Source organism: Aristolochia californica, unplaced genomic scaffold (genome assembly GCF_029961685.1).
Source record: "Aristolochia californica isolate CCGP_79_NKW_82.1479 unplaced genomic scaffold, dmAriCali1.0.hap1 SCAF_4, whole genome shotgun sequence".
NCBI lineage: Eukaryota > Viridiplantae > Streptophyta > Magnoliopsida > Piperales > Aristolochiaceae > Aristolochia > Aristolochia californica.
In genome coordinates this window covers 33045726-33117814 of record NW_027182103.1, presented here as the reverse complement: position 1 = coordinate 33117814, position 72089 = coordinate 33045726, and the positions used below count along the sequence as shown (strand labels likewise).

Below are 72089 nucleotides of genomic sequence, written 5' to 3'. Positions count from 1 at the left end.
ATATTTTATGAAGTGAAGTTATACTTGGATGAAAGGTATTTAAGTCTAGTTTCAGAAGGATAAAATTTCATGTCAATCTGATCTATATTTAAGATATATTCACATTGGAAGATTCAAAGGTCAAGATTGTATCCTGTTTCTTTGAAAAATCTGAATTTAAGCCAATTTTTTTGCTTCACTTTTTGAGTTGCTATATCAAAAAAATATCTCACTTCTCTATGTTTTGTGGGATTATTACTATATCTATATTATTTTGGCTTATTACTACATCTATGATATTTGGTTCTAGCTGGGATCACTGCCATTACCTCCCTAGTTGAGGGGGAGAAGTAGAAGAAGTACATGAAAGAGGTATTTTATTTCGTATGTTGTGGATAATTTTTATGTGACCAAAATATTCAAGAAAGGAGGAGCACAAAGATGAAGCTTTTGCATCTAAGAAGAAAATTTTGCATCGGATTATTTCATGGGTTTTTTTACAAGGTTTATTATTATGGTCCATGCTATATGGGCCCAAGCCCATTTCAGCTATAGCTATTGTGTCTCTTTGGATGAGACATTATTATTGAAGAAGCGGTGGCGCCAGTATCCTTTCTCATACCATCCTTTATTTGATTCTCACAAATATCTTTGGGTCAACCCTTATTGTAACCTTATGAGTGTTGCTACGGTTGGGACACCATGACAGAGGAGCTTATTACTACATCTATGTTACCCATTAATTTCTACCTGTGAGAGTTGGTGCCCCGGTTGGGACACCATGATGAACGAGCTTATTTCTACATCTATGTTACATCACTGTGATGGAAGAACTTAGTACTACATCTATGTTATACCCCCCTTAATTGGCATTTATTAACCCTACCACTTGAGAGTCGTTGTCCTGTGGAGGGACACGATGATAGAGGAGTTTTATTACACTTCTGAGAATTGCGTATAGACCTTCTACCTATAGAAGATAGGACTATGCCCTACTGGAGTAGGGAGCAATGTCATACAGCTTGGAGTGATTTTACTCTCACTTATCTTATGCCAATTGAGCCTCACGGAAGAGCCACCAGCGTAAGGGGGAGTGTTGGAAGATATGGAGGACGACCATTTTATACAAGAAGATCATATACATCATTTGCAGCAAGTTGGGAGTTCATGATGTTCTCTCACCCCCAATTTGGGGGCGGGGGGGTGTTGGAAGATGGAACCAAGCCCAAACGACCAAGGAAGACCCACATATTCTAAGAGTGTTGTAAGATGGGCCCAACCCCATAAGAAGTAGTACCCACCATGATTACCATGAGCTGACATCCTTATCACATAAGTTGGAAGATCAAATGGGACTCACAAAGATAACCACAAGTTGGTTGGAAGATCAAGAAGGACTCACAAGGATAACCACAAGCTGATTGGAAGGTCAAGTGAGACCCACAAAGATAGCCACGAGCTGGCATCTGTATCTTATGGTCACGTCTTCATAGAAGAGTTTCATTTTTAGTTATGTTTGTCTTATATTTATATTGGGTTATTTAATTATGCTAGGACTTATCATTAAGTGTTAGAGTTTGGGTGTAATTGGGACAAGGGTAATTTAATTGTAATTGGACTCTACTACCTTCCTCTATTATAAATAGAGGTTCATGTACTTTGATTATAATAAGTCAATGAAGTATTTCTCTTTTCCATAAATTCAACACAAAAAAAAACTATGATACCACTTGTTAGGAATTAAACACCCTAATTCAAAATTAACGAGAACAATAAAAGAAAAGCAAACACGATAAAAAACAACAAGATTTATATAGGTTCGCCTCAAGGTTAGACTACATTCTGTCTTCTGCCATTGCACCAATCCATTATGAACATGAAATAGGTTACAAGAGAAATTCGACACTTACATGTGTTTCTCTCTAACCTCTTGGGCTACAACTCGAGATGATCCTCGGATTAAGATGATAAAACCCTAATAGCGGTGCCCCTAAATTATAAAGAGAACATTAGGACAACCATGATATAAGAGTAAAATTCCCAAACTGCCCTTAATGAAACAATAGTCAATATATCGTGGATCTGAGGGGGGCTCCGCCCCCACCCCCCTAGGAGGGGGTCTTCCCAACCCCTTCCAACCCCACGATGACCTTATCATGAAGGTCAATTCGTGACCAACTAAGCATAAGGCGTTAATTAGGCTCCACAACTTAACAACTTGTTTTGTCCATCTCACATCTCCATAGAAAAGTAAACTTTCTTGTCGCTCTTTGAAGTGAATTTTCTTGGGTTACTCTCTCACCCAAAAAGTTTATGTCTATTAAAATCATACCCTTCAATGGTTACTTGAGTCTAGGGATGTGACCATTTTTTAGGACACCTCATTCTATTCCTCGAATGATGGTCCTTTGGGTCTGTCATTCCCTCCTACGACTCCTCGTCCATTTGTGCCCTTTAATGCTGATGTCTCTCAGTCCCATGAAGCATTGGCCGACACCACACCTGTGGAGTTTTCTGATCCTACCGAGGTAAGTCTTTCTTCCCCTATTCCATTTGGTCCACAGTTTGATACTCGACCCATTGCTCTAAGAAAAAAGAACCACGTACTTGCACTACTTCTCATCCTATATCCAACTTTATGAATCACCATTGCTTGTCTTCCTCTTGTTATTAGGTCCTTGCATCTCTTTCTTCCATCTCTATTTTATATTTCTATCAAGAGGCCCTAAAATATCCAGTATGGAAGGCAACCATGGATGAGGAAATGCAAGCCTTATATGAAAATCAGACAAGGAACTTAGCATTGTGTTATGGGACATCCTGGTTATGGGCCTGGGTTAAGTACCTATGTCTTCTGCTCCTAACAGGCCAATCTTTTGGGTAGTATTGGCTAGGTGCTTAACATAACCCAGGCCCATAACCAGGATGTCCCATAACATGAGGATTCCTACGAACATTGATGTCTTGAAACTGTCACATGAAGAACATATGAAGAAGGTGTTGAGTAGGTTCAACATGAATGATGAAAAACCAGTGAATACTCCTTTAGCTAGTCACTTTAGGCTATCTAAGGAGCAATCACCTTCTACAGAGCAAAAGCAAGCCAACATGGCCAATGTACCTTATGCTTATGCTATTGGCAGTCTCATGTATGCCATGGTGTGTACTAGACAAGACATAGCTCATGCAATGGAAGTTGTGAGCAGATATATGAGTAATCTGGGTAAACAACATTGGGAAGCAGTGAAGTGGATTCTCAGGTATTTAAGAGGCACTACAAACTCAGCCTTATGTTTCAGAAAGTTAGACTTGGGATTACCGGACTATGAAGATGATGATGTAGAATTTAGGATCTCATGAAAGGAAATTTAGATCAACAAGGAAGAAGAAGAAGAAGAAGAGAAGGAGAGGAGAAGAAAAAGGATGTGGAAGGAGAGAGTTTGGATTAAGGGAGAAGAGGTTTGCATCAAAGAAAAAATGAGGGCTAGATGAATTTTTGGAAACAGAGGAGGGTGCTTCAATGCACTACCTCTTAGCCAATGCCTTTATTTATAGTCTTCACAATGCCCTTAGGGCTACACCTTGATGAAATAAAAGACATAAAAAGAACACATATTTATACCTCTATGCCATCTTTAAGTGAAGTATCATATTTCACACATATGCAACTCCTTTGACGTGTGAGTTTCTTGCCTTGAGATTGTGGGCTTGAGCCCATCTTCCAATGCTGGAGGAGAAAAAGACATCATAAATACCCAGCTTGCCACATATAAATGATAGGATTTTAGATGTAACGGGTTTAGTGAGAATATCAGCTACTTGCTCTTAAGATGACACATGTTTGAGAGAGATTATTCCTGCTTGAAACTTCTCCCGTATAAAATGTCAATCCACCTCAATATGTTTAGTTCTTTCATGAAAAACTAGATTTGAAGTAATATGAATGGTTGTTTGATTATCACAATGCAGACCCATGGACCCTTTTTTATAAAAACCTAATTCAGTAAGAAGGGTCTTAACCCATAATATTTCACTAACGGTATGGGCCATAGCTCTGTATTCTGCTTCGGTGCTAGATCTTGCAACCACATTATGCTTCTTACTTTTCCATGTAACCAAGTTTCCTCCAACCAGAGTACAATATCCTGATGTAGATGTTCTATCACCAGGTGATCCAGTCCAATCTGCATCTGAGAAGCCTTCTATGTTGAAGTGCCCATGTTTTGTATACATCAATCCTCTTCCTAGAGCTCCTTTTATGTATCGTAATATTCTCTCTAAAGTCTGCCAGTGGGTAATTTGTGGTTTATGCATGAATTGACTCACCATTCTTACAACATATGATATGTCTAGCCTAGTTACCATGAGATAAATCAGTTTTTGCACGAGTCTTTGATATTTGCCAATATCAATATCTTCTTCATTTGTGGCATAATTTTACATTTGTATCCATAGGTTTGTCGACTCCTGTTTCTTCAAGGAGATCCAAGACATATTTCCTCTGAGACAATATTATCCCATGTTTGGATTGAAGAACTTCTATACCCAAAAAATATTTAAGCATACCAAGATCTTTAGTCTTGAATTCCTAATATATCATCTTCATCACCTCTTGTATGCTCAAAGTATCATCACCGGTTAAGATAATATCATCAACATATACGGCCAATAATATTTTCCCTTTGATAGTATCTTTATAATATACTGAATGATCAATCGAGCACTGATGAAAACCAAACTGTAGAAGTGTTTGACTAAATTTATCAAACCAAGCCCGAGGGGACTGCTTAAGCCCATATAAAGATTTTTTCAATCGGCATACTGACTCCCCCTCAACCACATAACCAGGTGGTTGAACCATATACATTTCCTCACTTATATCACCATTTAAAAAAGCATTTTTAACATCCAATTGATAGACGGGCCATGATGAGTTAGCAGCAATAGATAAGATGATGCGTACCAAATTCAATTTTGCAATAGGAGAGAAGTTCTCCTCATAATCTATCCCATAGGACTGAGTATAGCCCTTAGCAACGAGTTGAGCTTTAAGACTACCAACCAATCCATCTAGATTATGTTTTATCGAAAAAACCCATCTACAACCAACTGGTCTTTTACTTTTTGGGAGTGATGTTAAGGATCAAGTTTGATTTTTGTATAAGGTGTGCATTTCTTCATCCATAGTGGCCTCCCATCCTGGATGCCTCAGAGCCTCCAGATACGACTATGGAATAGAAGTAGAAGAAAGAGACGCAAGGAATTGAAAACTCTCGGAAGACAAGGGATGGTGAGACATAAAATTTGAGATAGGATGCGAAGTAGTACAAGAACGATGTTCCTTTCTTAAACCAGTAGGCCAAGTATCAAATTCAGGCCCATACATAGGAGGAGAAGGACTTACCTCTAGTGGATCCGACAACTCCACAGGTGAAGGTATGGCCGGTGTTTAAGGGGTTGGGTTAACTTCAAGATTGAAAGGCACAAGCGGACAAGGAGTGGTAGAAGGAACAGGCCATCCTGGAGGAGCATCATGGGAGAAGTAGAAGGAGGTGTCCTCAAATAAAGTCACATCCCTAGAGATAATCATCCTCCGAAGGGTAGGATTGTAATAGACATAACCTTTTTGGGTGCAAGATTACCCAAAAAAATGCACCTCATAGACCAAGGATCAAGTTTATTTTTATGTGGGGATGTAACAAGAACAAAACAAGTACATCCAAACATTTTCAAAGGAAGAGAAAAAGGATCTTCACCATTAAATAACACAGAGTAATGAGTTTTATGATGAAGAACTGATGAAGGTAACCTATTAATAAGAAAGCATGTCGTAAGTATAGCATGAGGCCAATAGAAATAGGGTACCTTCATGGAGTAGAGGAGGCCCCGAGCAACTTCAAGAAGATGACGATTCTTCCTTTCACTAACACCATTTAGTTGAGGGGTATAGGCACATGATGTTTGATGAATAAGCCCATTACTCTCACAAACTGATATGAATTCATTAGACATGTATTCCTTAGCATTATCAAATCATAGGATTTGAATTTTCTTCCCAAATTGTGTCAAGACCATAGCATGAAAATTTTTAAACAAAGGAATAATTTCTGAACGTTCTTTAAATAAATATAACCAAGTCACTCGGGTAAAATCATCAACAAAAATGAAAAAATATTTAACTTGGGAAATATTTGAGACACATAAAGGTCTTCATACATCAGAATGTATTAGCTCAAAAGGAACAGTACTTGTAGTTGTAAGATGAGGAGAATATGTACTCCTAATATGTTTACTTAATTGACAAACCTCACAACTGAAATTAGAAAGTTCTTTTGAGGACAGAACCAAAGAACGAAGTGAAGGGGTAGACGGATAACCAAGCCGGTTGTGCCAAAGTTGGGCCTCAGATGTAGTAGATGATAATGCAGCTAATGGTGGAAGAGTGAAGTAGTACAAGCCCCTCTTTTCATGGCCGCCACCAATCACCTGCTTCGTAGTGAAATCCTGAAATACACAAGAAGACGGTGAGAAGGTGATAGAGCAATTTAATTTTTTTGTTAATTGACTAACTGAGAGAAAATTTAAAGGAAATTGAGGGACAAACAAAACATCTTGAAGGGGAATAGATGAGGTAAGAGAGGATGAACCTTTGCCAAGGACCTTGGTTTGGGTACCATTAGCAATAGTAACGAATTTCTGAGGACAACAAGGAGATAAGGACTAAAACAAGTGTTTGTTACCTGATAGATGTTCGGAGGCCCCGGAGTCGATGATCCAAGAGGAAGAGGAAGAATAGGAAGAAAGCATACCTGAGGCAATAGTAGTAGCAGCAATAGATGATGGGGGAATAGAGGATTCCATTAAGGACTTCATTTTTTGAAATGCAATATAGTCTTCAACAGTAAGAGTCACATTTTCGGAGGATGATTCAGCCTTATCTTTATGTTTCTGTTGTGGACTCAATAGCACACCGAGTCACCCAAAGGAGGAGACAATGACTCAACAAGTTCATTAGTTTTATAATTCATATTTTATATTGCTTTAAGTATGACTTTTCATTAAGTATGTAAGGATTATGGATGTAGGGGCAGAATGGGTATTTTTAGCCCTAAAACACTTATGACGTCAAACCCTATTTAAAGGGTAAGGAAATAGAGAAAAGGAAAGCATTGATTATTAGGTTAAACAGGCTTGGAGCTCTCCTTGACGAGTTCTAGGGTTTGGAGATATCCCTTGATTATCTCTAGGTCTAGATTTCCTCCAAATCCGCATATCCATACAACACTCTTGATCCATTCTTCGTTGATTCATACCGAGCAAGGGAAGGAGATTTCTTGTCCCTTTTCCGAGTTCAAAGAGAGGCCTCAGCCTCCTCTCCATTGCCAGCAGTAAGAGAAGGCTTCTCCATCTCTTACCGAGCCAGAACTGAGTCATTCCATCCACTCCATCACGAGCAGCTGCAAAGCTAGCTTTATCCAGCATTGAGTCCAACGAGAAGCTAGGAAGGAGCCCCTCAACGTAGGCCAAAGGTTATCCAAGTTAAGGCTCCAACACTAACACGAGTAGCAGCAAGAAGAGGAGTCAAACCCTCTTTGCCGTGGTCAAGAAAAGGTAACACCTTTCCTCCATAATTCGTGTTCATTATATAAGGGTCTTTGATCTCTACCGAGCACCATAACATCCTCATCAAGAGGGTGTCTATCACTTGACCAAGATCAGTCCAAGAAAGGGGTTTCTTTATGACCTTACCGAGTCCAGCCACTCACATACGGTGCTGGAGTCTCATGTCCCACGCCGTGTTACTCGATCCATGACTAGGGACCGTAATAGTTTCTCAATGCTAACAGAGACTAGGTTAGACGTGGCCCAATCAGGCTTGCCATGAAGTTTCCAGTATGTTGCCACAAGGTAGTTCTGACCACCACAGTAAGTGCAAATTCGAGGGTCAGTATGGGAATTATTCGGACCCGTTCGACCACATCTATTTTCAGCCCCTCTCATAGTTCTACCCCCTCTCGTATTTCTGCCCCGTACCCCGATTGTCGGAGAACATCGCCGATGGGGCATCAATAGGAGGAGGGGATGGATTAGGTATCCGAAGTAATGTAGCATTAATGTCATCGAAGGATGGAAGAGAGGAAGAACTTAGAAGCAGAGTTTTTACAACCTCGAGGTAGGGTTTAGTATTTGATATGCAAATGGTTGTTGCCAAGGCTTCTCGTTTGTTACGGTCCTGGATCTGACACAAGGATTCATTGTTGACGTTCTGATTCGGCCATACGGAATCGTAGAACAACATGGCAGAATTGTAGGGAGACATGGAGAGGAAGATGAAATTAATCGAAACCCCTAGAGGTCGTTGATGAGAACTCCAAGCCTGTTTAACCTAAATTTAACCTAAAATCAATGCTTGTCTTTCTCATTACTCTTACCCCTTAAATAGGGTTCACTCTGTTAGGGTTTACGATAAAATATTACAAAAATACCCCAATAAATAAAATATTCCAAAAATACCCCTATAATTAAAATATTCCAAAAATACTCATGTGGCATAAACTGAAATAAAATAATTTAAATTAAATAGAAACAATTAAATATTAATGTTATTGTGTGCATAACATTACACCCCCCTCGGAAGAACGAGCTTGTCCTCAAGCTCGTAAGTAGGGTCTGTATGCCGATGTCTACTCCTGGGCCCAAGTAGCATCCGCGATCGCTCTGTCCGCTCTCTAGACGCCCAAAACTGGAGCACTCCCTCTAGCAACTTTTTTTTTTTACTCTTGACAGTAGGGATGCTTGCCGAATGTCGCTACATCTCCCCAAGCAGCATCTCTACCCTCCCTCAGTCTTGGACTGGTGTGAAACAGCCCTTCACAGCGGCCCCCCATTGGCCAGGTTGCACTGCCTACACTTTGCCAGCCTGGCAGAAACAACATCAAGACCAGCCCCCTGGGATGGAGAAGAATCAGCAGCACTAACCCCCTCCATTTGCTGCACCTTGAAACACTCAGAGGCCGGAAACCATCACTGTAACAGGTTCAGCATATTCAGCATCACCGGAATGATACAGCCCGTGTCCAACACTTTGGGTTAGTGCCTTGATTGCATGTCAATAGCCCTCTGCATCCACAAGAAGCACCTTGGCTAGGCTGGCTAGCAGCAGTGTATGCTGGACTGTCACAGCAGCCTTGTTGGCTTGGCTGGCTGTTAGCAGAGTATGCTGGACTGCCACAACGCTCCACTGGGTTAAGAGAGCCTTGGCTGGGTGTAAAGAACTCCATGGAGTTGAACTTCCTCTCTGCCCATAAACACTGCCATACCTCTTGCCTAAATATGGACCGATTAGGTGTGTTGTTTCCCATTGGTGTTCACCGAACTGGACAGCATTAATCACTGCAAAATGTCTTTGAATCACATCAGCTATAGATGCACCCTGTGAGTCATTTCCATTTTGGTCTACATATTCCAGGTGTTGCTCATCTGCATCACTTCGACCCGGTGTTATTTTTTTCTGCTGACCCCATTGCTGCAGTGCCACCACAGTAGTAATTTGCAGGCCACTGTCCAAGTCAGGTGTGGATGAAGCTATGTCCCATTCATGGTTCTGTCTCTGTACACAATATGAAACTGCATTATATTTTTCAGGTTGCCGTTGCTGCTGCGGTGCCCTTATCTGCACTGCAAGAACAGCAGCAACATGAGATAGCCTCTTCGGCTCCAACTCAAAAGCTAGAGGTGAAGTCTACATAACTAGACTCCATAGCCACCAGATCAACGGTCTTGAGAACTGATGTGCCTGTTACAATATCACTAATGTCGACTACATCAACAATAGAAAGCTGGGTAGCATCTTCCAGAACTTCCATCCCAAAGATAGACATGTCAAATCCATAGACATTTTCCCATAATGGAACGCTAGGTCCACCTCTCCCAACTCCAGCAGCAAACATAGTTGCCATATCAGGGAGAATGGTCCCTGCTTTAGCAGCAAATAAAATCAGTATTCCAGTACCACAACCAACATCCAGAATTGTTGCATGGCTCATGAGAGAAGGATTATTCAGAATAGCTGCCCTATAAGAATCTGTCCTCACCATCTCGCTGATCATCTCTCTGTGACTTCCAAAAGAACTGTACGCCCCAAAATAATTCTCGTTTACATTCTTGGTTTCTCTGGCAGCAACATTTGCAAAAGAACCCTTCAAACTTTTATCCTTCCTTTCCCATGCAGGAAATCTTCCAAGCTCACCCTCCGGCATGCCATTTCCAGCAATAACATTTTGGGCCTTGTAAGAAGCAATTGGAAATTCATGTACCTTCTTAAAGTGTCCATGAACATAATCAAGTTCATATAAAACAGCATCAAGAACATTCTCATCCTCCAAGCAAATTCCAGCAAAATCTTTGACGTTGTCCACGTCCCTTAGGAATTCCTCTGTGTCAACTGTTGGGGTAAATTCATCTCGGTCATCTTCGTCCCTGCCAAAACTATGCAAAAATGCATCCTCCGACATGAATGGTTTCAGATCTAATGTCTTCCCTTCAGGGACAGAGGCACAAGCAGTACCAACAGTGATAGTATGGAAGGACACTTCTACTGAATTGCCTCCAAATTCTTCAAATTGAAATACTGGGGTTACCTCATAGTCTTTCTTGGTGAGCCTCTCAAGGAATGGAGATTTTTCCAACTGTTCCATATACTCCAGTTCATTTTTTTCTTTGTCATCCAACGTTAAGCTAGGCAATGTGGATATTACGGTCCCAGATCTAACACAAGGATTCGTAGGAAGGAGGAGGAAGAAGACGAAGATCAAGCCAAAGGGAAGCTTGAAAACCCTAGAGCTCGTTGAGGAGAACTCTAAGCCTGTTTACTCTAGAATTAACCTAATTCTCAATACTTCAATGCTTCAATGCTTCAATGCTTCAATGCTTCAATGATTTCACTTCTCATTACTCTTACCCCTTAAATAGGGTTCACCCCGGTTAGGGTTTCATAAGATATTACAAAAATATCCCTATAAATAAAATATTCCAAAAATACCCCTATAAATAAATAATTCCAAAAATACCCCTATGACCTAAGACTGAAATAAAATAAAGTAAATTAAAGAAAACAGCTAAAATAATAATGTTATTGTGTGCATAACATTACACCCCCTGGAAGACGAGCTTGTCCTCAAGCTCGGAAGTAGTGTCTGTATGCCTAAATCTCCACCGGTGTCGAAGTAGCATCCGCGATAGCTATGACCCCCCCCTCTGGACACCCAAAATTGGAGTTTTTTTTTTTTTTTTGGCCCGGTCCAAGTTAGCCCGGGTTGACTCGGATCGGGAACCCTAGTCCGGCGCGCGATTCAGCTTCGTGCGTTGATTAAATTTTCCTAACTTAGGAAATTTTGAATCGGAAGCCATCTTCTTCCTTAAGCTGAAATTTCGCCGACGGGTCTTCGGAAATCGGAAACATGTCGTATCCTCCTGTCGATCCCGAACATAGCGGCCGTCGATAAGTGCGGGAACCTTATCGACAGCTGCTCCTTCCCTCAGGGCACCGACGAAGGCGGGCGACGGTCATCTTTCGTCCTCACGGCCCCGAACAGGGCGGAAATTTCGCCGATGGAGTCTCCTGCTGCTCTAGCTGTGAACAGCAGCCCATGGAGGCTTCGCCGCTTGGAAATTTGCCGAGACAGACTCTCGAAAATATTTCTCGGTCAGAATGGCCTGAAAATGTTTCCTCTCCCGTGTGGAACAGAGTGTAGCTTGCCGTGAGCAGGGGAGGATTGATTTCGAAATTTCTAGATCCTTCGTAGAGATTTTTTAGCCCCCGTAGTCGGATTTGGTGTCACACCAGTATCGCCCACCACCGACGACATCTTGGTAGAAAACCCTGCCGAATGCCCTAAATTGTGATCCCCGTTGTGCGGCTTTGGATCTCCCTACGGGGAAATTTTGATAGTTTCCAATGCCTTGCCTTTTTGCTCGTCAGCGTCCGCCTCTGCTATAATAATAATGTTATTGCGTGCATAAAATTGGAAGTGTTGTTGGAAGCATCTTCTGCATCATTAAACATTAAACTGAATAACTCTATGCAACTCCTCAAGCCAGGTAGTAAGTTCCTAGCTATAAGGCAACTATTTCTTCCAAATTCTCAATTCCTTTCATGTATAACTCCTTCTCAATAGGAGACTAATTGTTTTCAGCAACATCTGCTTCTAATTCTCCCTTGCCTGAATAGAAACTTTGCATTGTAATAGGAACTTCAATCCCAATGTTTGGGTGGACTCCTGATGTACTTTCAGCCATTTTGCCCTCCACAAGATCAGAAGTTGCCTCTGGGTCGTCCACTGTTTTCTATTTGTTAGTTATTGAAGTAATAGATGCTTCATTAGTGGCCAACATGCTATAGTTTATGGCACTAGGCATCCCCATATTTTCAGGACTTGTTATCTCTTCAATATTTGTAGTTATATCCTTTTCTATGGAAGCCATATTGCCTATTACATCAACCCGAAGTGTTTAGACGAGGGCCTCAGCTACATAAGGGCAAGTCTCCTCCAAAACAACTTCAATTTGAACCCCACGTCCGAAAATTTGAAGACTCACAGCCGTACAGATACTGTGGTCATCCACAAAAAAACAAAGCCCCTCAAAAAACAATTTCAGCATTCCCCATAAAATTATTTCAATGAATCCCGACAGCCCCAGAAAAATTACATGTCGAAATTCATACACCCAAAATTTCTCTGTTTCTCAGAACAGAAACACACCAGGCCAAAATTTCGAATTGGAAGTTCGTGGCCGAACAGCATACATGGGATCCCGAAAATTAAACAAAAAACCCCTCTATTTCGCAACACCAAAATTTTCATGGAACAATTTCGATGCCATTGAGGAGGAATTATGTAAAACATAGATGGATTTGAGAAAACAGAAGACGAAATTTGGGAAAATCCGTCACAGAAGTTTACCCCAGATTTTGTTGAAGTTCGTTTGCCGTTGTGCTGCCGAGATCGAGTTTGAGCGGAAATTTCGCCTACGGACCCAACGGATTCTCCTGCTTCTCCGATGGCGAATCGCAGCCCGTTAGGGCTTCGCCGTTTGGGAGTTTTCCCTATCGACGGTGAAGAACCGACCTTCTACTGGTCATGATAATGGATATTGGGAGGTCAAACCCAAATCAATTTTTATCGACGAGATTGTGTCCGCATACCCCTTCGATTTCAGATTTCCAGGGTCCTTCTTGGAGATTTTTGAGGTCCCCGTATTTGGATTTGGGGTCGCACCAGTATCGTCCACGACCGACGATGTCTTGGCAGAAAACCCTGCCGAATGCCCAAATCGTGGTCCCCATTGTGCGGCTTTGGCTCTCCTTATGCTGAAATTTTGAAGGTTTCCGAGACATGGCCTTTCTGTCCAGCCGGATTTGTCATTTCCCCCAAATCTTCCGCAGGGCCTTCGGCTGGTAAACGGGACAAAAAAAATTATTTTCTGGGTCGTGGCCTGTTGCTCCGTCCGAGACAACTTCTGCTGCTTTCCCTACTCGTACATCCTGCTTGTGGATTTCAAGTCGTATGACTTTTTCAGCGGTAACACGAGCATTAAATACTTCTCTTGTTATACACAATTCTTCGTCAATCACTCTATACCGTGCACGTCTTTCTTCCCATTGATCATGCAGGGCAATCCCTTTTTCTCGGGACATAGACGGGCTCATTGTGTTCCCGCTCTAATACCAGTTGTTACGGTCCTGGATCTGACACAAGGATTCATTGTTGACGTTCCGATTCAGCCATGGGGAATTGTAGAACAACATGGCAGAATTGTAGGGAGACATGGAGAGGAAGATGAAAATCAATCGAAAACCCAGAGCTCGTTGAGGAGACCTCCAAACCTGTTTAACCTAAATTTAACCTAAAATCAATGCTTGTCTTTCTCATTACTCTTACCTCTTAAATAGGGTTTACCCTGTTAGGGTTTAAGATAAAATATTACAAAAATACCCCTATAAATAAAATATTACAAAAATACCCCAATAAATAAAATATTCCAAAAATACCCATGTGGCCTAAACTGAAATAATATAATGTAAATTAAATAAAAATAATTAAATATTAATGTTACTATGTGCATAACATCGGTGTTGTTCTTGAACGGCAATATCAGTGGAGTATGGTTGAGCTATTTTCCAATCTTGGAGAAGGCCCCGAAACCGTGCCAAAAATTTGTGAATATTATCTCCATGTTTAGTATGCAATATATTTTCTAAGACATCATATACTTTTGTAATGAGGTAGTACTTGAGTAAAGCTTAGCACAAATGTCCCATATGCCCTTGGCGGTTTCCAAGTGGACCACATTGTTGGCCACATGCTCTTCCATGCTATTGATGAGCCAACTTATCACCATGTTATCATTTTTAACCCATTGTGGTAGGTCTCATCTTCTTCATCAATCAGAGGAGGAAATATATCTTCAGCTCATGGGATACTTCAACATAAAAAAAAAAATCAATTGTTGAAGTTCAAAAAGAAACCACCACGGGTAAATGACTGCTAGAATTTCATCAAACATATAATGGGCATCCAACAACATAACACAAACCCATTAGCAACATTAAGTAGGAGAAGTCAACACGTGCTGAAATTCTACCTCAAATGAGATTGATCCAAGTTACATCAAAGTAATTGAATCTCAACCAATCAATCTTAATAAGACACAAACAGCAAATGATCTTGATCATACTTGTAATTGATTTACAAGAAGATCAAGATTATAACATCAATTTAGTCATAAAAATAAATTTTCACAACATATAACGATTTATCTTGACCTGATGTGATTCAAAGTTCAAGAAGTAGAAAAACAGTAAAGACGAGTATGTAAATAAGGAAAGGAAACAAAATGTAAATAAGAAGAGAATGAACTTAGCTCTTCATGACTGAACTCCTTCTTTTACAACTCATTGAACAGATTCCATAATTACTTCATCAAGAGGGATCATAAACTCCTTGATCTGATACCATGTAGAATGTATGATCTCATGAAAGGAACTTTAGATCAACGAGAAAGAAGAATAAGAAGAAGAGAGAAGGAGAGGAGAAGCAGAAGGGCGTGGAAGGAGAGAGTTTGGATTAAGGGAGAAGAGGTTTGCGTCAAAGAGAAAATGTGGGCTAGACGAATGTGTGGAAAGAGAGGAGAGTGCGTCATTGCACTACCTCTTAGCCAATACCTTTATTTATAGTCTTTACAATGACCTTAGGGCTACAAATTGAAGAAATAAAAGACATAAAAAGAACACATATTTACACTTCTATGCCATCTTTAAGTGAAGTAACGTATTTCACACATATGCAACTCCTTTGATGTGTGAGTTTCTTGCCTTGAGCTTGTGGGCTTGAGCCCATCTTCCAATAGATGACATGGCTAGAGACATTGATGGTAGGAAGAGTACCACTGGATATGTATACACATTGGGTGGTACAGCAGTTAGTTGGGTCTCTAAGCTGTAGAAGATAGTTGCTCTTTCCAATGCTGAGGCAGAATATGTTGTTGTGACCAAAGCCAACAAAGAGATGGTATGGTTGCAGTCTTTCTGGGAAAAATTAGGTCTCAAACATGGGAAGAATGTGTTGTATTGTGACAGTCAGAGTGTTATTCATTTAGAAAAGAATCTTGCTTATCATGCCAGAGAAAAGCACATATAGGTGCGTTCTCACTTCATCAGATTGGCTCTGGAGGATGGAGTCTTAGTACTAGAGAAGATTCAAGGGAGCCTGAATTCAGCTGATATGTTGACAAAGACTGTTATGATTGAGAAACTGAAGTTGTGTTCAACTTCAGTTGGACCTCTCTGAGGATTGACAAGTTGTTGTCACTGCAGAGGAGATATTGATGATGGATTAGTCTCCAAGTGGAAGATTGTTAAGTTGTGGAGCCTAATTAAATGCCTTACGCTGTTGTTTCGTTAAGGGTAGTTTGGGAATTTTACTCTTGTATCACATGGTTCCTAATTTTCTCTTTATAATTGAGGAGCACCGCTATTAGGGTTTTATCATCTTAATCCAAAGTGCATCTCAAGTTGATGCCCGAGAGGTTAGAGAGAAACACATGTAAGAGTGCGATTTCTCTTATAAATTATTTCATCTTCATAGTGGATTACTGCAGTGGTGGAAGACAAGGCGTAGTCTCACTTTGAGACGACCTGTATAAATATCTAGTTGTTTGTTTTCATTATTGTTTTTCCTTTCTTCCTCGATTATTATTATTGTTCTCGTTAGTTTGGAATTTGGGCTTTTAATTCCTAACAAGTGGTATCAAAGCTTTGTGTTATGATCCTGGGGTTAAGTAATTGGCTTTTCGCTACTAACCATGCCAGTCTTTTTGGTAGTATTGGCTAGGTGCGTAACATTTGGTATCACAGCTATACCATGGTTGCGAGTTTGAATCCCGAAGGGAGCGACCTAGAGATCTGTGTAGCGCAAAAAGGCGTTCCGGGTTGCTAGAGTGGGTCGTCGTGGACGTTGGCTCATAATAGTGGGAGTATTGTTATGATCCTGGGGTTAAGTACTTGGCTTTCAACTACCTACCAGGCAAGCCAAACCGCCTTTTTGTGCTACACAGGTCTCTAGGTTGCCCCCTTCGGGATTTGAACTCAAAACCGCGATATAGCTTTGATACCAAATGTTAAGCACCTAACCAATACTACCCAAAAGATCGGCCTGGTAGGTAGCGAAAAGCCAAGTACTTAACCCAAGATCATAACACTTTGGTTTGTGATTGAGAGCAAAGAGAAGGATCGGCACTAGGGATCTAAGGGTTTTATGGAATGGATTTTGCATTCTCAAAGATGCAAATCAAAGATTTTTTGTATAGTAAAAAGTTGCATGCACCAGTTGTGGATATAAAATCATAAGGTATGAAAGATGATGAGTGGAATCTCCTCAATAGACAAGTGTTGGGAGTAGTCCGGTTACCACTATTGAAGAACGTTGCGCACAATGTAGCGTTGGAGAAAACCACAGCGGGGATGATGAAGATTCATTCCGACATGTATGAGAAGCCTTCTGCAAATAATAAGGTACATCTCATGAAAAAACCTCTTAAATTTAAATATGACAGAAAATACATCAATTGCATCACATTTTAATGATTTTAGCACGAATTTCAATCAATTGCCATCTGTTCAAATTAAATTTGATGATGAGGTTCGTGCTTTAATTCTTTTGGCATCTCTACCAAATTGTTTGGAGCCTATAAGGGATGCGGTCAGCAACTCTTTAGGCAACGAGAAGTTGATCTTTAATGATGTTTGGGATACCATTCTCATGGACGAAGTTCATAGAAAAGACTCCAGAGAATCGTTGACATTTAATTCAGCCTAAGTGTCGATACTAGGGGCAGGAACTTCGAGAGCAATTCCAACAAGGGCAATGGTAGAGGGAAGTCAAGGAATGGTATAAGCAAGTCAAGATTCGAAAGGAATGTGGAATGCTAGAATTGTAACAAGTCTGCTCACATAAAGAAGAACTGCATAACACCAAAGAAGGAGGAAAGGAAAAATGATGCTGAAAATTCGGTGACTAAAGAGGTACAAGAAGTTTTTCTCTTGCCGATTGATAGCCCTATTGACCCTTGGGTATGAGATTCAGGAGCTTCTTTTCATACCAACACACATCCTGAGATCATGGAGAATTATGTTGTTGGAGATCATGGGAAGGTGTATCTTGCTGATGGAGAACCTTTGGATATTGTCAATAGTGGTAATGTTAGTTTGAGGATGTTAAATGGGAAAGTGTGAAAATTCTAAAGGTGGGACATGTAACAAAATTTATGTGTAATATGATCTCAGTAGGGCAACTTGATGATGAAGGTCATATTGGGAGTTTTAATGATGCTCCCTGGAAAGTCACAAAGGGATCCATGGTTGTAGTTGCTGATGTTGTTTCAGATTCTGACTTGTGGCATTATAGGCTCAATCACAAGAGTGAGAAGGGAATGAAAGTGCTTCAATCCCAAGGGAAGCTAGCAGGGTTGAAAATTGTAAACAACAGTATGTGTGAAGGTTGTATTCTTGGCAAGCATAAAAGGGTTAGCTTTTATAAGGCCAAAAAGGAACAAAAGACAACAAAGTTGGAGTTGGTTCACACTAATGTGTGGGGGCCTTCAACTGTTACTTCCCGTGGTGGTTCTAACTACTATATGACATTTATTGATGATGTAAGCAGAAAAATAAGGGTTTATTTCCCAAAACATTAAACTCATGTCTTTGATACCTTCAAGAGATGGAGAGCAATGATTGAGAATGAGAAGATTTGAAGGTGAAGTACCTATAGCCAGATAATGGTAGAGAATACACAGAATATGATTTCAAGTTGTATTGTGATGATAATGGAATCAAGATGAAGAAGACCATTCTGGGAAAACCTCAACAAATGGTGTGGTTGAGAGGATGAACAAAACTTTTAACGAGCATGCAAGGAGCATGAGATTACATGCGGGATTGCCAAACATGTTCTAGTCTGAGGCTATTAGCACTTCTGCCTATTTGATCAACGAAGGTCCCTCAACACCATTGAACTGTAAAATACTAGAAGAGGTCTAGAGCGGAAAAGAGGTAAACTTTTCTTTCTTGGAAGATTTTTTTATGTTTCTTATATTCATATTGATTATGCTACTAGAAATAAACTTGATCCTAACTCTAAGATATGTTTCTTTATTGGCTATGGTGGTACAGAGTTGTGTTATCGCTTTTGGGATGACCAAAGTTGTAAGGCTATCAGAAGCAAGGACGTGATCTTCAATGAAGGTTCCATTTATAAAGACTGGTTGATAACAGAATCTAAGAGCACAAGTGATGAATCCAAGAAGTCTGAAGTGATTCAGTTGAGAGATCTTCCAGCTATTGAGAGAGAGAATATTTCTTTGGAAGATCAAGAGAACATATCCCCAAAAGTAAATCAAAATATTCCTATGACTGAACTCGAGAGATCTACCAAAACTGGAATACCACCATAGCAGTACTCCTCGTGCACTGAATTATTTTTTATTGACTGATAAAGGTGAACCAGAGAGTTATGAGGAAGTTGTGTAAGTTGATGAATCAACCAAGTTGGAGTTGGCCATGAAGGACTAGATGGATTCACAGTTATCCAATCAGACAAGGCAGTTGATTGAGTTACCAAAAGGGAAGAAGGCCTTGCAGAATAAATGGGTGTACCAAAAAAAATACGAACATGATGACCCCAAGCAGTACAAGGCAAGACTGGTGGTAAAATGTTTTCAACAAAAAGAAGGCATTGACTACCCTGAGATTTTCTCTCCAATAGTGAGTGCTTGGACTAGTGGCAAATGAAGACATGCACTTACAATAGTTGGATGTAAAGACAACCTTTCTTCATGGAGATTTGGAGGAAGAAATTTACATGATGCAGCCACAGGGTTTCAAAGTACAAGGAAAGGAGAAAATGGTGTCCAAAGTTCAAATGAGCTTGTATGATCTTAAACAAACTCCAAGATCGTGGTATAAGAAGTTTGAAACTTTTATAAGTAGTAATTTTTTCTTGAGGTGCCAGGCTGATCATTACTGTTATATGAAGAAGTTTGACGAGTCCTACATTATTCTACTACCATATGTTGTTGACATGCTGATAGTAGGTGCTAGAAAACAGGAAATAGATAACTTGAAATGGGAGTTGTCCAAGAAGTTTGCAATGAAGGATTTGGGTGCTGCAAAAAAAATCCTTGGGATGAGGATTACTAAGGACATTGATGTCTTGAAATTGTGACAAGAAGAATATGTGAATAGTAGCAGTAGTGGTTCTAGCGGCCTCAAGGGCATCAGTTATTTCGTGTATCCTGTGACTCATGCCAGCCATCTCAACAATACCTCCAGCCTTGTCACTAATGGGACCATATGCATCAATTGTTAAACCAGTATTGTTGAATTCAGGATCCCTTTTCCATAATTCTGAGCAAGAGAAAGAGGAAAGAAAACTAATAAAAGGGAAGAAGAGCTCTTGTGTAGAGAGAAGAAAAAAAAAGAGAAAAGAGAGGTGGCGCCAAGCAAAGAGAGAGAGAGAGAGAGAGAGAGAGAGAGACTAACTCAAGAAGGAGATGTGTAGCTTTATTAATTCTGAATTACAACACCTCTATTTTTAGTAGAGGAAGAGATAGAGTCCTTATACAATTAGCCTTTCAATCTCCTAATTACATTCCAACTCTAACTCTCTAAGATAAGTCTATTTAAAACAATCTACTAGAAGACTAATATGAGTTGAGCTAGAACTCTTTATTCAATCATTTGAATATAAGGGAGGGGGCCAGGTCGTGGCCTTATCCTTGTGGGTCCCTCATGATCTTCTAGCTTATCTTGATAAGGTTGCCAGCTCGTGAGATATTTGTCGGTCCCACTTGATCTTCAAGTCTTCTAACTCAATTAAGCTTGTGCTTCTTAACTCCTTAACTTGTGCTGGCTTGGGTGAGGACTCTTCTTGGTGTCCCACATCCTCATGGTGGGTCCCGCCAGCTCGAGCGCCATGGTGGGTCCCACATTGTAACACTCCCCCTCAAGCTGAAGGCGAGAAGACATCATAAATGCCCATCTTACTGCATATGGTAGACATATTCTTGTGAGTGACCGGCTTGGTGAGAATATCTGCAACTTGACTTTGTGATGATATATGCTTTAGAGATAAGAAACCTGCTTAGAACTTTTCTCGTATAAAATAGTAGTCCACTTCAATATACTTTGTTCTTTCATGAAAGACTGGATTCGATGTAATGTGTATTGCTACTTGATTATCACAATATAGATCTATCGGAGTTTCTTTGTAGAATCTCAATTCAGTGCGAAGAGATCTTATCCATAGGAGTTCACTAACAGTGTGTGCCATAGCTCTGTATTCTGCTTTTGCACTACATCGTGCTACTACATTTTGCTTATTGCTTTTTCATGTAACCAAATTCCCTCCAACCATAGTACAAAATTCCCAAGTAGATTTTCTATCATCCGGGGATCCGGCCAGTCTACATCTGAGAATCCTTCGATGTTGAAGTGACCATGGTATTTATAGATAAGCCCTCTTCTTGGAGCTCCTTTCAGATATCGTAGTATCCTTTCAAGTGCTTGCCAATGACTAAATTGTGGCTTGTGCATGTATTGAATTACCACACTTACTGCATATGAAATATCCGGCCTTGTTACACACTGGTAAATAAGTCTTCCCACTAGTCTTTGATATTTCCCAATATCTACATCTTCTCTGGTGCCTCCACATAATTTTGTATTTGAGTCCATAAGAGTGTCTATTGGTTTGCATCCCATCATTCCTATCTCCTCTAGTTGATCAAGGGTATACTTCCTTTCGGATAGCACAATCCCATGTCTAGATTGTAATACTTCAATACCCAAAAACAATTTGAGTAGTCCAATATCCTTCATCTTGAATTCAGCACATATTTTTTCCTTTGTTTTCTAGATGCCCTCGGAATCACTACCAGTTAAAATAATATCATCAACATATACAGCCAAAATCACCTTACTTCTCAGTGTATTTTCAATAAATACTGAGTGATATCCAGAGCATCTGTAAAAGTCAACCCGTATGAGGGCTTGACTAAGTTTATCAAACCATGCCCGAAGGGACTGCTTTAGACCATATAAATATTTTTTTAGGTGGCATACTAACTCCCCCTCAACCACATACCCAGGTGGTTGTTTCATATAAATTTCTTCTTTAATATCACCATTAAGAAATGCATTTTTCACATCAAGTTGATATATCGGCCATGATGAATTGGCTACCAGAGATAATAATATACGTACTGAGTTCATTTTTACCACTAGAGAGAAGGTTTCTTCATAATCAATTCCATAGCCCTGAGTATATCCTTTGGTTCCTTTTGGGATGGTATTTGAGGTGTTAGGTGATTTGGGCTTCCCAGTTTTTTTTCCCAAGTTATTTTGGGTTACCACAACCTTTTCGATTGATTTGAGTACCTAAGTTTGTTTGATGTCATTTTCATTCTTAACTTTGCACATGTGGGCATAGTAATCCAACTCATTGCAATAGTGGCATCTAATGTGAGGAATGGGAGAAAACGTATTATTTTTTTTTGTTTTGTTATTCCCAACTTTTCTCTTGGGTGTGGATTTGAGAGATAGAAGTCTGACTTGTTATTCTAAACCAAACTCTTCTTCTCAAAATAAAGTCTATCACTTGATAGTTTGTCTATCAATCTACTTTGTCTTAAGTCATTAGTTATGTGGCTTGCTGTTATGGATTCATTAGGGGTTTATTTGCAATTTCTATTCATTTGGGGTTTATTTGCAATTTCTATTCATTAGGGGTTTAATTGTAATTTGTTGAACATTAGGGGTTTATTTGTAATTTGTATAACTTATGGCCTTTGGCATGTTTTCACTAATTCCCTATATAAGGGCGTAAGATGAATGAGAAGGTAAGCATTGAATTAATTAGTTGTAGTCAGTTCAGATATTCCCTCAGAGGTCTAGGTCGGATTCTCCCTTTGAGGTCCAAGGTCGAGCCTCCTTCAAGGCTCAATCCCTTCCTCCCCACGCTGGAAGAATTTGTCCGGTGGTTGATCCGAAATGGGTAGTAACACCTTGGTATCAGAGCGGACCAACCGTGGCGATTCTTTTTCCTGGGAGGATTTGCGTCGACAATTGGTGGGACAGCATTCAGTTATGGAGAAACAGTAGCAGGCCATGGAGGAAATCAAGACGAACATGTACGCCTTGAAGGAGATGTTACAGCGGATCAAAAGGCTACTGGATGAGGAAATGGGTCGTGGTCAAACGCCGCCGGGCAGTTCCACTCTTCTGGCCGAGCACCACCGTTTCCCCCCCGTCACGATGGGCCACGAGGACCCATGTTTGGCGATGCACAGACAAGTCCGTGAAATGGCTGCAGATGGCTTTGCAGTGGAAGAGATACAGAAATGGCGTGATGCATGGGTGAAGTATTGGCTAACAACAGAGTATCGAGAGGCCTTCGCCGGAGAAGTTATCACCGATGGGAAATCGGGTGACCAGGTTACCACTTTGTCCCGTCGAGCACCCGAAGCCTCTACAGAGGATTTGGGATCAATATCAGATGGGCAGAGAGGCTTTGCGTCACGACAAATTAAAATTTCCACACACGGAATTTCAAAGCCGAACAACGACGACGATTTGGGAAAATCAGAGAGGTTTTCGGCTACGACATCGTTGGCGTTGGTCAGATCGGGGGAGACCTTAAATCTGGAAGCACACCAAATGAGTCATGGCGAGCTGATCACCATCCCGATCTGCAAAAGGAATATATTCTGGCGCCTATTTCGACCCAGACATCAGACAGCGGCAACCCCAAATTGTGCACATCGGAAGGGTTTTTCCCCTCCCCTGTCTCCCACGAAGCCATACATCTTCCACCGATGAAGAAAACCACGACACTGGCTGAATTGGAACTTTATGGGGCACAAATTCCGCCGAAACGGGCCAACGAGCGGCTGCCATATTCGCCACATCAGCGCAGGTTTGCCTTTCGCCACCGGACACGGAGGAGGCTCCGTCGGCGCCATCGGAAACAAATCCGGTGGGCTTTGGCTTCCGGATTCTCATCCTCAACCTCACCCTTGCCCTCAGAAGCACAGCGGGGAACCATATCCAACGAAATTTGGGGTAAGATTTTGAAGCGCCATCTATTTTATGTTAAAATCCGTGGTTCCCTGCTGTTGAAGGGCCTCCAAGGTGCTGAGCAACAGCAACGCTGCTCGGAAACTGAGAACGAAAGCTCTCTGTTTCGAGAAGCCACGAACCAGATCCCAAATGCGGGAATTTCGGCTTGGGTCTATGCCAATCGAGATCAAATTTTTGGGGTGCTAGAATCTGTAAAACTAATTTTCTGGGAACGTTGGGAAATTTTTTTTTGGTGGGTTTGTTTTTCTGTGGATGCGTACAGTAGTTGTGCGAAGGTGAATTGTCAAATTGCAGAGGGGCGGTTTCCTTTTCTGGATTCCAGGGAGATAAAATTCGTTTGGGTAGTCAATTTGAAGCTCAAACTTGGACGGAAGGTCTTTGTTTCTAAGACTAAGGCTTCTGGTGTTCCACCTAACTATGAATTGCATAAAACTATTGTTGGAATTTCGGCTTGGCTTGGTTGTTCTGTTGCTGTACACAGCACCAGTGAGTCTATTCGTTGTCCACTTGAGAATGGGAAGCTTTTCAATTTTTAAATTGAGGAGACCAGTGTGCAGGTTCCGTATTTCTTTGTGCTTCATGTGATGCTGAAATTTTTTTGGGGAAAGGTATATTTAGTTGTTGATGAGCACAGTGGCATGGGTAAAGTTTCAACACATGATATTCTCTATGCTCAGCTAATCATCGATGGACAGGAGCATGGAGTGAATGGTTTTCTTGTGCAATCCTCCCTTCCAGGTGGTACTATTTGTGATATGGGAATGTAATTTGGATATGGAGCGTCCAATACCTTGGATAATGGTATCCTACGGGTTGATCATATGCGAATACCAAGGGATCAGATGTTGACGTGTGTTTTGCAAGCCACACAAGCAGGGCAGAGTGTTCAATCACATGTTCTAAAGCAGCTTATTTATGGGAACCACAGTGGTGATATTCAATTTTCTGTCCAGCATGACCAGCAACTGGAGTGTGGTGGTGGCTACCTGCAGCTCCTCCCCTTTTATAGTTGTCCAGAAGGTGGTTTGGTAGGAACAATCTGCTGGGAGTGTCTATTGGGAGTGGAGATAATGCCACTTTTCTTCCTGTGGATGCATGCAGATAATGCTAAAACTGTCATCCTGGTTCTTGAACGAGTTTCCATTATAGAGCTAACATGGATCATGCAGAATCAATATGTTGAACGTTTGGGGGACGAATCTTTACCAGTTTGCAAGTGGCTCGAAGGAGTGCAGTTCCAGGGGGCTGGTTTTAGCCATGGTGCAGCAAGTGAGCTTGGAAGCATTCCTGCACAGGCAAGGACGAGGAAAATTGTGAAACTTCTAGGTCATCACAGTGGGTTTATAGCTATGAATGCTACTTTGGCAAGCCGACATATGGATTGTTGCTTAAATCCAGAGTCTCCATTTTACTTAGAAGGGGAAGGTGGACTTTCTGAATTTGCCGAGCAGCGAATTAAAGAAAATGGGCATATTGTCATTGAATTAACAGAAAGTTCTGGGCAGGAGTATGTTGCTCACAGCACGAGTCATATGGATACAAAAGATGCATCAGGGAATTGTTTACTCCTTGATGTTGGCCTCTGGCTGTCTCAAAAAGTCAAGGATCATTTCTCAAAAAGTCAAAAGACAACAATAAACCTGCAGTATATTGATCCAACTTACATGATCCGTGTAATTCTTACTAATGCATCAGACAACATCTACTGTACTCTTCTTGCCCATAGTGTTGTTCATGGAGCCATAACCGGATATCCTGGCCAGATGGTGATTGGCATGGATGTCGCTGCATCTGAGTTCTCTGACCATGCGGATACGTCATATGATTTGAAATTCAAAGTGGCAAACCATGATAGCTCCCAGAAAATTTCAGGAAACAACTTAAAGACTGCCTACAAGTCCTTTGTGGCCTACTACCCACTTGGGTCTATTGCGGATCGAATTGCTAAGGCTGTGTGGGAACATTACAACAAGCTAACGAAGGAGATTAGGGAGCAAGTTCAGAGGATGATACTGACATAAGCGAGAATTGCAGCGAGGAAGTTACCAAAAAAAAAAAAAAAAATTTTGCTCCTCTGCTAGGTTGCTCTATTTTTTGTACGAACAGGCAATTCTACATTGAGCTTGAGGACAAGCTCGTTCTCCAGGAGGGGAGTAATGTTATGGATTTATTAGGGGTTTATTTGCAATTTCTATTCATTTAGGGTTTATTTGCAATTTCTATTCATTAGGGGTTTAATTGTAATTTGTTGAACATTAGGGGTTTATTTGTAATTTGTAGAACTTATGGCCTTTGGCATGTTTTCACTAATTCCCTATATAAGGGCGTAAGATGAATGAGAAGGTAAGCATTGAATTAATTAGTTGTAGTCAGTTCAGATTCTCCCTCAGAGGTCTAGGTCGGATTCTCCCTTTGAGGTCCAAGGTCGAGCCTCCTTCAAGGCTCAATCCCTTCCTCCCCACGCTGGAAGAATTTGTCCGGTGGTTGATCCGAAATGGGTAGTAACACTTGCATTTGCCTCCTTCAAGACATTTAGCTCTTCCTTGAGCTTTGCAATCTCGTGAAATTAACATTGCATTTTTCCTTGTATTTAATTAGACAATTAATGGATTTCTCCAAAATTAATTCAAATTCATGCTCTTATTATGAGTGACTTGCCTCTTCAAAAGTTGTAGAGTTGTTATCATTGTCTTTAAAATCCATGATCCAATGTCACTTTCTTCATCTTCCAAGTGGTTAGACTCTTCCTCTATTGCATCCCAAGTAGAGATTAAAACTTTCTTTTTTCTATTCTTGGGATCTTTGCTTAAGGATGGGGTTCTTCTAAATTAGGATATTTGTTCCTTCTACGTCATGGTTTACCACACTAAAAAAAACATCAGATTTCTTTTAAAAATTTTATTTTGAGCTCTAAATTGGCCTTTACTGAAGTTTTTCTTCTTCTTATAGACTATTTGAAGATTTCTAGTGATGAAACTAACGTCATCTAAGCTCTCATCTCTAGGACTACTTTCAGCACAAGTTTTGGCCTTAAGAGCAATCTTCTTCTTCTTAGGTTGCTCTTCCTCTACATCTTTTGGTTCCATCTCATATGTGAGAAGACTTCCTAGTAGCTCTTTCGAGCTTAGAGTTCTAAAATTAGCACTCTTACGAATGGTTGTCTACCTCATGTCACATGACCTTGGAAGTGCCTCGAGAATCTGCCTATATAAGGAAATCTCTTCTCCTAAGATACCCAACTCAATTATTATATGAGTGAACCTTGAGTTCATCTCAACAATTGACTCACCTGGTTTTATTTTGAATTCATCATATTGGGCTATCAAAAGATTGATTCTAAAGTTTTTTATTCTAGTGATTCTTTCATGTGTGACCTCAAGTTTTTCCCAAATTTCCTTGGAGGTCTTACATATGGAGACCCTATTAAACTAGTTTGGTCTTAAGGAACATAACAAGAGGTTTATAACTTGAATTTTGTTTTGAGTTACTCTTTGTCTTCCCTAGTTAGCTCACTAAATTCCTTAGCAATCGAGATGCCATTTCCTAGATTTTGGGCTACAAGGCACCATTCTTGGTCACATGCCAAATGTCTCAATCCATGGATTGAAGAAAGAAATTGATTCTTATCTTCCATTATCCATAATTTTATCCATTAAATAAAGGTGGACGTTGGCAGATTGTCCTTCGGGAAGGAGTAATTTATCTTGAAATGTCATTTATCATTTTCAAAATGAAGGATATTTTGAGTTCAATTAAGTTTTTAGCATGCTCTTATACAAATAGTTGGCCCAGGCGGCATCTCAAGAGGGTGGTGAATTGAGATATTCAAATTTAAAAATTTGTGTGGTAATTAAAATATCATACATAAAATAAATTCAATGTAATTGTTGAATTTATGGAAAAGATAAATACTTTATTGACTTCATAAAATTATTATAATCAGAGTACAAGACCCTCTATTTATAATAGAGGAAGATAGTAGAGTTCAATTAAGATAAAACTACCTTTGTCCCAATTACACCCAAACTCTAATACTTAAAGAGAAGTCCTAGCATTATTAAATAACTCAATATAGATAAAAGACAAACATAACACAAAATAGAACTCTTCTAGGATGTGACCATAAGATAAAGATACTTTTGTGAGTCCTTCGTGATCTTTCAACTGATGTGATAAGGATGTCTGTTCATGGTAAACATTGTGGGTCCTACTTCTTATGTGCTTGGGCCCATCTTGTGGGCCTTCTTTGGTCGTGTGGCCAATCTTATAATACTCTTAGATATGTAGGCTTTCCTTGGTCGTGTGGGCTTGGGCCCTATCTTCCAACACTCCCCCTCAAGTTGGGGGTGAGAGAAGATCAAGAACTCCCAACTTACTGCAAATGATGTATAAAATCTTTTTGTATAAAATGGTAGTCCTCCAATCTTCCAACACTCCCCCTCACGTTGGTGCTCTCTTCCTTGAGACCCAATTGGCCAATTCAGGGGTATATAACATATATGCAATAATAAGTTTCTCCATCATGGTTTCCCAACTGTGATATTTTTTTACTGGGCCCATCATGGTTTCCCAACCGTGATATTTTTTTATAGGGTATTAAGTTCCTCCGTTATGGTTTCCCAACCGTGATATTTTTTGACAGGGCATCCTCCGTCATGGTTTCCCTACCGTGATATTTTTTATAGGGCCCATCACGGTTTCCCAACTATGGTATTTTTTTAATGGGTACTAAGTTCCTCCGTCATGGTTTCCCAACCGTGATATTTTTTTACGGGGTAAAATAAATGATGATATGAGACCACCTCTTCTTCAATAATAGTGTCCCCAAAAAGACATAATAGTTGTAGTTGAATATAACACGACCATCTTCCAACACATATAACATGAACCAAAATAATAAATCTTGTAGAAGGACACATGAAATAATCATAATCCGATATAATTTTTTTTGTTAGATGCAGAAGCTTCATCTTTTGTGTTCTTCCTTTCTTGAATATTTTGGTCACATAAACTTATCCACAACATAAGGAATATAATACCTCTTTCTTGTACTTCTTCTACTTCTCCCCCCTCAAGCTAGGAAGTAATGGCAGTGATCCCGACTTGAACCAAATATCATAAATGTAGCCATAAGCCCATATAACAGAGAAGTATAGGTAAGACCTCAAACCAGGGAGAAGTGAGATATTTTTATGATATATCAACTCAAAAAGTGATGTAAAACAAAGGGCATAAATTCATATTTTTCAATACAATATAATACCAGCATGACCTTTTATTCTTCCAATACGAATATATCTTTAAATATAGATTAGATTGACATGAAATTTTCTCCTTATGAAACTAGACTTACATACCTTTCATCAAAGTATAACTTCACTTCATAAAATATATTTATCAGAAGATAAATAATCTGATAGATTACGGTCTCCGTTATCTAGCCGAACTAAACAATGTTTCTCTTTTTTTTCCAACATGACCATTGATTCTTCCAAGATAAATATCTCCTTAAATAAAAATCATAACGAGAATTGGTTGAATAGGTAATAAAATAGAATTACATATATTTATTTTTATATATAATTCTCCATATAAAGTATCTTTCTTGATAGCATAAAATACCTCAGAAGTTGAAGCTTTGTGTTGCTGCTTGAACCTCTTTTTCAATCAAACCTTTACTGCTTCCAATATCGATTTATCATTGTGGAAAACTCAGATAAAAAATTGGTTGAATAGGTAAATAAATATACATATAGATATTTATTTTGATATATATTTCTCCATATAAAGTCAAGTTCTTGATAGCAAAAAATACCTCAGAATCTGAAGATTGCTGCTACTGCTCGAACCTTTTTGCAATCTCTCATTCAAATATCGATATCTCTCTGTAAATAACTCCGATTGGAACAAATAATTTTTCTTTGGAAATTAGACTTATATATATTCCCATCAATATAAAATTTTCAATAATAAAAACTCCATATAGATGTAAAAAATGCAAAGCAAACTACGGGTGTAGGGACAGAATAAAAATAACGATGAACCTAGACTTAGGGTTTAGGGTTTAGAGAAAAGGATCACGTTACCTTTGTGGGTTGACCATGTCAACTCACAGAACCTGCTCTGATACCATGTTGAATTTATGGAAAATATAAATACATCATTGACTTCATAAACTTGTTATAATCAGAGTACATGAACCTCTATTTATAATAGAGGAAGGTAGTAGAGTCCAATTAAGATAAAACTACTTTTGTCCCAATTACACCCAAACTCTAACACTTAAAGATAAGTCCTAGCATTATTAAATAACTCAATATAGATAAAAGACAAACATAACTCAAACTAGAACTTTTCTAGGACGTGACCATAAGATAAAGATACTTTTGTGAGTCCTTCTTGATCTTCCAACTGATGTCATAATGATGCCAGCTCATGGTAATCATTGTGGGTCATACTTCTTATGTGCGTGGGCCCATCTTGTGGGCCTTCTTTGGTCATGTGGCCCATCTTATAATCCTTTTAGATATGTAGGTCTTCCTTTGTCGTGTGGGCTTTGGCTCTATTTTCCAACAGTAACTAGCAACATGCACAACCCAGAGAGACAAAAAGATTTTTTTATCGATGTTCCCCTGGTGGTAATCACTGCCCAAGAACCCGTACTTGGGCAAATTCCACTATTACGCTCTAATGGCTGGAAAATTACAAAAGTGATTGTTGCTCTCATTGTCCGTGTAACTCAATACACGGTTTTACACCAGCCAATCTTCCCAAGAGATTATTGCTAGATTCTCACTCTAACTAGGATTTTCTATCTAGATTAATAGGCTCTAGATGAACCTTTCACAATTGCATAAAAAAAAAAGGGAAAATTTATACCCTTTCTTGGAGAGATGCTTCTCCTTGAGAGATTCAAGTTGCCTCATCCTTTGTAGTACATTATGAATTGATCAAGGAGTTTGTACTATGATGTAAGCATTATGATTGAAATAAATTGAAGTTTTTTCAAAAGTAAGGGTCTGTCTCTTTCTCTCTAAAGCATTTTTGGTAAGAATTTGAAAGATAAAGGTTTGTAGCTTGAAGATATGCAAATAAACGCTCATTCATTGCTTTACTCACGGTTTGGTGGGTATTTATAGCTTCCCCAACTCAAACTAGTTGTTATTTGTCCATTTTCAAAAAGTAGATCGTTGATTGATCAATCACTGGTAGATAATTGATTGATCAATCGATCATAATGGCTATTTTTCTGTCAGACAATGACTTATTTATTGATGGACTAATCAATAAATATTATCGTTGACCCATAAAATTTAAGTTGATCGATCATTGTCAATGGTTGATTGATCAATCAAGATTCCTTCTAGCTGTGTAATACAAGTATGATCAATCAGTGTGTTTTCCTTTGATCAATAATGCTCGGAGTCCCTTACTGGCAAGATTTTGATTGATCGATCATTCCATCAAAATTCTCCTTGCTTGGACAATTATGATCAGTCAATCTTTGAGGGATGATCAATCATGCATTATAGCATGAAATGGTCATGTCTTGGATAATTGATCAATCAATTATAGTTGATCAATCATGCTTTATATTTTTTGCCTGCACAATTTTGTATGATCGATCATTATTTGTGACTGCTCAGTCATTCAAGTGTTGATTTTATAAAGCATGGGAATTTTTCTCTTAGTGTTTTAACATGTTTCTAAGTGATGTGTATGATTATTCTAAATATGTTTATATGCAATTTATATCCTAAAGCTCTAATTTCACAAGTACTTATGGAATAGAAGTTAGAATACTCTCTTACAAAAAATTGACTTAGTTTAGATGTTTGTCTATGATGCTTGAATTCGAGTCTTCTCATTGTCTTCTTCCTTATGGGTGATTCTCCAAGAGATGTTCTTCAATTTTGCTCGTGGTCTTTATTTTAGTTGTGATGCTTTAGACTTTGATATGCTCTTGAAGGTGAAGTATCTGAAATACTTTAGATTTACATGTTATTAGTTTAATTAAGTTTTGTTATCATCAAAAGCAATGTAGGAATAAACCTATGGGCAACAGGTGGGGCCCTTCCCCTCTAACTATTGCAGAGAGAGAGAGAGAAAAGAGGAGGCAGGGAAAGGGGGAGAGGTTTTCCTTCCTGACCTCACATTATTTAGGACCGAAGTGCCTAGAGAAGGCTTAATTACCTTTAGAAACAAAAAAAGGAGAGGGGGGGGGGGATGGGTGTCTCCTTCTCTTTTATCCACCATTGCATACATAGAGGGAGAGGTGGGGTAAGGCTTTCATTCCTAGCCATACATGGCTACACTATTGCCAATAAAGGCAGTCCCCTATTTTGGCCCAAAGTGTCTAGAGAAGGCTTACCTTTGGCAGAAAAAGAGAAGGGGGAGGTGGGCCTCCCTTGGCCTTCTACCTGTTACACATAGAGATGGAAATGGGGGGAGTCTCTCCTTCCCAGCCTTGTACGACTACACCATTGCCAACAAACTTGATTCCCTAATATGGACCATAAAGTCAATTCTCAATGTGCTTTTCGATTGTTTCTCATTTTTGGCCAGCAAATCATCATAAAAGTAAAGGTTGGACTTTTAGAAAAGCTGAGACATTTTGCTAGTTTTTTTTATCAATTTTTAATGATAAATGGAAATAATGGTTTTATTATAAAAATAGTGATGGAAATGATATAGAGTAATTTTTTTTTAAGAAGCAAAAGTTACATACAACAAAAGTAGGTTAGGTTCAAGTCTAACTTACTTTCATCTACCTAGGGGGAAAACGGAATAAAGACCTGAGTCCATCTAAACTAGTATGAACCTAAATCTTAATTTATTATTAAATATAAACCAAATAACTTAAAATATTTCTTCTTATTTTACAATTTATTTATGACTCTAAAATTCATGCTTAGTTTTATCAATCTTTAATGATAAAATAAAGATAATGGTATTAATATAAATATAATGAAGCAAATGATATTCCTATAAATATCATAATTGTTTTAAAGAAGAACAAAAATTAGTTGTTGTGGACTCGATAGCAGAACGAGTACTCCAAATGCGATGTGGACAAGTCGGTGACACAGGGGAGAAGTGAAGTACATTAGCCAATATATGTTCTTTTAAATTATTAATGTCAAGTAGGAAGCCCACGAGGGCAGTATTGTAATAAACTACAACACTTACCTCGAGCCTTAGCTTATTAGGCCATCGGGAAGAAATGAAGGACTAAGCAAAAACTTACCAGGATCTGTGCTCTCCTTCAACAAATCAGGGTCGGCGTTCCCTTGGAACCCAAGGTGCATGACTCTCTTTGATGAGCCTGGTCCTCTTCTCTCCATTGATTTCTCCATTTTCCCCCCTTCCATTCTGTTCATGTTACGATCCCGGATCTGACACAAGGACTCATAGGGAGGAAGAAGAGGAAGGCGAAAATCAAGTTAAAGGAGAGCTTGAAAACCCTAGAGCTCGTGGAGGAGAACTCTAAGCCTATTTAACCTAAAATTAACCTAAAATCAATGCTTGTCTTTCTCATTACTCTTACCCCTTAAATAGGGTTCACCCTATTAGGGTTTAATATAAAATATTACAAAAATATCCTTATAAATGAAATATTCCAAAAATTACCCATGTGGCCTAAAACTAAAATAAATAAAGTAAATTAAAGAAAAAAATTAAAATAATAAAGTTATTGTGTGCTTAACATTACACCCCCTGGAAGAACGAGCTTGTCCTCAAACTCGAAGGTAGGTCTGCTTGCCCTCCGGGCTACAAAACTAGAGCATCCACCCACAAAATTTTTTATTTTTTTTAAGACCGATATTGTAGCTTCTATAAACATGAAATATCATCAAGTGGAACAGTTGTTCACATTGAGTTTGATATAAAATGGTACTTGGATTCAACATAATCCTCGGCATCCCATAGAAACGATCCAAAAGCAATTGCTTCCAACCCCAACATCGTAATGTTATGCCCAATTTCGGATCTGCCACCATGCAATTTCTTCAGTGTTGGTTGGAAGGGATACGGGAAGGAAGAAGATGGAAGCTTGTAGGTCAAAGGGGACCAGTTGTACTCGTAAGGGAACATGGCGAGGGGCAGCGGAGACGATGAAGATGGTGTGAGCATGTGAAGGGAAGCTCGCCCTGGATCTCGGCTAGAAGGGAGAATCCAACCTTGCTATGCTAACAACTAATTGGATTAATGCTTACCTTCTCATTCATCTTACGCCCTTATATAGGGAATTAGGGAAAACACGCACATGGCCAAAACAAGGGCCTACAAGTTCAAACAAATTACAAATAAACCCTTCTAATACATAAAATGGAAAATGCATTAATTAAACCCTCCTATGGGGTCCATAACATCACACCCCTCCTGGAGAACGAGCTTGCCCTCAAGCTCGAAGGTAGGTCTGCTGGCCCGTGCCGACAGCTGGATGCATGGACAAGCGTCAACCTCAGTATGGGACGAGTTTTGCCACAAACAGCACAGTTATGTCACAATTACTAGCAGATAGGAAAAAAGTTCTTGCCGAGCTCCAAACCATGAGAAAGTTGAAAGTATATGAAATAGCCCAGGAACCAAACCAATTGATCAGAGTCACAAGGCTTCAACGCTGTGCCCTTCAAGTGGATAGGGAATATCTCAGACATTATCACCCATGGTATTCCTCCCATGCCCTAGGAGAAGGACCCTGTGAACACCAGTATAAGAGCCAGATCTTTCGACCTTTCATGGCCCTGAATTACAAATGATATTGCAGTGAAGAAGCAACCCAAACATGTTCCTGCTGCAGATACCATTAAAAGTGGCCTTCTTCCAGACTTGTCCGTCAAGAGCACTTCTAGAGTAGTCTCTGGGATCTGAATGGCATCCATTGCAATAGTTCCAAGATTGCCGGAAGAAAAAAACTGCTGAGACAAAAAGTGAACTTGCATAGAAAAGAAGAAGAGCTGCCTGAGACAAAAAGTGAACTTGCATAGAAAAGAAGAAGAGCTGCAGCTCCATCTCGGCCATCAACTATTCTCCGGATTTTGTTTGCCATTGTCTGGTGTGCACCTGTCTGTATCTTGAATAAAACCAGGCTGCTTGCATTCATGGTTGGGTGCAACATGGGCCCGAGAATAAGAGTTGGGCAGACAGACACAACGTCAAGTCTGTTCTACGGTCCATACTCCAAAGCTTCACTTTCTGGTGCTGTTGTTGCAAGGCAGTGCCAGTTCCCAGTTGATCAGCAGTATACTTTGGCTGACCAGTAAATCTCCTCCATGATTGTATCATGTGGCCAAGTTGGTGTCATAGCAACAGCAAAGGCAGACGAATCAACAATAACCTGTATCACGTTTGCCTCAGTTGATGTCGTGAGTACATTGAGGGTACCAGTCACAGCAGGCTCAAGTAAGTCAATCTCTGGATAGGGACACTACCCGGAGGGTAAAGACTTAACATGTCGTATAGCTCTTTTGTTCTTGGGGGAGAAGAATCCCCAGCAAGAAACTCATGAACTATACCATCCAACGCACGACAACCGGGTTCCTTCATTACCCCCTTCTCAAACAGTAATCTCCTAAGTATTCTAACATCATTCCATTGGTTTGCTGAGGCATAGACCTGAACAGAATCACATAGATTCCACGAGAAAATCCGCCATCCAACTCTAGAATTTGCTGAGCCAGTAATTCGCTGATCGCAACTCCAGCCTTTCTCTTACAACAAGCATTAAGAAGGCTTCTCCAAATCACCACATCTGGTCTAATGGGCATAGAAGACACAACATCTATGGCTTCTTCCACTAAGCCAGCACGCGCAAGAAGATGAACAACACATCCGTAGTGCTCAATTTGGGGTACAATTTTGTATTCTGATACCGTTAAATCGAAATACCTACGACCTGCACCAACCAAACCTCCGGGGCGACATGCAGTAAGAACACCAACGAATGAGATTGAGTTAAGCTTTACCTCTCCTGTTATGCACATTTGAGAGAAGGTGTCTAATGCCTCTGGGACATATCCATGCATTGCGAACCCAAAGATCATGGCGTTCCAGGAAGCTACGTCCCGCTCTGGCATTTCTTCAAACAGTTGCCACGCCATCCTGATGGACCCACATGGGGCATACATATCTATGAGCGAGTTGTTCATCAAAACATCGCCAGCGACACCATTTTTGCACTGCCTCATCACATATAGATGAGACCAAATTCCTAAGGAAATAGAACCAAGCCCAAATTCATCAAAAAAATTTATGACAGGGCACCGAGCTAAGGCCCGCTACTGCTGGCATTGTAAGAGGATGACTATTGCTGAAAGAGGAATGAATCGCGTGTTACTACCCATTTCGGATCAACCACCGGACAAATTCTTCCAGCGTGGGGAGGAAGGGATTGAGCCTTGAAGGAGGCACGACCTTGGACCTCAAAGGGAGAATTCGACCTAGACCTCTGAGGGAGAATCTAAACTGACTACAACTAATTAATTCAATGCTTACCTTCTCATTCATCTTACGCCCTTATATAGGGAATTAGTGAAAACATGCCAAAGGCCATAAGTTCTACAAATTACAAATAAACCCCTAATGTTCAACAAATTACAATTAAATCCCTAATGAATAGAAATTGCAAATAAACCCCAAATGAATAGAAATTGCAAATAAACCCCTAATGAATCCATAACATTACTCCCCTCCTGGAGAACGAGCTTGTCCTCAAGCTCAATGTAGAATTGCCTGTTCGTACAAAAAATAGAGCAACCTAGCAGAGGAGCAAAATTTTTTTTTTTTTTTTTTTTGGTAACTTCCTCGCTGCAATTCTCGCTTATGTCAGTATCATCCTCTGAACTTGCTCCCTAATCTCCTTCGTTAGCTTGTTGTAATGTTCCCACACAGCCTTAGCAATTCGATCCGCAATAGACCCAAGTGGGTAGTAGGCCACAAAAGACTTGTAGGCAGTCTTTAAGTTGTTTCCTGAAATTTTCTGGGAGCTCTCATGGTTTGCCACTTTGAATTTCAAATCATATGACGTATCCGCATGGTCAGAGAACTCAGATGCAGCGACATCCATGCCAATCACCATCTGGCCAGGATATCCGGTTATGGCTCCATGAACAACACTATGGGCAAGAAGAGTAAAGTAGATGTTGTCTGATGCATTAGTAAGAATTACACGGATCATGTAAGTTGGATCAATATACTGCAGGTTTATTGTTGTCTTCTGACTTTTTGAGAAATGATCCTTGACTTTTTGAGACAGCCAGAGGCCAACATCAAGGAGTAAACAAGTCCCTGATGCATCTTTTGTATCCATATGACTCATGCTGTGAGCAACATACTCCTGCCCAGAACTTTCTGTTAATTCAATGACAATATGCCCATTTTCTTTAATTCGCTGCTCGGCAAATTCAGAAAGTCCACCTTCCCCTTCTAAGTAAAATGGAGACTCTGGATTTAAGCAACAATCCACATGTCGGTTTGCCAAAGTAGCATTCATAGCTATAAACCCACTGTGACGACCTAGAAGTTTCACAATTTTCCTCGTCCTTGCCTGTGCAGGAATGCTTCCAAGCTCACTTGCTGCACCATGGCTAAAACCAGCCCCCTGGAACTGCACTCCTTCGAGCCACTTGCAAACTGGTAAAGATTCGTCCCCCAAACGTTCAACATATTGATTCTGCATGATCCATGTTAGCTCTATAATGGAAACTCGTTCAAGAACCAGGATGACAGTTTTAGCATTATCTGCATGCATCCACAGGAAGAAAAGTGGCATTATCTCCACTCCCAATAGACACTCCCAGTAGATTGTTCCTACCAAACCACCTTCTGGACAACTATAAAAGGGGAGGAGCTGCAGGTAGCCACCACCACACTCCAGTTGCTGGTCATGCTGGACAGAAAATTGAATATCACCACTGTGGTTCCCATAAATAAGCTGCTTTAGAACATGTGCTTGAACACTCTGCCCTGCTTGTGTGGCTTGCAAAACACACATCAACATCTGATCCCTTGGTATTCGCATATGATCAAGCCGTAGGATACCATTATCCAAGGTATTGGACGCTCCATATCCAAATTGCATTCCCATATCACAAATAGTACTACCTGGAAGGGAGGATTGCACAAGAAAACCATTCACTCCATGCTCCTGTCCATCGATGATTAGCTGAGCATAGAGAATATCATGTGTTGAAACTTTACCCATGCCACTGTGCTCATCAACAACTAAATATACCCTTCCCCAAAAAAGTTTCAGCATCACATAAAGCACAAAGAAATACGGAACCTGCACACTGGTCTCCTCAATTGAAAAATTAAAAAGCTTCCCATTCTCAAGTGGACAACGAATAGACTCACTGGTGCTGTGTACAGCAACAGAACAACCAAGCCAAGCCGAAATTCCAACAATAGTTTTATGCAATTCATAGTTAGGTGGAACACCAAAAGCCTTAGTCTTGGAAACAAAGACCTTCCGTCCAAGTTTGAGCTTCAAATTGATTACCCAAACGAATTTTATCTCCCTGGAATCCAGAAAAGGAAACCGCCCCTCTGCAATTTGACAATTCACCTTCGCACAGTTACTGTACGCATCCACAGAAAAACAAACCCACCAAAAAAAAATTTCCCAACGTTCCCAGAAAATTAGTTTTACAGATTCTAGCACCCCAAAAATTTGATCTCGACTGGCATAGACCCAAGCCGAAATTCCCGCAGTTGGGCTCTGGTTCGTGGCTTCTCGAAACAGAGAGCTTTCGTTCTCAGTTTTCGAGCAGCGTTGCTGCTGCTCAGCACCTTGGAGGCCCTTCAACCGCAGGGAACCACGGATTTTAACATAAAATAGATGGCGCTTCAAAATCTTACCCCAAATTTCGTTGGATATGGTTCCCCGCTGTGCTTCTGAGGGCAAGGGTGAGGCTGAGGATGAGAATCCGGAAGCCAAAGCCCACCGGATTTGTTTCCGATGGCGCCGACGGAGCCTCATCCGTGTCCGGTGGCGAAAGGCAAACCTGCGCTGATGTGGTGAATATGGCAGCCGCTCGTTGGCCCGTTCCGGCGGAATTTGTGCCCCATAAAGTTCCAGTTCAGCCAGTGTCGTGGTTTTCTTCATCGGTGGAAGATGTATGGCTTCTTGGGAGACAGGGGAGGGGAAAAACCCTTCCGATGTGCACAATTTGGGGTTGCCGCCGTCTGATGTCTGGGTCGAAATAGGCGCCAGAATATATTCCTTTGGCAGATCGGGATGGTGATCGGCTCGCCATGACTCATTTTGGTGTGCTTCCAGATTTAAGGTCTCCCCCGATCTAACCAACGCCAACGATGTCGTAGCCGAAAACCTCTCTGATTTTCCCAACTCGTCGTCTTTGTTCGGCTTTGAAATTTTGTGTGCGGAAATTTTAATTTGTCGTGACGCAAAGCCTCTCTGCCCATCTGATAATGACCCCAAATCCTCTGCAGAGGCTTCGGGTGCTCGACGGGACAAAGTGGTAACCTGGTCACCCGATTTCCCATCGGTGATAACTTCTCCGGCGAAGGCCTCTCGATACTCTGTTGTTAGCCAATACTTCACCCATGCATCACGCCATTTCTGTATCTCTTCCACTGCAAAGCCATCTGCAGCCATTTCACGGACTTGTCTATGCATCGCCAAACATGGGTCCTCGTGGCCCATCGTGACGGGGGGGAAACGGTGGTGCTCGGCCAGAAGAGTGGAACTGCCCGGTGGCGTTTGACCACAACCCATTTCCTCATCCAGTAGCCTTTGATCCGCTGTAACATCTCCTTCAAGGCGTACATGTTCGTCTTGATTTCCTCCATGGCCTGCTGCTGTTTCTCCGTAACTGAATGCTGTCCCACCAATTGTAGACGCAAATCCTCCCAGGAAAAAGAATCGCCACGGTTGGTCCGCTCTGATACCAAGGTGTTACTACCCATTTCGGATCAACCACCGGACAAATTCTTCCAGCGTGGGGAGGAAGGGATTGAGCCTTGAAGGAGGCTCGACCTTGGACCTCAAAGGGAGAATCCGACCTAGACCTCTGAGGGAGAATCTAAACTGACTACAACTAATTAATTCAATGCTTACCTTCTCATTCATCTTACGCCCTTATATAGGGAATTAGTGAAAACATGCCAAAGGCCATAAGTTCTACAAATTACAAATAAACCCCTAATGTTCAACAAATTACAATTAAACCCCTAATGAATAGAAATTGCAAATAAACCCCAAATGAATAGAAATTGCAAATAAACCCCTAATGAATCCATAACATCGCGGTGGCGTTGCTGGTCAGGCATTAACCTCACGTTGAGTGGTTAATTAGGTGGCACGATCCACTGGTAGAAAGTGTGGAACGGGATGTGCATACCTGAATGTGTGTCGTGCATACACGATTTCGGCATCCGCTAGGGCGACGATTTCCACTTCAAAATCGAAATCTCAGGGTTTTGGTGGTTGTCGATTGGTATAAGCCGTCAATAGGGCTTGTCTAGTATGGGCATCCCCCCTGCCAATTTCTAGCTTGACTTTTGGCCGACGGCGAACATCACAAAGGAATGGCCGATTTTGCAAAATTTTCTGTTGGACGACGAATAGGTGTTGTGGGTCTGTTAGAGCAGAGTATGTCGTCGGATTTGACGTCGCCCCACCGTCGGATTCCGGATGTGCGGAAGGCTTTTCCGTGACCGGTAGCTGCCTGATTTCCAGCGGCTTCTGTGCGGGAGAAGGATTTGACGGCAAACCCCCTGCCGTGTTTGCCGACGAAGACTGTGCGAAGGGTCCACCCAATTGCAGAGGTTGTGGCGAGGGCTGAGGGTGGAGATGTTCTACTGTGCGTGAGGAAGATGCCATTTGGGCAGAAAGTTGGGCAAAGCCCTCCTCCATTCGGGACATCAACATCTGGAATTTTCCCTCAAGGCCAATGATTTGAGATTGTAGATCAGCATGGTTCTCTTCCACAAAATTTTGAATTTTTGCAGGGGAAGAGGAATCGCCAATGGTGGTCCGCTCTGATACCAAGTTGTTATGCCCAATTTCGGAACTGCCACCATGCAATTTCTTCAGCGTTGGTTGGAAGGGATACGGAAAGGAAGAAGATGGAAGCTCGTAGGTCAAAGGGAACCAGTTGTACCCATAAGGGTACATGGCGAGGGGCAGCGGAGATGATGAAGATGGTGTGAGCTTGTGAAGGGAAGCTCGCCCTAGATCTCGGCTAGAAGGGAGAATCCGACCTTGCTATGCTAACAACTAATTGGATTAATGATTACCTTCTCATTCATCTTACGCCCATATATAGGGAATTAGGGAAAACACGCACATGGCCAAAACAAGGGCCTACAAGTTCAATGTTAGGATCCTCACGAGCCATAGATCTTGGCTCCCTCCTCTCTTCTCTTCCTTCCATTACCTTGCTTGACGTTGAAATGGAATGAGGGATTGATGAGTATTGAATTTCGGAAAGGAGAATTGGGGAAAAAACGGAAGAGAGCTTGAAGGAGCTCTTGACCTATTTATCTAATTTACTCTAGCTAAAGTAGACTCAATTCATAATTCTCATTACCCTAGCCGTCCCCTTAAATAGGGTTGAGGACGTCCAAAACACTAAAGACCCTTGGGTCAATGGTTCAAACCAATAAATGCTAAACCAACCCAAACCAAAGACAAAACCAAACCAAGAAACAATTACATGGAAATTGAAAAACACATTCATTAATTCCTACGCCTGTTGGTAACCTTTGATGCTATAGAGTCCATAACATCACCCCCCTCCTGGAGAAAGAGCTTGTCCTCAAGCTCGAAGGAAGGATATAAGAGTCGAAATGCTGATAACGGCTCCCATGTGGTGTCACTGGGGTCGGCATCTGCCCATTGGACAAGAATTTCCCAATCACCTTGAATGTCGCGTGCTTGTACTACCTGAACTGGAATAGAAAGGACTCTGGCCTCACGTAGTGGAGGCAGTGGAGTGTGCAGTAGGGGCGAGTCACCCTGGAAGGGCTTCAATTGGGAGACGTGAAATACATTGTGGATCTTTGATTCCGGTGGTAGCTGCAAGCGGTATGCCACGGGTCCAATTTTGTCCAATACCTGAAATGGACCATAATATTTTGGAGACAGCTTATGGCGCTTGGATGCAGTCAGGGACAGTTGACGGTAGTGTTGAAGCTTTAACCACACATAGTCTCCAGGGAAATAAGATGCCTCCCGGTGCTTCTTATCATAATAGCGTTTCATAGAGTGTTGGGCCTCCTGTAGATGAGTACGTACCTCAGTGAGCATAGCGTCTCTTTCAGCTAACGCTTGGTCCAAAGTGACGACTTTGGATGCCCCAGGTTCATATGGTAACAGACGAGGTGGATCTCTGCCATAAACTACCCTGAAAGGAGTAGTTCCCAGTGCTGTGTGGTAAGATGTGTTATAGCAAAATTCTGCCCATGAAAGCCATTTCACCCACCTTCTGGGTGCGTCCCCCACAAAACAACGAAGATACATTTCAATCGTGTGATTGACAACCTCTATTTGTCCGTCCGTTTGTGGATGATATGCAGACGAAAATGCCAATTGGGTGCCCTGTAATTTGAATAATTCCTTCCAAAAGATACTGGTAAAAATGGCATCCCTGTCACTGATAATGGATGAGGGAATTCCTTGTAATCGGACAATGTTGTCCATAAATAATTGAGCGACCTGAGCAGCAGTATATGGATGCGCCAAAGCAATGAAGTGACCATATTTTGAAAACCGATCAACGACGACGAATATCATAGATTTACCTGATGAAATGGGAAGTCCAGCAATGAAGTCCATGGAAATGTCGGACCAGATTTGAGACGGTAGTTGCAGAGGTTGCAGTAGGCCGACCGGACTTAAAGATTCGGCCTTGTTTCACTGACAAATCTGACAAGCAGCTACATAATCAGCAATTGTGTTCTTCATGCCCTTCCAGTAAAAGTCCCGACTGATTCGGAAATACGTTTTCTGTCGACCCTCATGTGTGCTATCATGGATAGAGGACAGGATGGTGTGAAGAAGTGGGGATGTATTATGCAAAAAGATCCTATTTTTGTAGAGTATGAGACGATCCTGAATCGTCCAATGAGGAGCTGCTGTCCCCTATTGAATATCCCGATATAATGACATGAGATCCAGATATTGATGTACTTCCTCACGAATAGAATCTAATACCAGTGAACGTGGGTGACTGATAGCATAAATTTGTGTGGCTGAATTATCCCGACGTGATAAAGCATCAGCCCCCAAATTCGAACTACCTGGTTTATAGTGAACCGTAAAATTGAAGCCCATGAGTTTAGTTAACCAATGCTGCTGTGGGGATGTGGTGAGGCGCTGTTCAAGAAGATACTTGAGGCTGCAATGATCTGTACGAATGAGAAACGGTCGTCCCCAGAGATAAGGTCGCCAATGTTGGACAGCCTTGGCTAACCCAATCAATTCCCTCTCATATGCAGATAACTTATGGTGGTGTTGTCCCAACTGACGGCTAAAATAAGCAATGGGATGTCCCAATTGTTGTAACACTGCCCCTATACCTCCCCTGGATGCATCACATTCCACCACAAAGTCTCCCTCAAAATCTGGTAATTGTAGGACTGGCGCTGAGGCTAAGGCCTCCTTTAACAGGTGAAAGGCCTACTCCGCTGAAGAAGACCAATGGAAGGCATTTTTTTTAGCAGGTTGTTGAGTGGTGCTGCTATCTGGCCATAAGATTGGAAAAATTTTCTGTAATATCCCGCTAGGCCCAAAAATCCCTTTAATGCTGTGATGGAGGTGGGAATCGGCCAATCTGTTACTGCTTTTATCTTGCTCTGGTCAACTTTCACGCCCACAGCTGATATGACGTGGCCCAAATATGCCACCTCAGATGTACCCATAGAACATTTTGATTTATTCAAAACCAAATGATGAGAGCGTAGAATGGTAAATGCCTGATGGAGGAGGTGGAGATGTTCTTCCTTATTTTTGCTATTGACCAAAATGTCATCAAAAAATACTAACACATAGTTGCGCAGAAGTGATGAAAAGACCTCATTCATGAGGGCCTGAAAGGTGGAGGGTGCATTGGAGAGACCGAAGGGCATGACAAGGAACTCGAAATGACCGTGACGTGTGCGGAATGCAGTCTTCTCCACATCCGCCGGGTGAACTCTTATTTGATGATAGCCCGATTTCAAATCTAATTTGGTAAAAATTTTAGCACCATGTAACTCATCCAGCAACTCATCCACAACTGGAATAGGGAACTTGTCCTTAATTGTTTGCAAGTTGAGTTGCCTATAGTCGACACAAAATCTCCATGATTTATACTAGTAACACTGGTGAGGAAAAAGGAGATCGACTGGGCTGGATCACACCCTGAGTGAGCATATGCATGCACTGTCGTTCTATTTCATCTTTCTGTATATGCAGGTAACGATAAGGCCGCACCACTACTGGATCAGTTCCCAACTTTAAACGAATGCGGTGATCGCAATGACGCATTGGTGGTAGACCCGTAGGATCATTAAATAAATCCACAAATGTTGTAAGTAAAGGAGCTAACTGATCATCACCAGTGTGCTGAAGCTGTAAAGTGTGAACTGCGTTAGGTACCTGTGCCACAATACCTTGTAATGTAATCTGACCCTGTGGTGCTGAAAATGTCATAGTCCGAGCCTGAAAGTCCCATAATACAGGTCCTAATAACTGGAGCCATTTGACCCCGAGCACCAAATCAAATCCAGCCAATGGAATGACTAGTAAATCTGCCTGAAATGAATGCCCCTCAATGGTGAAAGGGGTGTTAGCACATAACCCCACACTTGCAATTTTAGCCCCATTGGCCACTGAAACTGAGAATCTCCTTTGTTGTTGAATTGCCAATCCCAATTGTTGCGCGGCTGGTTCACTGATAAAATTATGTGTGCTGCCCGAATCCACTAAAGCAAGTGGCATGAGATGATGTAACCTGGCCTTTACCTGCATGGTATTAGAACTACGCAGGCCCTGCATGGCATGGAGGGAGAGCTCTGGTTCTTGCGGTACCTCTTCAACAAATTCATTTTTAAGAAGCTCTTCTGAATCTTCTTCCAACAGTTCAATACTGATTAAGCGTTTACAGGTATGTCCTGGCAGGAATTGTTCGTCACAATTAAAACATAGGCCCTTTGCCTTTCTAGCGTCCATTTCCTATTTAGTCAAAATTTTACGTGGCATAGTGTGTGGAGGCACACTGGTAGCCTGATTTGCTCGGTTAGGGGCAGAGGACCCAAAACGTGGACCAAATGCAGTACCCTGTATTCTGTTGTTCCAAAATGGTTTTCGGTGTAAAGACTCTTTTAGAACTCTCTGTTTGTGTTCCACAGCTCTGGCATAATTCATTGCTGAGTCCAAATCTGTCAGACCAAGTAATTCCACTTCCAATCTAACCGCCTCTGTCAATCCAGCATTAAAAATCTAAACATGTAGGTGAGGAGGAACAAATTCACTAGCTTGGGCCAACCTTTCTTGGAACATTTTTTGGTAAACTTCTAAGGTGCCTTTCTGTATATAGTTGATCAATTCCCCCACTGGGTTGCTGCTAGCTGGAGGTCCAAACCTCAACTGGCAAGCATGTTTAAAGTGCAGCCAATCCTGAATGGAATGGACATTTCGGTAGTGATGGAACCACATGAGCGCTTCATCGAGCAGGTGGTAGGCGGCCAAAGTAACCTTGTCCATTTCCACCGTTTGTTGATGATAGAAGAATTGTTCACATTTCGTGAACCACAGTAAAGGATCTTTAGAGCCATCATATGTAGGAAAGTTAAGTTTAAAGTACCTTGGAACCGTTGATGGTCCTTGTGCGTGAGTTGCCATGGAAACCATGGGTTGGCGCAGGGGTGGATTTGGTGGTGGAGTGAATTGTTGGTGAGGTACTGGTTGTGGTTGAAAATTGGTTGCTGGTGGTGGCGTTGGTGCTTGAAGTGCAGCAAGTTGTTGGATGACGGTTTGGAGAGATGATTCTAGTGTTTGTAATGTATTATTGATGTGAGAAATTTCAGTACCTTGAAGAGTGGATCGTTGTTGAAGTTCTGAAAGTACTTGACATATGTCCTCTGGAGAAGAGGAATCACCGAGGGTGGACCTGTCTGATACCACGTTGTTAGGATCCTCACGAGCCATGGATCTTGTCATCCTCCTCTCTTCCTTCCATTACCTTGCTTGACGTTGAGATGGAATGAGGGATTGATGAGTATTGAATTTCGGAAAGGAGAATTGGGGAAAAAATGGAAGAGAGCTTGAAGGAGCTCTTGACCTGTTTATCTAATTTACTCTAGCTAAAGTAGACTCAATTCATAATTCTCATTACCCTAGCCGTCCCCTTAAATAGGGTTGAGGACGTCCAAAACACTAAAGACCCCTTGGGTCAATGGTTCAAACCAATAAATGCTAAACCAACCCAAACCAAGGACAAAACCAAACCAAGAAACAATTACATGGAAATTGAAAAACACATTCATTAATTCCTACGCCTATTGGTAACTCATGATGCTATAGAGTCCATAACATTCAAACAAATTATAAATAAACCCTTCTAATACATAAACTGGAAAATACATTAATTAAACCCTGCTATGGGGTCCATAGCACGAAAGCCCAGACAGTGTTACATTAACAACTTCTTCGTGAGAAGTATCAAGCAAGCCATCCTGAAGAAGTCTGATATCCGGCCTCCCAAACAAGGCTTGTGTCTGTTTCTCTATCAAAGAGATAGATTCTTTAGACTGTATAGTGGCATATCTCTGCAGTGTATCTGCATCCAAGTGCATAACATAAGAACTCAATTTATATGACTTTGCCTCCATGAAGTCCAATTGACTTTGTTCAAAATCATCTTCCAGCGTAATTTGAACCATTGAATCCACATCCCAAAGCTGAACCCCGGGGCCTGCACCTTCGATGAGCATATGATCATCTTCTTTCATGCTCATTGGAAGAGTTTTCATGGTTCTCTCAAGTTGAAACCTCTGATCGACCCTGCGAAGAAAATAACCATACATTATGGATGCTGCATAAAGCTCTCCTAGCTTCAGCTTACTGATCTGAACAATGGTGTTGAGGGGAGCCATAGACCTATCCCCAAGGATAAGAGAGAGATGGCTTTGGATCATTTCAAAGGTTTCTTCAGAATGAACTGGCAGGTTTCTGTTTTTGGTTTGGCCATAAATCTATAGTCGCAATAGGATCAGATGGAAGGGAGATTTGGGGTATCATATATTTTTCTTTGTCCATGAAATGCTGTACAATCAAGTAGTAGATAATCTCCTTCAAAACAGTTGCTTCTCCAATCATCTTCCCAAGCTGAGGATCCAAGTTCTCTGCACTCTCAAATTTAGCAAATCCAAAATATTTGGAATGTCCATCTCCGTCTCTCATTACTACAAACATGGGACCCAAAAAATTAAGCCCAAATTTGTCAATTAGATCCAAAAAAACTCACTACTGCTGGTCCCATCAATAGAAAAACAATTCATCCATAGAATTATCTCAACCCTGCTCTGAATACCCAATAAAATTATATCATGAACAATCACCCAGGTTGAAGAATTTTGACAAACAGTGGAAGAGCAGCATACCAAACATCCAAATTATTAAACACAAGGTTGCACATTGCACATTGCTGCTGTTCTCGGTGATAGGAAAATAAAATAGCAACAAAAAATATTTTTCTATCATGCCCGGCACCCCCCGAAAAATTCCTTCTCGGAATACAAACACGCAAGCCCGAATACCTGCAATTGGGTGCTATTTCTCTACATCACGGAACACAAAACCCCTCTATTTCTCAGCACCAAAATTTTCACGAAACATTTTCAACGCCATTGGAGAGGAATTATGTAAAACATAGAGGGATTAAAGAAAAGAGAAGACGAAATTTTGAGAAATTCGTCGCAAGATTTTACGCCATTTTTTTCGAAAATTCGGTTTCCGTTGTGTTGTCGAGACCGAGTGAGTTGAAAGGAAGCATGAGAGGTGATGGCCGGAAGTCAAATCCCACCGGAGTTGTTTTCGATGGCGCCGATGGACCCACCTCCTCAGTTTTTGGTGGCGAACAACAGCCCATTGGGGCGTCGCCGCTTGTGTCCTAGTCGGAACAGTCGCCGGAAGATTTTCCTTCTCCAGTTCGGGACGGAGTGTGGCTTGCCGTGAGCAGGGGTGGTTTCGTTTCGGAATTTCTGGGTCCCATTGCCCTACTCGGGATTTTTGTGTGGGATATTCGAGCTCGGAGTTTTCCCTTGTCCCCAATTTCGGAATTGAGGCCGCCCCCAAATTGTCCATTGCCGACGATTTCGGAATTTTCCCTGTTCGGATTTGTATTTCCTCCCCGCTGTTCAGCTTTGGATTTCCCTCCTTCTTTGGTTCGGAAAGACGTATGGTGTCCATTGGGAAAGGATTTGATGCCGAACCCCATTCTGGATTTTTCGACGAAGGAATGTCTGAGTCCCCAGTTTTGGATTTCATCGCCGCTAGAGAGAGAGAGGGGTCTTTGGCTTTTTGCGTCTCCTGTTTGTCCGAGACAGCGTCTCCCACTACTGTGGCAGCTAGTTTCTCTATCACCGCAATGAGTTGAGATCGTATGACCTTTTTTGCAGCAGCCTTTTGCTTCATTACAAGAAATGTTTTTACGTAATCTGCATGCCATTCCTGTATTTTTTTCCTCTTCAATGCCAATCCACCGCATTTCTCTGATTTCTCTGTGCATCACCATCCATTCTTCTAGTAATATTTGTTTGTGCATCGCCATCCATTCTTCTGGGGTTATAGAATGGTTCATTGTGTTCCCGCTCTGATACCAGTTGTTACGGTCTCGAATCTGACACAAGGATTTATAGGGAGGAAGAAGAGGAAGGCGAAAATCAAGTCACAGGGGAGCTTGAAAACCCTAGAGCTCATTGAGGAGAACTCTAAGCCTGTTTAACCTAAAATTAACCTAAAATCAATACTTGTCTTTCTCATTACTCTTACCCCTTAAATAGGGTTCACCCTGTTAGGGTTTAATATAAAATATTACAAAAATACCCTTATAAATTAAATGTTCCAAAAAATACCCTTGTGGCCTAAAACTGAAATAAATAAAGTAAATTAAAGAAAAACAATTAAAATAATAATGTTATTATGTGCATAACATTTGACCACTCTTAATCGTAACCATAGGTCATTCAGGCAGAACAAGGAGACCAGGTTCCGATTCGAAAGCACAAGAAATCCTCCCACCGCCACATTACTCGGTCCATGGTCAAAGACCACAACATCTTGGTATAAGAGCAGGGCAATATGGGAGAGCCATCAAACAATGAAGATTGGATAACCACCGTTAGGGGAATGATACAGACAGGGCAGAAAGAAACCGAGGGGCGTCTAGCAATGTTGGTCAACAACAGAGCTTCTCAGGTAAACATCCAAATTCAACAATTAGCTTCAAAAGTTGACGAATTGATGGGGATAAGGAACCCCACCCCTCGTGAAGGAGGGAGGAGCCCGACGACTACGCTGGGAGACCACTTTTTTGAATGAACAGACCATCCAACGAATGGCATCAATTCGGGTTCAAGTGGTGGGACCATCCTGAGGTATACAAAATTGGACTTTCCAATTTTTAAGGGATCCGACGACCCGTTGATTTGGCTCTATAGGTGTGAGATATTTTTTTCCCACCAAAGAACAGCTGAAATAGATAAAGTGGTTGGCCACCTTCCACATTCTCAATGAAGCGCAACTATGGGGCCACCAGTTAGAAATGGAGAATCCAAACCTAGACTGGGAGGAGTTTAAAGAGTTGTGTACAATTCGGTTTGGACCTCCTGCTCAGAGCAATCCGTTAGGGGATTTACTCTTGCTGCGCCAAACCGTCACAGTTGAGCAATATCAGAAGGCCTTCCAAGAGAAATTGGCCAAAGCCAGTAAGAGGGTTTGCTATGGTCTCTGACCATGGACTGAGTAACCCAACGGAAGGAGAGGTCTTCTTCGAGTTCAGGTTCAGCACCAGGGTGCCGAGGTCTCCCTGATCTACCTATGTTTCTCGGTTTTGCGTGAATGACGAGAGATGAGGAGGAAGAGAGAGTGATCGGAAAATGGAATGAAGGGGATAACCCGGCTCTTGAAGGGAGTCCATAACCTATGGCTCGTGAAGGGAGTCCGCAACCTAGGTTCATCGGAGGAGAACCTTGATCCTGTTTGCTTCAAATTCAACTTACTTCCATTCATTTCTTCCGTCCTCTTAAGCTAACACGCTGAGGACCAATTACTATTTTTACAGAATTGCCACTGGCTTACATGCTCTATGAGCTTCATTAATTCAAAACATAAGGAGCAACATTAATTCAAACATAAGTCCTAAGTTACTTGAGTGATCTTCTCCAAGTCACCTATTCCACTGCGTCGCCTTTGTATGACTCGTTCGGCTATCTAGTCCATAACATCACTCCCCCCTTGGGCAAAGAGCTTGTCCCCAAGCTCGAATGAATAATAGATGTGCTTGGACACCTGTAGTTCTTCCCAAGTGGATTTGTATGTGACCATTGAACCAAAATCTGGGTGTTGTCTGCAAGTTGCCGACTCTTCAGAACTTTGATGGGAGTAAGAGAGACCTTACCGTCCTCCATTGGTGGCAGTTCAAGCATGGACTGAGGTGATGGTCCCTTGAGAGGCTTCAGCAGAGAAACATGAAAAATATCATGAAGTTGGGACTCTGGTGGCAGTTGGAGCTGATAGGCAACGTGTCCCACTAGCTGCAGAATTCGGAAGGGCCCAAAATACTTGGGTGAAAGCTTGTGGCGCGTACCGGCAATGGAGTGTTGGTAGTATGGCTGGAGATGGAGTCAGACAAAGTCATCAGGAAGGTACTACACATCCCAGTGGTGCTGGTCATACTGGAGCTTCAAGCGGGCCTTAGCTTTCTAGAGGCATTCGAGTGCATTTGCTAACAACTGGTCTCGACTCTGCAGGGCATGATCAACTACATCCACTCGGGTGGATCCTGTTGTATATGAGAGCAAATGGGGTGGGTCCCTGCCATAGAGAATTTTGAAGGGTGTTTCCTATAAGGCCGTATGAAATGAGGTGTTGTAGTAATACTCGGCCCAACTAATGCATTGAACCCATTTCTTGGGGTTGTCCCTCACAAGGCACCTTAAGTACATCTCAATGGTTTTGTTCACTACTTCAGTATGACCATCAGTTTGAGGGTGATATGCCAAAGAATATTTGAGTTTTGTGTCGTATAATCTGAAGAGGTCCTTCCAAAAGTTACTGGTAAAAATCACATCCCGATCACTGACTATGGACTTGGGAAAGCCAAGGAGTCGCACAATATTTTCAAAAAAAACATGGTCTACGGTGGCTGCTGTATACGGATGGGCCATAGGGATGAAATGGGCATACTTAGAAAGGCGAAGTATGGATTTCCCCGCTGCTTTTGGAAGGCCTTCAATAAAATCCATAGAGAGGTCAGACCATACCTGAGTGGGAAGGTCGAACAACTGGATCACCTCAGCCGAAGATAAATTGTCAGCCTTGTTGTGCTGGCACACCAGGCACGCAACAACATACTCTGCGACGAGAGATTTCAACCCAGCCCAATAGAAATCACCGCATATCCTCTATAAGGTTTTGTGGAGTCCCTCATGCGTGTTGTCATGATAAGTTGATAAGATACTCAGCACTGTTGGAAAATGGGCTCAAGCCCACAAGCTCAAGGCAAGAAACTCACACGTCAAAGGAGTTGCACATGTGCGTCAAAGGAGTTGTACATGTGTGAATTATGATACTTCACTTAAAGATGGCATAGAGGTGTAAATATGTGTTCTTTTTATGTCTTTTATTTCAACAAGTTGTAGCCCTAAGGGCATTGTAAAGACTACAAATAAAGGCATTGGCTAAGAGGTAGAGCATTGAAGTACTCTCCTCTCATTCCACAAATTCGTCCAGCCCTCATTTTGACTTTGACGCAAACCTCTTTTCCCTTAATCCAAACTCTCTCCTTCCACGTCCTTCTTCTTCTCCTCTCCTTCTCTCTTCTTCTTCTTCTTTCTCGTTTATCTAAATTTCCTTTCATGAAATCCTAAATTCCACATGGTATCAGAGCAAGGACTTTAGGATCTCTCTTGATGAAGTTATTATAGAATTTGTTCAAGAAGTTGTAAAAGAAGGAGTTCAGTCATGAAGAGATAAGTTCATTCTCTTCTTATTTACATTTTATTTCCTTTCCTTATTTACATACTCCTCTTTACTATTTTTTTCTACTTCTTGAACTTTGAATCACATCAAGTCAAGATAAATCTTTATATGTTGTGAAGATTTATTTTTATGACTAAATTGATGTTATAATCTTGATCTTCTTGTAAATCAATTACAAACGTGATCAAGATCATTTGTTGTTTGCGTCTTATTAAGATTGATGGGTGAGATTCAATTACCTTTATGTAACTTGGATCAATCTCATTTGAGGTAGAATTCTAGCACATGTTTCTGTAGCTTCTCCTACTTAATGTTGCTCATGGGTTTGTGTTATGTTGTTGGATGCCCAATATATGTTTTGTGAAATTCCAGCAGCCATTTACCCTTTGTAGTTCCTTTTGAACTTCAACAATTGAATTTTTTTTACGTTGAAGTATCCCATGAGCTGAAGATAAATTTCTTCCAAGTATCTTGATTTGCCTTTAAACCTTCTCTAAATATTTTCTCTATCTCTCGGTTTGTATTGGAGTTTGGATTAAGGCCTAATCAGTTGCATCTACCTCTTCTCTTTGTTTTTAAGAATACAAGAGGAGTTGAGTGATGACTGGATGTTATTCTCACTTGCTAAAGGCACAAATTTATTGATAATTTGGTGCTTGCTCTCGTGAAAGAAATTGGTTCTTGTTCTCTTTTTTGGTGACTGATTTGGTCCACGGGTTCTTCAAATTACATTAAGTAATTGTTCTTTGAAGAAGGCCCCTTCCCTTGACGTCCACATTTGATTTGCCTCATCATGGAGAGTGGACACAATAGTAATAAGAGTGATATACTCAGTATTACTACAATTCCACTTAGAGGTCTCTCCAATTACATGAGATGGTCACAATCGGTTCGGAGGGTTCTTATTACTCATGACCTCTTAAGCCACGTTATTAAATTTCCTCCTCCAATTGATGAAGAAGATGAGACCTCCCACAAGTGGGTTAAGCATGATAACATGGTGATAAGTTGGCTCATCAATAGCATGGAAGAGCATGTGGCTAACAATGTGGTCCACTTGGAAACCGCCAAGGACATATGGGACACTTGTGCTAAGCTTTACTCAAGTACTACATCATTACAAAAAATATATGATGTCTTAAATATGCTGCATACGAGACATGAAGATTATATTCATGAATTTTTAGCACGGTTTCGAGGCCTTCTCCAAGAAAGGAAACTAGCTCAGCCATACTCCACTGATATTGCCATTCAAGAACGACAACGAGAAGCTTTGGCAGCAGCCATTTGCTTATCGAATATTAAACCTTACCTTGAGGTTGCCAAAACTCAGCTTCTAAGTTCTTCCGCTCTTCCATCCTTCGATGACATTAGTGCTACATTACTTCGGATATCGGATCCATCCCCTCCTTCTCCTATTGATGCCTCATCGGTGATGTTCTCCGGCAATCGGGGTACATCTTCCTCACACTGAGGACGGAGTAGAAATATGAGAGGGTATCGAACTATGAGAGGGGCTGAAAATAGAGGTGGTAGAACGGGTCCGAATTCTTCCCGTACTGAGCCTCGAATTTGCACTTACTGTGGCGGTCAGAACCACCTTGTGGCAACATTTTGGAAACTTCATGGCAAGCTTGATTGGGCCACGACTAACCCAGTCTCTGTTAGTGTTGAGAAACAAGAAGATAAGGCTGAATCATCCTCCGAAAATGTGACTCTTACTGTTGAATACTATGTTGTATTTCAGAAAATGAAGTCCTTCATGGAATCATCTATTCCCTCATCATCTACTGCTGTCACCACTATTGCCTCAGGTATGCTTTCTTCCTCTTCTTTCTCTTCCTCTTGGATCATTGACTCTGGGGCCTCTGAACATCTATCAAGTAACAAACACTTGTTGCAGTCCTTGTCTCATTGTTATCCTCAGAAATTCGTTACTATTTCTAGTGGTACCCAAACCAAGGTCCTTGGCAAAGGTTCCACCTCTCTTACCTCATCTATTCCCCTTCACGATATTTTGTTTGTCCCTCAATTTCCTTTAAATTTGCTCTCGGTTAGTCAATTAACCAAACATTTAAATTGCTCTATCACCTTCTCACCGTCTTCTTGTATATTTCAGGTTCTCACTACGAAGCAGGTAATTGGTGGCGGCCATGAAAAGTGGGGTTTGTACTACTTCACTCTTCCACCAATAGCTGCATTATCATCCACTACATCTGAGGCCCAACTTTGGCACAACTGACTTGGTCATCCGTCTACCCCTTCACTTCATTCTTTGCTTCTATCCTTAAAAAACCTTTCTAATTTCAGTTGTGAGGTTTGTCAATTAAGTAAACATATTAGGAGTACATATTCTCCTCGTCTTACAACTACAAGTACTGCTCCTTTTGATCTAATACATTCTGATGTATGGGGACCGTTATGTGTCTCAAATATTTCCCAAGTTAAATATTTTGTCATTTTTGTTGATGATTTTACTCGAGTGACTTGATTATATTTATTTAAAGAGCGTTCAAAAATTCTTCCTTTGTTTAAAATTTTTCATGCTATGGTCTTGACACAATTTGGGAAGACAATTCAAATCCTTAGATCTGATAATGCTAAGGAATACATGTCTCATGAATTCAAATCCTTTTTTGAGAGTAATGGGCTTATTCATCAAACATCATGTGCCTATAATCCTCAACAAAATGGTGTTGTTGAAAGGAAGAAACGTCATCTTATTGAAATTGCTTGGGGCCTCCTCTACTCTATGAAGGTACCCTATTTCTATTGGCCTCATGCTATACTTACAGCATGCTTTCTTATTAATAGGCTACCTTCATCAGTCCTTCATCATAAAACTCCTTACTCTATGTAATTTAATGGTGAAGATCTTTTTTCTCTTCCTTTGAAAGTGTTTGGATGTACGTGTTTTGTTCATATTACATCCCCACATAAAAATAAACTTGATCCTCGGTCTATGAGTTGCATTTTTTTGGGGTACTCTCGCACCCGAAAAAGCTATGTTTGTTACAATCCTACCCTTTAGAGGATGTTTATCTCTAGGGATGTGACTTTCCTTGAGGACACCTCCTTCTACTCCTCCCATGATGCTCCTCCAGGATGGACTTGTCCTTCTACTACTCCTTGTCCACTTGTGCCTTTTCATCTTGAAGTTAACTCATCCCCTGATGCACCAGTCGTTCCTTCACCTGTGGAGTTGTCGGATCCACCAGAGGTAAGTCCTTCTCCTCCTATGTATGGGCCTGAATTTGATACTCGGCTATTGCTTTAAGAAATGAGCGTCGTTCTTGTACTACTTCGCATCCTATCTCAAATTTTATGTCTCACCATCACTTGTCTTCCGAATGTTTTCAGTTCCTTGCGTCTCTTTCTTCTACTTCAATTCCACAGTCGTATCAGGAGGCTCTGAGGCATCCAGGATGGAAGGCGGCTATGGATGAAGAAATGCACGCCTTATACGAAAATCAAACTTGGTCCTTAACATCACTCCCGAAAGGTAAAAGACCGGTTAGTTGTAGATGGGTTTTTTCAGTAAAACATAATCCGGATGGATCGGTTTCTCGTCTTAAAGCTCGAATCATTGCTAAGGGCTATACGCAGTGCTATGGGATAGATTATGAGGAGACCTTCTCTCCTGTTGTAAAATTGAATTCGGTACGCATCATCTTGTCTATTGCTACTAACTCATCATGGCCCGTCTATCAATTGGATGTTAAAAATGTTTTTTTAAATAGTGATATAAGTGAGGAAATTTATATGGTCCAACCACCTGGTTATGTGGTTGAGGGGGAGTCAGTATGCCGGTTAAAAAAATCTTTATATGGGCTTAAGCAGTCCCCTCGGGCGTGGTTTGATAAATTTAGTCCAACACTTCTACAGTTTAGTTTTCATCGGTGCTCGATTGATCATTCCGTACATTATAAAAATACGGTCAAAGGGAAAATATTATTGGCCATATATGTGGATGATATTATCTTAACCGGTGATGTTGCTTTGAGCATACAAGAGGTGAAGAAGATGATATGTCAGGACTTCAAGACTAAAGACCTTGGTATGCCTAAATATTTTTTGGGTATAGAAGTTCTTCAATCCAAACATGGGATAATATTATCCCAAAGGAAATATGTCTTGGATCTCCTTGAACAAACAGAAATGAAGGATTGTAGACCAGTTGACACACCTATGGATACAAATGTAAAATTATGTGCCACAGACTCGTGGGAAAACTAATTTATCTCACAGTAACTAGGCCAGACATATCATATGGTGTAAGTGTGGTGAGTCAATTCATGCACAAACCACAAATTACCCACTGGCAGGCTTTAGAGAGAATATTACGTTACCTAAAAGGAGCTCCAGGAAGAGGAATCATGTATAAAAAACATGGGCACTTCAACATAGAAGGCTTCTCTGATGCAGATTGGGCTGGATCACCTGATAATAGAAAATCTACATCAGGATATTGTACTCCGGTTGGAAGAAACTTGGTTACATGGAAAATTAAGAAGCAAAATGTGGTTGCAAGATCTAGCGCCTAAGCCGAATACAGAGCTATGGCCCATACCGTTAGCGAGCTTTTATGGGTTAGGACCCTTCTTACCGAACTAGGTTTTTATAAAAGAGGGTCCATGGGTCTGCATTGTGATAATCAAGCAGTCATTCATATTACTTCAAATTCAATTTTTCATTAAAGAACTAAACATATTGAGGTGGATTGTCATTTTATACGGGAGAAGTTTCAAGCAGGAATAATATCTCTCAAACATGTGTCATCACAAGAGCAAGTAGCTGATATTCTCACTAAACCCATTACATCTAAAATCCTATCGTTTATATGTGGCAAGCCGGGTATTTTTTATATCTTTTCTCCTCCAGCTTGAGGGGGAGTGTTGGAAGATGGGCTCAAGCCCACAAGCTCAAGGCAAGAAACTCACACGTCAAAGGAGTTGCACATGTGTGAATTAGGATACTTCACTTAAAGATGGCATAGAGGTGTAAATATGTGTTCTTTTTATGTCTTTTATTTCAACAAGTTGTAGCCCTATGGGCATTGTAAAGACTACAAATAAAGGCATTGGCTAAAAGGTAGAGCATTGAAGCACTCTCCTCTCTTTCCAAAAAATTCGTCCAGCCCTCATTTTCACTTTGACATAAACCTCTTTTCCCTTAATCCAAACTCTCTTCTTCCACGTCCTTTTTCTTCTCCTCTCCTTCTCTCTTCTTCTTCTTCTTCCTCGTTGATCTAAAGTTCCTTTCATGAGATCCTAAATTCCACAAGCACCAAGGGAGAAGAAGGCACTAGGAAGAAGCGCCATTTGTAAAGGATGAGATGATCATGGAGGGACCAGTGAGATGCCATCTGGCTTGCTGTAATTCGTTGAGACAACTGCTGTAATTCTGGTGTGGTCTGGTGCTTCTGATGGATGAACTCTAGCAGCAGAGGCGTGGGCTGACTGATGGCTGCAAGTTACAATGCTTCATCTGAGCGACGGGAGAGAGCATCGGCGGCTTTGTTCAAGGGACCAGGTTTGTGTTCGACTGTAAAATCAAATCCCATGAGCTTTCTTATCCAGTGCTGATGTGGTGGGGTGGAGATGCGTTGGTCCAAGAAGAACTTCAGACTAGAGTGATCACTGCGGATGAGAAAAAAGCGGCCCCACAAATATGGTCTCCAGTTCTGTACGGCCTTCGCTAAACCAATTAATTCTCTTTCGTATGCTGGTAATTTATGATGGTGGAGGGCTAGCTGACGGCTGCAGTATGGGATGCTAGGATTGGTGAAGAACTGCCCCAATACCATTGTCGGATGCATCACATTCAAGCACAAACACATCTTCAAAATTTGGTAGCTGAAGTACCGGTGTTGAGGCAAGAGCTTGCTTGAGCATGTGGAATGAGGTCTCGGTTGCATCAGTCCAGAGGAAGGCATTACATCATAGCAGGTTAGATAAGAATGTTGTGAGGTGTGCATAATTGTGGATAAATTTTTGGTAATACCTTGCTAAGCCCAAAAAACCTCTTAATACAGCAACGTTTTGGGGTGGTGGCCACTGCAGTATTGCCTCAATCTATGTCGGATCCATAGTAACTCTTGTTGCTGTAATAACATGACCCAAATAGGCAACCTATGTATGACCAAATGAGCACTTGGAGCGCTTTAAATATAATTGATGAGTCCAAAGGAGGCTGAAAACCAGACGCAGGTCTTTGGGGTGTTGAAGCCAGCACTTGCTGAAAATCAAGATATTGTTAAAGAAAACGAGAAAAAATTTTCTGAGATATCAGCGAAATACCTCAATCATTAATGCCTGAAATGTGGATGGCGCATTGGATAGACCAAAGGGCATGACAATGAACTCAAAATGACCATGGTGAGTGCGGAAGGTTGTTTTCTCGATGTCCAGAGGATACATTCTGACCTGATGATAGCCGGACAGCAAGTCAAACTTGGTGAAAAACTTTTCCCCGTGGACTTCATCTAGTAACTCATCCACCACCAGAAATGGAAACTTGTCCTTAATGGCCTTTGCATTTAATTCCCTGTAATCAATGCAAAACCTCCATGTGTGAACATTCTTCTTCACCAAAAGGACTGAAGACGAGAAAGGAGAGGCACTCAGTCGTATGAGGCCTTGGTCCAACATCAAAGTGCATTGCCTTTCAATCTCATCTTTTTGAAGGTGGGGGTATCTATATGGTCACACCACCACCACCTCGGAGCCAGCCTTCAAACAGATTCTGTGGTCACTATGGTGCAATGGTGGGAGATTGTTGGGTAGGTGAAAGAGATCTGTAAACTTGTCCAACAATAAATCCAAAGTGGTTGTTGTGGGCTGCTGGTGTTGCATGCTATGAAGTTGTACGGAACCCTCTGTATGACGGCTCTGTAGTGTAATTCTTTGGTTGTACAATTCAAAGCTCATTCTAAGTGCTGCGAAATCCCAAAAGATCGGCCCTAATGTTTGGAGCCACTTAATGCCCAAAACCAAATCAAATCCAACTAGTGGGATGATAAAAAAATCTGCTGAGAATGTGTGACCAGCAATGGAAAACAAGACAAACTTGCTGACCCCATAGCTCGGATCTTTTTCCCCATTGGCAACAGATATGGAAGCGGTCGGCTGAGATTGAATCGGAAGTTGCAAATACTTTGCTACTGTGAAGCTGATAAAATTGTGCATGCTGTCGAAGTCCACTAGACCTACTAGTGGTTGGGTGCCAACCAAAGCACAGACCTACATTGTTGTGGTGGTCTGAATGCTGGTGATGGCGTGTAAAGATACAGAAGGTTCCTCAATATCAATGTGTTCAATTGATTGTTCTTCCTCTTCTTCCTCTTCCATTTCTAACCAAAAGAGTTTCTTGCAGTGGTGCTAGAATGTACAGTGTTCATCACAATTACAGCATAACCCTTTTTCTTTCCCGGCTTCCAAATTGGCTCTGGTTAATTTTTTTATGAATGTTGGGTTTGTTGGAGAGGGTTTTTGTGTGGAAGGAGGGGGTGTGTAAGCACTGCTGCGCCATTGGGAGGTTGTGGAGGACCCTCTTGAGTTGGGTTTCCCACTTGGCCACATTGTCTTTCTGGTTTGAAACTTATGTTTGGCCTCCAAGGCTCGGGCTAAATTCATAGCTCGCGTCAAATCTGAGGGAGCAAGGAGTTCTACTTCCAACCTCAGGGCCTCATTTAAATAGGCTGTGAAGAAGTTAACATGCTAATCCACTCTGACGAGTTTGTAAGCACAGGCTCGCATCTCCTGAAATAATTTTTGGTATTCGGTGACACTTTCGGTCTGTCATAAGAGAATTAAATCGCCCAGAGGGTTGCTGTGGGTTGGTGGGCCAAACCAAATGGTGCACAAGTATTTAAAGTCTTCCCAACCTATACCCGGATGTTCCATTTCCAGTTGGTGGCCCCACAGTTGCTCTTCATCAAGCATGTGGAAGGCGGCCAAACCAACTTGGTCTCCTGCAACAGTTCGTTTATGGGAAAAAAAATTCTCATCGGTACAAGCAACTTAAAGGGTCCTCTGACCCATTAAAGATTGGAAAATCCATTGTAGTGTACCTTGGAATGGGGCCATTGCTCGGGCCAGTGTGCTCTGGACATCCCCCATTCGTACTGAAATGTCCCCCCTGGCCATTGTGTTATGTGTGTCCCCTATTCGGAGGATTTGTCCGTGCTGAGAGTATCTCATAGACTCTCTGTGTGATCTCTTCGACTTGTTGAGATACCGCTTGAGAGACCGACTGAGAGATCAACTGAGAGATTCTACTGTCCATCAAGGTTGCCAAATGACCCTCTGTTTCGTCCTGCCTTGCGTTAACCTCTTCCATGACCCTTGCAATTAGTTCTTCCTTGCTTGAAGTCTCCCCCATATTCACCTGCTCTGATACCAATGTGTTATGGTCTCTGACCATGGACCGAGTAACCCGACGGAAGGAGAGGTCTTCGTCTAGTTCAGGTTCAGCACCAGGGTGTCGGGGTCTCCCTGATCTACCTAAGTTTCTGGGTTCTGTGTGAATGACGAGAGATGAGGATGAAGAGAGAGTGATCGGAAAATGGAATGAAGGGGATAACCCGGCTCTTGAAGGGAGTCCATAACCTACGGCTTGTGAAGGGAGTCCACAACCTAGGATCGTCAGAGGAGAACCTTGATCCTGTTTGTTTCAAATTCAACTTACTTCCATTCATTTATTCCGTCCTCTTAAGCTAACACGTTGAGGAGAAATTACTGTTTTTATAGAATTGCCACTGGCTTTTATGCTCTATGAGCTTCATTAATTCAAACATAAGAAGCTGCATTAATTCAAACATAAGTCCTAAGTTACTTGAGTGATCTTCTCCGAGTCACCTATTCTACCGCGTCACCTTTGTATGACTCATTCGGCTATCGAGTCCATAACAGGGTTCGAGTGGACCAATAGGTGGAGTTCTTTACTGTAGGCTTAACGGAGTCTCTCCGGTTAGAGGTGGAACTCCTTGCTCCCTCTAATTTAGCCCGAGCAATGAACTTGGTCAGGACATTAGAGGCCAAACAGAAAATTCATAACCGTAGGCCGCCTTGGCAAAATAGCAGGTCCACTGCTGGCACCACATCCACATGGCGTTCCAATTCCACTACAAATCCCTCCTCAGCTCCCAAGTCCAGTCAGTCTCAACTTGCATTCATCAGAAAATTGAACAGAGCAGAGATGGTCATGAGGCTTATGTTATAATTGTGATGAAAAGTACACATTTGGACATCAATGTCAGAAGTTGTTTTGATTAGAAGTGGAAGATGATGAGGAGGAAGATCCGGAAAGCGCAGAGCCAGTGGAGGAAGAAAAAGAACTTGAAATTTCTCTCCACGCCATTACTAGCCTCCAATCCACCAAAACAATGCAACTATATGCCCTTGTCAATGAGCAACCTCTCCTTAGTCTAGTTGACTCAGGGAGTACCCATAATTTCATAAGCTTCAATGCGGCCCAGCAGTAACAACTTCAGGTGCAGCCTCGTCCAGTCACTTCAGTGTCAGTGGCTAATGGCGAAAAACTTCCAAGTTATGGGATCAGCAAGGCAGTGTTGTTTTCCATTGAAGTTCATCAATTCAAGGCAGAATTTCTTATTATCACTCTCGCCGGATTCGATATGGTTCTCGGAATTAAATGGCTGCAAGCTTTGGGTCCCATTTCGTGGGATTTCGTAGACTTGACCATGAGCTTTGAGATGGTAGGCCAAAAGTACACTTTTCAGGGCAGCAAGACTGCAATTCCTCCATACTTACATGTACTCCAACAACAGCATCCTTCGCCCACTACTTTACAAAAATTGTTGGATGAGTATAGCATTATCTTTCAGGAACCAACAGGCATCCCGCCTCTGAGACAGTGTAACCACAGAATTTTGTTGAAGGCTGGTTCTAAAGTGGTGGTGGTGCGCCCCTATCGCTACCCCCACCTACAAAAAGAAGAAATTGAACAACAATGCAAAAGGATGCTCGAGCAAGGCCTCATCCAAAGAAGTACGTCCCCTTTCTCTTCTCCAGTCTTGTTAGTCAAGAAACAGGACAATACTTGGAGATTTTGCGTGGACTATCGGGAATTGAATTCCAAGACTATCAAGGACAAGTTCCCCATACCGATTGTAGATGAGTTATTGGATGAAATGCATGGCGCTCAAATTTTCACTAAGCTCGATTTGCGCTCAGGATATCATCAGGTTCATATGTACTCTCCGAACATTCATAAAACAGCGTTCAGGACGCATCATGGCCACTTTGAACTTTTGGTCATGCCATTCAGTCTCTCCAATGCTCCTTCAACGTTGCAAGCCTTAATGAAGAGGTATTTACTGATTATCTCGAAAAATTTGTGTTAGTATTCTTTGATGACATATTAATTTTCAGCAAGTCCTGGCCTCAACACTTAGAGCATTTACACATGGTTTTTCAACTAATTTGAGCCCACCGACTTTACTTAAAATGGACCAAGTGTACATTTGGGAGACAACAGGTAGTCTATTTGGGGCACATTATTACAACGTCAGGGGTTACAGTGGACCCGGACAAAATTGCAGCAATCACATAGTGGCCTCCACCAACCAATGTCTCTACCTTACGGGGTTTTTTAGGCTTGGCCGGGTATTACAGAAAGTTCATTTCCAACTATGCGAGCCTAGCAGCACTCTTGTCCAACCTGCTACATCGCAATGCCTTCGTTTAGAATGAAGAGACAAGCACAACCTTCCACACTTTAAAGACAGCCCTGGCCACGGCATCTGTCTTATAGTTGCCCAATTTTTAGGAGCCGTTCGTGGTTGAATGTGATGCATCAGGAGGTGGTATTGGGGTAGTGTTGTAACAGTCCAACCATCCAATTGCCTATTTTAGCTGACAACTCACAGTTCATCAACACAAGTTACCCGCATACGAACGCGAACTAATTGGCTTAGCGAAGGCAGTCCACCACTGGAAACCTTATTTATGGGGTAGATATTTTCTCATCCGAACAGACCATTATAGTTTGAAATATCTGCTGGATCAACGTCTTTCAACCTCACCTCAGTAGCAGTGGATCAGTAAATTGCTGGGATTTGACTTTATAGTGGAACACAAGGCGGAGAAATTAAATGTTGCAGTTGATGCTTTGTCATGTATATCAGAAGATTCACCGCAATTATCTGCCATCAGTCACCCCACACCGGTCCTATTGGACTCCTTAAAGGCAATAAACCGAAGCTCCCCAGAATTTCAAGAACTATTTCAGAACATTGCCGCTAGAAACATGCCCCCTGCTTGGACTGTTCATGACACCATCGTTCTCTAGAAGCACTGCATCTATTTGCCTCAGTCTTCTCATCTGATTGCCACCGTTGTCTCTGCGTATCATGACAGCTATCATGAAGGAATTCAAAAGACACTCATTCGGATCAGCAAAGAATTTTATTGGGCTGGTATGAAATCTTCCATTACTTCATATGTAGCTGCTTGTCAGGTGTGTCAGCCGAACAAGGCAGAGCCATTATCGCCAGCAGGGGTACTACAACTGCTACAGCTTCCCACTCAGGTTTGGGCTGACTTATCTATGAATTTTATTGAGGGACTTCCGAAGTCTTCCGGAAAATTTATTCTTTTGGTGGTCGTGGACAGATTCTCCAAATACAGTCATTTCATTCCCTTGGCGCATCCATCACTGCGGCATCAGTAGCCCGGGTCTTCTTTAACCACATTGTGAGCCTACATGGCATTCCGGAGTCAATTGTTAGTGATCGGGATGTGGTTTTTACTAGTCAATTCTGGCGTGATCTTTTCAAATTCTACAGCACCAAACTGAATTATTCCTCAGCCTATCACCCTCAATCTGATGGCCAGACGAAAGTGCTTAACCGCACCTTTGCCATGTATTTAAGGTGTTTGGTAGGTAACCGCCCTAAACGATGGGTGGACTGCATTCTGTGGGCGGAGTATACATACAACACTTCTTTTCAAACTACCTTATAGGAAACCCCATTTCGGATAGTGTATGGTAGGCACCCTCCACGTCTCTTTTCTTATGATAATGGCTCCACCCGAGTCGATCCAGTTGAGAAAGCTCCCATTGATCGAGATCAGTTATTGGCCGTTATTCATCAGCGACTCAGCCAAGCACAAAGTCGTATGAAAGACTACTATGATCATGGCAGCAGAGACATTCAGTACAACCCAGGTGACTTTGTTTGGCTCAAACTCCAACATTACAGACAAGCTTCCGTATCAGGCCGCAGGCACAAGCTCTCACCAAAATATTTTGGGCCTTTCCAAATTACTCAACGGATCGGGGAAGTCGCATATAGGCTCCAGCTGCCCCCAAAAGCTAAGCTCCACGATGCCTTTCATATTTCCCTCCTCAAGCCTTTCAAAGGCGGTGCACCTCCTCACACTCCTTCTTTACACACCCCCCCCCCCCCCCCCCCCCCCATGGGGGATGGAAATATATCTCTCATGCCCTCTAAAATTTTGGCGGCTCGTCAGAATCCTCAGCGACGAGAAGTGCTAGTTCAATGGTCTCACAATAACGCAACCCCTGCCACTTGGGAGGACCTCGACGTCTTCCAGCAGGTCTACCTACCTTCGAGCTTGCAGACAACCTCGTTTTCCAGGAGGGGAGTGATGTTGGACTTGATAGCAGAATGAGTACTCCAAAGGGGACGCGGACGAGTAGGTGACTCAGGGGAGAAGTGAAGTGCATTAGCCAGTATATGTGCTTTTACATGATTAATATCAAGTAGGAAGCCCACAAGGGCAGTATTATAATAAACTTTAGCTTATTGGGCCATCGGGAAGGAATGAAGGACTAAGCAAAAACTTACTAGGATCTGTGTTCTCCTTCAACGAACCAGGGTCGGAGTTCCCCTGGAACCCAAGGTGGAGGACTCCCTTTGACGAGCCTGATCCTCTTATCTCCATTTATCCCCCTTCCGTAGACTCAAGTCTAGCCTCCTTTCCCTCTCCGACCCTAACTCTAATCATTTTCTAAAATTATATTATCAAATTAAATTTATTTACAAAGAGTCCTCCAAACCCAAACCCACCTTGTAAAGTAGCCATTTTCTTGCTCCATGACAGGATTGGTTTTCTAACACACTTCACAACCTCATCCCTACCCAACTCCATCATGAGATTAATTTTTCGATCCTATTTTGTCTTGCAACCTTATCCCACCCCTCAATAGAGTTGATTTATATATTGGTTAACAAATAAAATCGCAATGAATTTAAAGAATAAATTAACTAAAAATATTCAATTAAAAAATTTCGGGGTATATGTATATATATTCCAAAAACACGCCCATAACCCAAACTTGTGAGGAGTTGCTTCACCATATCCCACATTAAGTGAGTTGGGGGAGTCCCAACCCAACGCTTGTGCGACCCTATCCCAGGGTAATTTCCATTTGAAACACAACTCCACTGACATCCCTAATAGAGAAGTTACAATGAGAAAAAATATATTATAAATATATAAAGTTTCCAAGCCTGGCCGACCTGCTCCAGAAAAAAGCACAAAGCGACCGACGAAGGGGAAGAGAAAAGGAGAAAAGAAGGAAAGCAGAACAGGTAAAAGTCGTGGATGTGTATTTTAATCGCCAAAGGTGAATAAAATGTTTTGCAACATCAAATGAGTGCAGATTGCAAAAGCAGTGGATGAGTCAAAAGAGAAGGTGGATTAATACCAATGAGTCAAAGGAGAAGGTGGATTAATACCAAAAAAGCTGAGCTCAGGTTCATGAATTTCTCAATATTCTCTCTATCGAGTCGAATTTCTTCACCCTAAGTCATCGTTTCCAAACACAGAGATGTTCGCAGTCAAATTACAAATTGCCATCCACATCTAAGCTAAACTAATTTTCACGCTTTCGAGATAAGCTTCATCATTCGTGTTTAATTTCTTTTTCTTTTTCTAATTAAGCCTATTAAACTCGGGTTAATTCAGTGCTCGCTGACGCAGGCTTTTGTAACTCCCACTTGCAATTCCTTAATCAAAACGTGCTTCGAACACTTAAGTGTTTCAATTTGTCTTAATCTCGACCGGAGCATTTCTTTAATTTTTCCAACGAACATGAGACAATGTATCTCGTCGTTATCATATCAGCTTATCCTTTGTTTAATCACTTAGTTTAAGGATTTAAAACTGGTAAAATCCGACCTTACACAAGATTAATATTCTTCAAGTTGTTGTTTGTCTGCAAATGAGCAGATGAGAAGATCGGTAAGGAAGATAAGAAGCTGCCTGATCCTATCCTAATAAGTTATGTCATATAATATAACACTAGTATCAAAAGGGCAGCGATGCCATATTAATTAATTATACTCTCACTATATTGACCATGATTTCGTAAATCAGGTTTACAATTAATTAATCGGATTCAGTTATCAAACATACTTTGTTTGGATTGACATTCAAAATTACGTTCCAAAAAGATAGTTAGCCTCTCTTTTTTTTTATGTATTAATTAACAAAGAGTCACAAGTGTAAAAGACTAAAAAGTGAGATATATAATCTTTTGCTTATCTAAAGATACGTTTGAAAATTGATAGAAATGCACTCAAAAAATAAGTTAGATACATGACAAAATCATAAAAAGGTATATAAATTGTTTGATTCTCATTTTTGTTCATTGAGATTTCTTGTTTTTTTATAACAGTTGACAGCTAAATAAAAAGTTTTATAGACTTGATTAATCTATCATGTACAATTATAAATATTAATTATCCCATTTGTCAAATAGATTCTAAAAGTTGTATCTATTTTTCTCCACTTGTTTTGAGAAACTATGTGTCGAGCATGTTAGTCTCAAGATCCCCATTGAGATAGTTTTGATGATAACAAATATTTGAGTTACTAATAATGTGCATTAGTAGGTCATGTTGCTAAAAATCCCTAGAAGAGATTTTTGGTAGCATATCCGATTGACCAAGCATGGTTTGACCAGATGACCCATACAAAAAGAGTTAGCAAGTAGCTCATGCCAGAAAACACACCGTTCGCATAGATTAACAATATTGTCTGGTCGAATAAGAGAGAGAATAAGCTCTACTAAAGACCGTTTGGTCAAACATCAAAATGATCAATTCAAAAAGAGGGTAAAAGAGTAAAAATAATAAAAGAAGACAACCACATAGTAAGGAGTTGATTGCTTTAGTAGAAGAGATGAAGTGTTGAAGTGCTAAGGAGTCAACCACATTAGTAAGAGAAATGAAGAATTGAAGTATGAAGTGATAAGAAGTCAACCATATTCAAAAGGATTCGACTATATTGAGTAAGAAAGGAGTCGACAATTAAAAATAATAAGTTTTGGGGTCAAAAAGATTTGACCACATCAAAATAGTCAACCACTTTTACAAAGGAGTTGACTTCTTCAGTAGGAGGAAAATATTGTAAGGGAGGAACACGACGAAAGAAGTCGACCACATTCTAAAGTAGTTCATTGCTTTGTGTAAAAATTCAAATATGTAATCATTTAAGCTTAGTTTCGGGAGTTGTAGGTTTCCAAATTGTGCAAGTGACTGACATTGTATTCAACATAAAAAATAGGATTTAAATGTATATTTTTCAGATTTTTTGGACATATTTTAAAACCATTTTTACTAAATGACCAAAAGTCATTTTTTAGCCATAATGACAAGTTTTTTCATTGTTGGAATTTGTGCTTTTTAATACGAACTCGTCCCAAATGAACTATGCTCCTTTCCATGGTGAAAACCAAGTCTCTCAATCCCCCACACATGATTTGGAAATTTTTTCCCTCCTCCTAAGCTTAAAAGGAAGTTGTAGCCAATATTTTTCTCTACTAAACTAAGTATTTCAATATTTGTTCTTTTAAATCCTTCTTGAATAATTAGAGTTTGTTAAATGTGCACCAAGTGATTTTAAGTTTATATTTTATTCAACCACTATATTGTGAAAAGTTGCGTGAATTCAGTTTTGCAACCTCTTCTATTTTCAAATTATATCAATCATTTTAACAGTTTGGTTATAAATAGTGAATGTTGAATCTTATGAGAGACGAATACGAGCAAGAATTTGAAAATTGTCTTGTCTTAGTAGTTTGCATTGTGTACAAATTATATAAGCAAGCTGACATTGTGGATATGAATGTTTTTTTGGAATAACTATTTGAGCTTGTTTGAGGAACTTCCATATGCTTAAATGTAGAAGTGTCCACAGCCGAACGGAGTCTGAAGTATCTAAGTCTTTCAAGACATGTGAGTCTTCTATTACAGTTCAAATGACATGCTCCATTATTGTAAAATAATGTTTGATTATTTTGATGTATGGATTCAATGTGATCTTCCATCTTGAAATGAAATGAGCAAGAGCTATTTGTCCATGGCTGAACATTGAAAGAGAATGATTGATTTATTAGAAGAGGAAAGTTCATTATGCCCCCTCTAAACAAAAGAATTTTTCCTACTGCCATACCAACAGTTTTGGATCAAGCATTGAGCTCAAAATTAAAAAATCCATAGTCTCCTCAACTCTTGCATCAGAAAGAAAATGAATAAGAGAGGTAGACCTCATAGGGTGACATATGCCTAAAGTGCGGTGAATGCATATTCCATCACACAAATTAATCTTATAATTGCTTTGTATTCCTAGAATTGCTTGGTATAGAAAACTTTGACTAGCATTAGCTTCACATTATTTGTAAAATTCAGTGACCCAAGTGGACCATTGAACCAATGAAATGCTCATAACCATTATGGGCATAAATATCCATAATAGCTGCACTTGAAATCAAATGCACTAATGATATGGTTTGCATTAAAGATCTCAAAAATCACAATTTCTTGACAAAGAAAATTAATTATGCTAGTATTATAAAATTAATGATTTGATTCTTTGCTTGATTATTATAATTATGATTTTTAACCATGAATTGGAGTACATGCATAAGTGTCATACGTAGCTGACTATAAAACTTTAAAGTTTGTTTGAATATGCATAGTGTTATTCAAACCTGTCTATAAGTGCAAATGAGAACTAGGCATTCACTTCCTATAGAATTAAGGAAGATCTTGATCTCATAGTTAAATTTGTGTAGATCTTGAAAAAGCACACTAGTTTTAGGTCAAGATTTGGAAATCTTGAGATGTGAACCTAGACTTGAGCCTAATTTGAATATCAAATTGTGTTTGACTAGATGTGACCACTTACATAACCCACTCCAACCTTTCTCTTGAACTTCCTTATATAGGAATATCCCTATAAAACTCAAAGTGAAAATATGCTAAAATGGAATTATCATGAGCTTCAAACCTTGGCGCACAAAGAAGAATTTGAATTCTAACAGTTTATTACCGAAAAAATTTGATTGGTGATGACATACATGAAAAGTGAATTAAAGTACCTCAATAGGTTCAAGTATGAAAGGAGGAAGTGAAGGAAGTTTATGCAAGAGGATATGATAAGAACTTTGGAAGAAATTAACAAAGGATTACAAGAAGATACTTATCTGCAAAAATCTTATTTTCATGTCTGAAAAAAAAAAAAAAGGAAACTCAAAATGAACTAGAGAGTTAGTAAGAGAAATGGAGCCTTGGGTTATTTTATGCAAGAATTCAGGAGAAATGAAAATTAAACCAAATGAAAGGTAATGCACAGAAGAGATGAAGAAGTCACTTCAAATTTAGAGCGTTGAACATGAGAACAAGAGTGTCCAATGAGCATAGTGGGTAGGAAAATTTAAAAGGAGAAAACAAAGGTAGTAGGAAGAAGGAAAAAATATACCCCAAAAGGAGGCCATACACCCCTAGCAAGAGATGAAGAAAATTGAGGTATAAGGTGAAAAGAAGTCAACCAAATTCTAAAGGAGTTGACTACATTGAGTAAGAAAAGAGTCAACCACTAAAAACGACAAATTTTGAGGTAAAAAGTAGTCAACCACTTTTGCAAGGAGTTGACCTCTTCAGTAGAAGGGAAAACATCATAAGGGGTTTAACATAGCGAAAGGAGTTGACTACATTGAGTAAGAAAAGAGTCAACCACTAAAAACAACAAATTTTGAGGTAAAAACTAGTCAACCACTTTTGCAAGGAGTTGACCTCTTCAGTAGAAGGGAAAACATCATAAGGGGTTTAACATAGCGAAAGAAGTTGAACACATTTTAAAGCAATCGACTACTTTGTGTAGAAATTCAAATTTGCAATCTTTCAAGCTCAATTTTTGGAGCTATAGGTTTCCATATTTTTCAATTGATCTATCATTTTTTCTATTATTAAAAAATGATTTAATACATATTTTACATAAATTTTGAACCCTTTTAATCATTTTTTTAAATGAGAAGAAGTCATTTTCTAGCCATTGCAACTAGTTTTTTGAATGTTGGAACTTGTCTTGTTTAACTCAAACTCACCCAAAATGAATTATGCTCCTTGCCACTATGAAAGCCGAGTCTCCCAAGCCCTCACACACGATTTGAGAAGTTTTTTCCTCCTCCAAAGCTTGAAAGAATGCCAAATTTGATAGTTTGCTATATTGAGATTAGTATTTTAATACTTGTTCTTTCAAATTGAATACTTGGTTTTGATTTTGTTGAACATGTGCCAAGTGATTTTAACTTCGTATTTGATTCAGCTTTACATTGTGAGTAGTTGCATGAATGACTATCACTTGAAATCAATTTTGTAGCATCTTTTATTATCAAATTATATCAATACATACTTGTACATTGTTTTATTTGAGGCATTTGAAAGGACTTTTGCAAAGTATTGAAATTTGGAGATAAGATTTCCATGACAATTTAAGATTGCAATTAATAATCCAAGTATTTACTTGCATATACTTTAAGATATATCAATGATACTTGGTGCAGTATATTGAACTAGTTTTAGTATGTTAAGATTCAAATTAGTACTCGTGGGTTTATACTTTCAAATCAATTATTACATTGAGTTACATTATATGTATTCCCTAACTTGAAAAGCCAATCCCAGAATTATATTGAGCTTAAATTTTCATATGAATAAATCTTGACCTGAAAATATTTTCAAATCAAGTCATTAAATGTTATTATGAGTTATCTTTATTTTAAAATTAAATCATTAAAGATTATTTTAAGCTACTAGTTACCTTGAGTAGGTACTTAATATTTGTGTTCTTATTTGGTTGTGCTTGGATTGTTAAAATTTTCCTATTGGGAGGCAATTTATATTGGCTTATATTGTAAGCAAGTGATCCTTATAATTGGATTAAACATTAAGTAGACAACACTATCCAGACCCTGAAATTGTTTAAGAGAAGTTGTGGCAGAGAAGTAGAAAGTTAGGAAGTGTGTGAGTTGCTATATGAGCCATTAGATAAGTAGGCGGTGTTGAAAATCATTTTGTGGGTCTAGACTGGTGTCACTATAAGAAGATTGACTTTTTTGTGATTTTTCTCACCAAAACTAATTTCAACGACAAAAGTCATGTTTCTAGAAAAAAAATTACTGATAAATATGGTTGTCCATGGAACATCATACAAAGAGTGGTAAATCAAAATGTGTATGCTGCTTTGGAGCAACAAAATACCACCATTGAGGGCACAAAAGCTTAGTAGTAGGACTTGTTCTCTCGATGGCTTCACAATTTCCAACAAGATGATGAAGAGGTAACGTTAGTCAGGAGCAATATTCCTATTAAGCCTTCATCAGTGTCCATTTGGGGAGTAGCCGCTAGAACACAAGCACAACGACCAAGAAATTATTTTATTTTTTATGAAGATGAGCAAGGGCTTAAAAACTAAAAAATAGAATGATGAGGATGAGGAAGAAGAAGAAGACAATGGGAAGAAGAAGATGATGAAGTCGAAGAAGTGAATGAAGAAGAAGAAGACAGGGATATAGAAGAAGAAAGCGAGCAATATCAGGATTAGTCGAGGATGGCCTATGTTAGATGTACATGTAACATTACAATTAATAATTTTAATAATAAGCAAATTAGACCATGTATTTTTGTTCTATTTAATGTTAGTCAAATTGTATTAATCAACTATGTGATCCACCAACATGCCACCTAGATGGTCATACCTTTTATCTCAGCCATTGGAGGAGTCTATGTGGTTGTCCCACCGATAACAACTTGAGTCATGGCTATCAGACCTAGAGCTACCCTCTCATCCACAGATAGAACCATGTATCCGCCTGATCCATGATGCTAGTGTTGAGAACTCTGATGGTACATCGCCTTCATGTAATGGT

At 40.7% G+C, this 72089-nt stretch overlaps 2 protein-coding genes and 1 pseudogene across 2 annotated transcripts; all 3 read right to left on the bottom strand.

The window, feature by feature from the left end:
- Positions 1-33541: 33541 nt before the first annotated feature.
- On the bottom strand, positions 33542-47084 carry LOC137963227 (UV-B-induced protein At3g17800, chloroplastic-like; annotated as a pseudogene).
- LOC137963729 (pentatricopeptide repeat-containing protein At1g59720, chloroplastic/mitochondrial-like) lies at positions 33914-40574 on the bottom strand. The gene is made up of 2 exons (XM_068810901.1): positions 40039-40574; positions 33914-35885 (listed from the first exon to the last, which is right to left on the bottom strand). The coding sequence occupies exons 1-2, from the start codon at positions 40070-40072 to the stop codon at positions 35221-35223; spliced, it is 699 nt and encodes a 232-aa protein (XP_068667002.1). The 5' UTR covers positions 40073-40574; the 3' UTR covers positions 33914-35220.
- On the bottom strand, positions 36182-39341 carry LOC137962057 (uncharacterized). Its single transcript, XM_068808772.1, has 2 exons — positions 38534-39341; positions 36182-38221 (listed from the first exon to the last, which is right to left on the bottom strand). Exons 1-2 carry the CDS (start codon positions 39339-39341, stop codon positions 36495-36497), a joined length of 2535 nt encoding a protein of 844 aa, XP_068664873.1. The 3' UTR covers positions 36182-36494.
- Positions 47085-72089: the final 25005 nt, after the last annotated feature.

Coding starts and splice junctions, on each gene's coding strand:
- LOC137962057 (XM_068808772.1), bottom strand. CDS start 39,341: ATGGGCCACGAGGACCCATGTTTGGCGATGCATAGACAAGTCCGTGAA. Junction 38,222..38,533: donor CATATCCAACGAAATTTGGG/GTAAGATTTTGA, acceptor GTCAAATTGCAG/AGGGGCGGTTTCCTTTTCTG.
- LOC137963729 (XM_068810901.1), bottom strand. CDS start 40,072: ATGCCGAAATCGTGTATGCACGACACACATTCAG. Junction 35,886..40,038: donor TATGCACGACACACATTCAG/GTATGCACATCC, acceptor CTATTTCCTTAG/GAATTTGGTCTCATCTATAT.